The sequence below is a fragment of the Dermacentor andersoni genome, chromosome 5 (assembly GCF_023375885.2).
Source record: "Dermacentor andersoni chromosome 5, qqDerAnde1_hic_scaffold, whole genome shotgun sequence".
In the NCBI taxonomy this organism is placed as follows: Eukaryota; Metazoa; Arthropoda; class Arachnida; order Ixodida; family Ixodidae; genus Dermacentor; species Dermacentor andersoni.
Window position 1 is genome coordinate 122,443,567 of NC_092818.1, and position 72,089 is coordinate 122,515,655.

The 72,089-nt window shown below is 45.1% G+C and overlaps 1 protein-coding gene across 2 annotated transcripts; it reads left to right on the top strand.

The window, feature by feature from the left end:
- Positions 1–325: 325 nt before the first annotated feature.
- On the top strand, positions 326–15,737 carry LOC129385055 (uncharacterized). Of its 2 annotated transcripts, none has more exons than XR_011894788.1 (5): positions 326–405; positions 2,675–2,821; positions 3,786–3,854; positions 10,250–10,330; positions 12,627–15,737. XR_011894788.1 is itself a non-coding variant. In XM_072288272.1 (5 exons), the coding sequence occupies exons 2-5, from the start codon at positions 2,769–2,771 to the stop codon at positions 12,737–12,739; spliced, it is 312 nt and encodes a 103-aa protein (XP_072144373.1). In that variant the 5' UTR covers positions 326–405; positions 2,675–2,768; the 3' UTR covers positions 12,740–14,866. The 2 variants fall into 2 exon arrangements, 1 of the variants encoding a protein (XP_072144373.1); XM_072288272.1 differs by having other exon boundaries at positions 2,675–2,817; positions 12,627–14,866.
- Positions 15,738–72,089: the final 56,352 nt, after the last annotated feature.

A 72,089-nucleotide genomic window follows, 5' to 3' on the forward strand; every position in this document is an offset into this window, starting at 1 on the left:
GAGAGAGAGAGTAAAAAGACTCTTGCGACAATAGAAAAGAGAGACTCTTGCGGCAATAGAAAACAAAACGTAGCGTAATCTTCTGCTTCAACTGTAGGTGGCTGGCCCCGAACATGGCAATGTATCATTCATGCACGCTGAGCAAAGAACACATCGTTTTGCTTCTAAGAGAACAGGCCGCCGCAGTTCAAAGAAACGCGTAGCGAGCGCTCTACTTTTTCACTCGGAGTGGCTCCACCGCGCGCGCGCGCGCTCACGATCGCGGAACAACACAGCACTGGAGAAAGAAGATCCGTCCAGCGAGCAAAGGCCAGCCGAGGGATTTCGTGTGTCAGCCATCTCGCGCCGCCACGAAAACACGACAGTCGTTCGTCATGCCTTGGATATAACAACAAATCCTCCACGGTAAGTGAATTCTAACTTAGGTGCACATTCTCCGTATATGTCATGCTATCGCCAGGAAGTCGTCGCTGCGCTTAGCCGACGCGATTGACAAAGGACTAGGCGCACGCGCTGTCTCTCGATGTCAATCGAAAAAGCCAGTCGTCGCGATAACTGCATGTGATTTTATCACTTTGCCGCTGTCCGTAAGAGCTTTAAAAATCGCAAACGCTGCCAGAACTATGGTATGTTCAATAAGACGCCAGGCGAGAGGACACTTAAAATGGTTAGTTCACCAGCCCGTGATTCCGAGCCTATGCGGAGCGTGATTAGCGTGCGTTTTGTGTGTTTGAATTTATTCAGTTTGGCAGTCTACTGTGTACGGAACGCTGTTGAACTAAGGAATCACATAACAGAAGGCGTCATTTTGCTGGCAGCATGCTTTTTTTTAATAAATAAACCGCGCGCTTGACGGTGTCTCGCGCAGGGGGAATCTGCGACCACTGAAGTTACGTGCAGCACCAGTGCTAGTTAGAAACTTTGCCGCAGGCATTCAGCTGCATGCTGCAAGAGGTCACTTGGGCGCGTTATCTTGAACTTACTGAAAACGCATGAGGAATTCATGTTTTATGCTGAAAAAAGTATAAACCCCATATAAGCGATCTTGCGCGCGGCAGCTACAAGCGACGCGACGGAGATGGCTGTCGCGTTCGCTCGTCGCCTACAAGTCGTACTCCGTGCGAGCGACGATTTTGAGCGACGCCTCCCCGGTGTTGCCGGCATGAGGGCTGCAGTCACGCGTGACGCGTGCTTTAGTAATTTACGTTGATGTATTTTACTATAAAAAGTAGCATAAAATATTTCCGGTGGTCTTGCAGTACGTTCTTATCCTTGCACGTATAAAAATTGAATCATTTGCTCGTTCCGCGCGACAATCGGTAGTATTTGAGCGATGTATGTACATCCAGTTCCGGCTTCGCGCTATTGGCTAGTCGCTCATAGCACTTCTGGGCGACGAGCGACGATTTCTAGATTTCGAGAACCGAGCCATCTGTTCAAGCGACGGCCCGTTTTGTCGCTCGAAGCCGTCGCTCGTCGCCGTCGCGCACTAAATCGCTCTCACAGTGTTTATCCCTAAGACCGAACTGTTTTTGCTCATGTTGAAATGGTGTGATTATAGGTCTGGTTTTGTCTCCTGTTGCGGTTTTCGTGCACGGTGCGAAACTGAAAGGATGCTTATGTCTACGAACTCGGTGAATTGTCGAGCACCTAGTTACGCATCGGCATCGAATATAACGGCTGCTGTGTGGAATTACAATTGCAGGGGCGCTTTGCATACGCTTATTGTTTTGGACATGCCTGTGCATTTGCTAATATGAGTTGGCGTGTCAGAGTTATGTCATATGAACAGCTAAATCAGCCTTCCTCTGGGGGTTACAAGCGTAATGTGTGCATTTTGCTGTAGCATGGCAGATCAAGATGTGTTTATCGCTTGAATATTTTTAGTAGAGAAATAAAATATCAAAATAAAATGTTGCTTTAATTCCGTGTTACCAGTCTGTCGTACACAGAACAATAGGTTGGTGTAATAAACTAATAACTGCGGTTTAACTGCAACTTTTACATGCCTACAAGAATGTAAAATGCTAGATTTCAAACTGCAGCAGTAGTCGGGTCTGTCAGAAATGAACTCCACTGCGCACCTCATGCATGAAAATAAGTTCATGCCTTTTAGTAAGCTTAGATGCAGGCCGCAGTGAACTTGTTAGTATTGAAATGTGGGTAAGCTTGCCATAACAAGCCTTGTTGCCCTTTTTTTATAGGCACATCCATATATCCATTGAGCTGAAGGACAATATTTTCATCCCTACTGAGCATCGTGTTTGCAGCTATAATCCTCAAATTATTGCTTCAGCAGTGGCACAACCAGGAATGGTCCGGGGGGGGGGGGGCACACTGGGCAGGTGCTTAGGATGTGTCACAAGTGGTGTTTGCGATACACCAGACTCATGACAGACCTATGACGTCTGAAAATGACCAATATTCTATTCATTAGCAGGAGTATTCTAACATTCATGAAAAACAAGGATGAACTGTGGTTTATTTGTTTTTTTGCTTAAATCTAAAAATTGAAGTTAGTTTAGCAGTTGACTGTTGCAGTCATTTGGATGTTTTGCATGCATTTCACTAGGAAGACTAAGAGCTAAGACTTTTTTATTGCCATGGCCTTGACTGTCTTGATGTTGTTTTGCACCATGCCCTTGTGTTGACTTTTGCATACGATATTTTTCAGGCACCCGCTTTATATAACGCAAGAAGGCAGCTGCAAGGACACGAGGATGTGAAAGAGCCAGTGCAGCGCGACTTCACGTAGTGCAGAGGAGCCAATGCCAAAAAATCAAACTACATTGGCATGTTATTTGGACAAGAAAACTAGTATGTGGGTATATTGGGTGTACCATTTGACCAAATGTCAACAAAATCAAGATACAGTATGTTACACGAAGATGAAAATTCTCACGTGCTCCAGGCAGTCATCTTAACATGGTATATTTATGTAATGTCTCTGATTGGAAAGTCAAATCAAGTATGCTCTCTGGAGACAAACACATAGCAGCAAGTGTCATTGAAAAGTTAAAAATGTGTTTTAAGAAAGCTGATTAGTTCTGAGAAGTGACTGCTTTTTGTCTTGCCTCTCAACAGATATATCCATGTGATAAAAAAAATAGTGGTACAATGAAATTGCATATTTGCTTAGCGACATGATACATACTTGCAATGAGCACGGTGCCTTTGTTTACTATAAAAAGCAACAGCCCATGCTTGGTTAGGTTAGGCCCACTACAACATGCAGGCATGGGTGATTGGCGCTTTTTTTATTTCTGTGTCGTGAGGTTTATTGACGTGCGTATAGGTGCAGTGGCGCGCAGTATGGCTAGTACAAAAAAAGGGGGGGGGGGGCAGATATATGTAGCTCACTGTACACGACACAGGGCAAAGGAAATCAGTGTTCAGCAACTATGTTAAATGCCATGTACGTAAATTTTACAACGCTACTCGTTCGAAGCGCGCACAGGGGCATATTGAAGAAAAGTTTCCAGGGTAGATAATTTAGTTCGTAATTTACACTAATTTTGCTCTAACCACGAGACATAATAATTTGAATATACTGCACGGAAAAACCTAGAGCGAATTAAATTGTGTGTCAGCTTCGTGTGTATACATATAGTCTTTCCTATGCATTAGGTTTTTTGCGTAATGCATTAACAGTTGACAGCCTATCTTATGATGTGTACTCTGTTTACATTACAGTTGTTTATTAGTTCACTCGTTTGTTTTGCGACTGATGAAATGCCGGCATATATATATTTTCAACGTTTGACATAACCCTGTATGCCTTGCAGGGACAACCCAGCACGTGCATTTCTCAGCACCCAGTCAACTGCCAAAAGTGACTCAAACACAGGCCACCAGTAAGTGGACATCAGTTGCAATTTCACATTATGCAGTTGGCGGCTGCCTTGTACGGAGGCTTTTTTTTTTTACTGAGATGGTGATGTCGTTCTAATGTACATTTTGACCACTGTTACGTTTCGCCTACAACGCGCGGTAATGCCGGCGCGGATGCAACGGACGCCGGGGCTTTGTTCAAAGCGGCGGACATTTTGGCCCATCCGACGCCGCCGCGACGCCTACCCGCCAAGCGTGTCCAGGCGTGTTTCAGTGCCACGTGTCTTCGTGTGTGCGTGTGTGTGTGTGTGCCCTCGCTTGTCAAAGCGCGGCAGCCGGGGAGCGGAGTTCCCCGAAGGAGGGGCCTGGAGGTCTCTCGGCTCAACCGCTCGCGCCGTCGTGGGCCCCTGCTGCGCCGTCCCGTGACCTTCATCCCGTGACCTTCCCTCCTTCCCTTTTGGACCGCGACGCCGAGGGTATAAGAGCAGCTGCCCCCGGACGCCAGAGCAGAGGCTCCGATTTGTACTGTTGAGTTACGTGCTCTCCCGTCTCTCCACTCCGGTCGACCTGACCGGCCGCTCTTTTGCTATGTTAGAATAAACAAGTTGTTCTGTTACCAGTCTTCTCATGCTTTGCCGGGACCTTCGGATGCTTCCAGTGCCCCAGGCCGCCAGGCCAACGCTACCCTTGGGGCTTGCGACCCATTGGCAATAACGGGCGTCAGCACCGAGACCCCAACAACTCGTGCCAGCGGTACGATTACAACATCTGGTTGCCAGCGGTGAGATCGCGACAACGGAGGCCAGCAGCGAAGAGATGCGGTTGACTGTATGCTGAGCAGCTCAACGACCATCCGGGAGCAGTGCAACGAGCCCTGTGTGATGACTGGTTGCCTGCAGCGGAACGACTGCGCTGAAGTCTTGGCTGCAAGGTTTGGTGAGTGCGGGACTTTCTTCTTCTGAGTTTTGCCAGGCTTTTGTTAGTGTTAGAAACAGAGCTGGTAATTGTGGTTGTCGTTGCTACCGGGTTAGTTTGCGGCAAGACAATAGTAGGCAGTAGAGAAAGCAGCATTCAGAGCAGCCATGGATTTGAAGTCGTTGCGCAAACCGAAATTGTTGGAGCTTGCGAGAGAGTTGGGTCTGGATGTCTCAGACAAACTCAGAAAACCAGAACTGCTAAGGGCTATTCTTGAGTTAGAAGCTGAGGATGACGAGCTGTCGGAATGCCTTGAGACCATTGAGGAAAGGGAGACGGCAAAAAGACAGGAGCGCGAACTTAAAGAACAAAAAGAGAAACAGGAGCGTGAACTTAAAGAACAAAAAGAGAAAGAAAAGGAAGAGCGTGACCGTCAACACGCTTTGGAAATGAAGCGTCTCGAGTTAGAGATGGAACGCGCTCGTAATGGAAGTCAGGCACACGGTGCAGGAGAACGAGTATTGTTCAAAATGACTGACCTGATGCGGCCGTTTAAGCTTGGAGAGGACATTGGTTTGTTCCTGGTTAACTTTGAGCGAACGTGCGAGAAGCAGGGGTTCTCTCGGGAAACGTGGCCACAGCGCTTGCTCACTTTGTTACCCGGCGAGGCGGCCGACGTAGTCGCTCGCTTGGAGAGAGAGGAGGCAGAGGATTTCGACAAAGTGAAATCGAGTCTGCTAAAAAAGTACCGGCTGTCAGCGGAGGCGTTCCGTCGGAAGTTTCGGGAAAATGAGAAAGGCAAAAGTGAGTCATATACAGAGTTTGCGTACAGGCTTATGTCAAACATGCAGGAGTGGCTCAAAGAAGAGAAAGCGTTTGGTGACCACGAGAAAGTTCTGCAGTGTTTCGGGCTAGAACAGTTTTATAGTCGGTTACCTGAGAACGTGCGGTACTGGGTCTTGGATAGGCCAGACGTTAGTACGGTGGCTAGAGCCGCTGAGTTAGCCGAGGAGTTTGTGACGCGTCGGGCTCGTGGAGCTAAGGACGGTCAAAAGGGTGAATTTGGCTCCAAGTTTGAGAGGCCAAAGTTCACGCCCATGAGAGCAAAGGGGGACACACGTAGTGCGGATGCGAGTGAAAGCAGTCCGACCGAACGTAAGGAGACGGCGGCAGCCGAAGCCGAACGCAGAAAGCGGTTCGAGATGAGGCAAGCGCGCGTTTGTTATACGTGCCAGAAGCCGGGTCACTTTTCGGCGCAGTGTCCGACCGAACGTAAGGAGACGGCGGCAGCCGAAGCCGAACGCAGAAAGCGGTTCGAGGCGAGGCAAGCGCGCCTGTGTTATACGTGCCAGAAGCCGGGTCACTTTTCGGCGCAGTGCCCAGAAACAAAACCAAAAGTCGTGTTTTTTTCATTAGGCAGCACTGACGAGAACATCAAGCTTCTCGAGCCTTACATGCGAGACCTCCTCGTGAACGGGAAAGAGTGCCGAGTGCTTCGCGATACCGCAGCTACGATGGATGTAGTTCACCCCTCTTACGTAGAACCCGATATGTTCACGGGCGAGTGCACATGGATCAAGCAAGCAGTGGAAGCTCATAGCGTGCGTCTGCCGGTAGCAAAAGTGCTTATTGAAGGACCTTTCGGAGCACTTGAGACGGAGGCCGCAGTGTCATCTATGCTGCCCCCCCAGTACCCGTACCTATTTTCGAACAGGTCCGATCACCTCCTGCGCGAGAAGGGGCTTTTGTTTGGGGAGGCTAGCGTTCAGGCCTTAACCAGATCGAAGGTTCGGGAGCTCGCTGCAAAGGCGGTAGTTGCGGGGCCGACGTTGTTGAACGATGAAAAAGGGTCAGAGGCGCAGCAAGCTAGTATTCAGAGCACGCCCGAACGGGATAAAATTGAGCCTGTAGCGTTAAAGGCACCAGATACTGGAGAGGAAATTCCCGATGCGGGAAAGTTAGAAGAGCTTCCGGTCGAGCTTCCGGGACTAGGCTCAGTGACGAACAGGAAAGACACCGATCAAGTCATTAGTGACTTAATAAGTAAAGCATCGCTGTCGCCTGAGCAGAAAACCGAACTACACCAGCTCTTACAAGAGTTTCAAGGTCTGTTCTCTGAGAGGCCTGGTAGGACTTCTGTCCTTACTCATGACATAGAACTTACCTCCCCAGAGCCAGTACGATCCAAGGCGTACCGGGTGTCACCCCGCCAGAGCGATATTATGGAGGCTGAGGTAAAGAAAATGCTACAGCTCGGTGTTATTGAAGCGGGTGAGAGTGATTATACCTCCCCTTTGATTTTAGTTGAGGTACCGGGCAAGGAACCTCGTCCTTGCGTCGACTACCGCAGGCTTAATTCCATCACTAAGGATCAAATTTATCCGATCCCTAACATCGAGGAGCGCCTTGAGAGAGTGAGTAGCGCTCAGTTTATTTCCACCCTAGATCTTGTCAGGGGCTATTGGCAGGTTCCACTTACAGAAGAGGCTAGTAGGTATGCGGCGTTCATTTCACCCATGGGGACATTCCGTCCTAAAGTTTTGAGTTTTGGTTTGAAGAACGCGCCATACTGCTTTTCAAGCCTCATGGATAAAGTGTTGCGGGGACAGCAAGAATTCGCTTTACCGTATCTAGACGACGTAGCGATATTCTCCGCATCCTGGCCGGAACATATGGCGCACTTGCGGGCAGTGCTAACCCGCCTGCGCGATGCGGGCTTGACAGTCAAGGCTCCCAAGTGCCAGTTAGCACAGGCCGAGGTTGTCTACCTCGGACACGTGATTGGTCGGGGTCGTCGCCGCCCCTCTGAAATAAAGGTGGCCGCTGTGCGAGACTTCCCGCGACCGCGCACGAAGACCGATATTCGGTCGTTCTTAGGTGTCGCCGGCTACTATCAGAGGTACATCCCCAGGTACTCTGATATCGCGGCTCCCTTGACGGATGCTCTAAGAAAGACAGAGCCGCAAACAGTCGTCTGGGAGGAGACGAAGGAAAGAGCTTTTAGCGCCCTAAAGAGCGCCCTAACAAGCCAGCCGGTGCTACGATCGCCCGACTACACAAAAGGGTTCGTTGTTCAGTGTGATGCTAGTGAGCGAGGCATGGGCGTTGTACTGTGCCAACGGGAAAATGGAGAAGTAGAACACCCCGTCCTGTATGCTAGTCGTAAGCTGACGAGTCGTGAGCAGGCGTATAGCGCCACCGAGAAAGAGTGTGCGTGTATCGTGTGGGCCGTTCAGAAATTGTCATGTTACCTAGCTGGCTCGAGGTTTATCATTGAAACGGATCACTGCCCTCTCCAATGGCTGCAGACCATCTCTCCCAAAAATGGCCGCCTCCTGCGCTGGAGCCTCGCTTTGCAACAATATTCCTTTGAGGTGCGTTACAAAAAGGGGAGTCTCAACGGTAACGCCGATGGCTTAAGTCGAAGCCCCTAACGTGGGAATCAGCCTCAAAATTGCTTGTTACTGATGTTTTTCTTCCTGAGGCAGGATTTTTTTTTAACTTATTGCTTTTGTGTAGTGTTTCAAAGTGATGATGTGCTTTTTAGTGCAATTTTTCCGATTTATGGACGCGTTCTGAGTGCTGCTAAACTACTGTAAGGAACTAGGCAGCAGTATAAAAGGGGAAAGAGCCTGGCAGGGCTTAGTGAGGGTTGTGCCGTGCTTGCTGACTGAGCGGTTGACTTTCAGGCGTGGTTCTAACGCTTGCCGGAAACGAGAACAAAAATGTCACCTCTCCCGAAGTCACTTTGCAGTGTCCTGTGTGCACCTGAACGTGAGAACGAGGCCTTCTCTGTGCGCTGCGCTCAAGAAACGCCCAGGGACGCCCAACTTCGGTTATGAGCATCATCGAGCGACATCCCTCCGGACAGCGGATGCAGTCCCCTGACCATCGGGATCTCCTTCCCCCGGCGGGGCGGTCTGTTACGTTTCGCCTACAACGCGCGGTAATGCCGGCGCGGATGCAACGGACGCCGGGGCTTTGTTCAAAGCGGCGGACATTTTGGCCCATCCGACGCCGCCGCGACGCCTACCCGCCAAGCGTGTCCAGGCGTGTTTCAGTGCCACGTGTCTTCGTGTGTGCGTGTGTGTGTGTGTGCCCTCGCTTGTCAAAGCGCGGCAGCCGGGGAGCGGAGTTCCCCGAAGGAGGGGCCTGGAGGTCTCTCGGCTCAACCGCTCGCGCCGTCGTGGGCCCCTGCTGCGCCGTCCCGTGACCTTCATCCCGTGACCTTCCCTCCTTCCCTTTTGGACCGCGACGCCGAGGGTATAAGAGCAGCTGCCCCCGGACGCCAGAGCAGAGGCTCCGATTTGTACTGTTGAGTTACGTGCTCTCCCGTCTCTCCACTCCGGTCGACCTGACCGGCCGCTCTTTTGCTATGTTAGAATAAACAAGTTGTTCTGTTACCAGTCTTCTCATGCTTTGCCGGGACCTTCGGATGCTTCCAGTGCCCCAGGCCGCCAGGCCAACGCTACCCTTGGGGCTTGCGACCCATTGGCAATAACGGGCGTCAGCACCGAGACCCCAACAACTCGTGCCAGCGGTACGATTACAACACCACAAAGGTGCGATCATGTCTCACAGAGGCATATATGGTTGCTATTCTCTGCGAGGGACGTGTTCTCGTGTTCGTGAAGCATTTGTGTTTGGCAGTATTGTCGCCCAATGAGTCGGATATAAACACTAACTCACCACTGCCGGCAAGTAGTTGCGAGAAACGCATTATGACGCTGTAAAGTTATTTCATTAATTCGAAGGAAAGTTTTGCAGCAGGAAAAAAGGTTGCTATTCCAGGTAAACATGTCTTTTTCTCGCAGGTTATTTAGCCAAACTGTGGATGCATGAAATTCGTGACTTATGAATAGATTTTAATTTATTCTTTAGTAATGCTTCTAAAAGAGACTAGAAATAGCATGTGACTACCTCTGCAATCAGCAGACCATACATATACAGTCATAAGTGGCAGTTCCATGCAGTCTCGCACTTTATATAACCTTTCCTTTCAGCAACATTGGAACTGGTGGCTGCGTTTTCAGAAGGAGAAGTGCACTTGACACTGTATATGTATGTGTGAATTCGGTTTTCTTTGTATGTGTCGGCTCACTGACAAACAGTGCAAAAATCTGTTGTACCATGAGCCTGACGACGCCCTCTGCTGCTAGAAATGCGGCACTTCGTATTTTATAGTACTGCATGACATTTAAATCAAAGCTACCACATAAAATGATCAAGAAAACTAACCGCTGTTATAGCTGTTTTCCTCAAAGAACGCTTGTCCTTTATGGGCTGTGTTAATCTGAGCTCTCCACCGATGTTTCAGTAGTATTATCCCTTAGTGAGTGAGAGATTGGGGGCAATTAATCGTGTTAGTGTTTAAGTGGTGTCCTAATTATTTGCATTTGTTCCAACAAAGTTGTCTAGATTACTTTATTGTGTAGTGTAAAGCTTATGAAACCATCAGCAACTACTGAGTTGCTAACATGCATATGGATTTGTCACTATACAGGTGGAGCTCGGCTGTACCGCTGCAGTGCTGCGGAAATTGCCTTCACCAGCGGCTTTGCAACAGCTGTTTCGCAGCGTGTCGGTATGTGTTAATTTATAATTATGTTGGGATGGGCTAGTATTATGGACCACTGCTACTCTGTATTGTGACAGATCCATATGATAAGGGATGTAATGGGCACAGCGAAAACCATTGAATTTTTTACTATGGTACATAAACAGGCTCTCCTTTTCGTCACTGGAGCAGGAGAGAAGGGCATGCAGGCACTCCTGAATGTACATATATTTCAAAACATGAGAGAGACACACACACACACAAACTAAAGGCAGGGACGTTCCATCTTTCATCTTGAATTGAATTGTGCAGCGCAAAAATACAACACAGACCACAGAGAAGCACACATGTTAACAGGTTTGATACACACGTTAGTTCAACAGATTTGATACTTCAAGTGTGCTATTTTACACAAGGGGGAAGGGAAAGGGGAGAAAATCTGAAAAAAAAGTGGAGTGGAAAAAAAGGAATCGTGCCAAAAAGCATGAGAAGCATCGCGCAGCCAGGATCACCAGCAGGACATCTAAAAAGCACTCTGATAAAATTACATCCAGACAACCTTACGTATAGTTTGTTTCAATCAACTCGGATCACATGCAGCCATTACTGCTATCAAGTTGTTTCCTTATGTCATATGAGGGAATGATGTGGGCCCAAAAAACTGTTTAGAGCTGAAGGATTATGTTCCATTCTAGCCTCATTGCCTGCTTTTTTATCATATTGTTATCAGCTGCTTATGTTAGGGACAAAAAGTAAGAGTACGAACTGTTTCCCGATTCGCCATTCCACACAACATGTCTTTGTGACTATATGTACATGCATATGATCCATAGTTGAAAAATATTCAGTACAGTAGAATCTCATTACAAGATGCACTTGGTTGTAAGAGACATCTGAAAATGGTTTGGTTGGTTTTCCGATGTTTGCCACATTAACAATACTGTATACAAGAGACACCTTTGTTACTAAGGATGACTTTTTAAGTATTCACTACTTCGAAGGGACACAACCCAGACACATTCACTTTTTGCACCTTGTGTGCTCCGAAGGGCGTAAAGATCACGTAATCCTTACACAAGTCAATCGCGCATGTCTCTTTTAGCATGAACCAGAAAAGGAGGGCAACGAGGATAGTGCAGGGCAGAAAGTGTCGGCAGTTGAAGCTGACGAGCGCCTAAGAGCACCTCAATGGTACTGCGAGCAACAAGGCTTGCAAAGTGAAGTGTTTAAATTCCAGAAGTTGGGAAGGAAGCTAACACAATCTACAGTCACTAAAAAGCTGTGAATGTCTTCTTTAAAGGGCCCCTAAACCACCGAGGTTGAAATTTAGTTGCGGTGTTGCAGTTCTACACAATAAGGCAATGAACAGGTAGCCACGAGAATTTTTCGAAACGGTGCAGTAATAGTGGAGCGACGTGTGTTTGATTATCGAAAAGTAGTCCCCACTCATTTCACTCTTTCATCTGGTACACGCCATAAGGACAGTATCGTCTTTTCCTTGCCTAGTACACCTCCAAATGTTACGGGACAGGCCAACACCAATGAGCTCTGTTGCTGCCGCGCTGGCCCGTCGTCCTGCGAGGGGTGGCGCTAATACAACGGAACTGTATGGTGACTCGTGTTGAAGAGCCTCATAGGGAGACCCTTCTGTTGGCGTTTGTTCTTTGCCCCCATTGGCTGCCCACAATGGCATCGCGCGCAACGCGACGAGGAAGGAGTGTGTGTATTTGCTTGCAGGCCTTACCGGAAGTCGTACACTTTCGTTCGACCAATCGACAGCACCGGGAACTGGTGACATCATCAGAGACAGCCTGGTGACGTCAGGACAAACTGGGGGGTGCAGGATAGATCCAGAGAGGCGCACGGGGTCATATTCTTCATGTTGTGGTGCTCCGGCAGTGCTACGCACTCTGGCATTTGGCTTCGTCGATCGTGACGGCATTCTGATTTCGATACTCGTGTTTATTTGAAATGTTCAAAAAATGTCGAGAAGTGGTCTAGGGGCCCTTTAAGCCACCCTGAGCATTTATTCCTTCAGATGTATTAAAACATACTTTAGTGATGATGCATAATAAAGTAATCTAGTCTGGCTACTCAGTGTCTCAAAATTTTTGGTTTCGAGAGACATGTTTCCCGTGCCTCTTAAATATCTTCTGATGAGGCTTTACTGTAATATACACAAACAATTGTGTAACTCCTCCTGCAAGTATTATTCATTAAGCCCGGTCACTTATGTGCAAAGCTTGTGGTTAAGTCTTGATGTCCGTACTTTTTAGAGCTATGTTTATTAATTCGTGCTGTTCTTATTGGTTCTTCGATGCAGGAGACAATGCCTACGAAATTATTGGCCCTGATCATGAGAGCCCTCAAGGGGCAAACAACATCTCTGTTGCAGAAGTGAGCCCGATACCACTTGGAAGTTACCATGACAGATGACACGGCAGCAATAGATACAGAGACTGCCATGTCTACTGCAGCTGCAACAGTGTACGAGGCAAGCAGCAGCGCGTCAGCATCAGCAGCAGTGTCAGAAGGAACCCCACCAGGCCTGGTAGAGCAACATGTGTGCTATCACTGACTTTTTTTGTAGTGGATACAACTCATTTGCTCAACATACAAAAGCTTTTCACCACGACTGTGAGCCAGTGTTATTGTGCAGCAAGTGCAAGACTAAGTTAGGTGTTATAACACAGTACAAGCATCACTTTAATATATGCAAATGCAAACATATTACAGTTGTTGTCCTCCCAGCCAGCCCACATAGTGACAACAATGTGGAACACATGGTGGGACACACCTCTCCCCCATTACAAGATAGTAGAGACTGTCAGTGTTGTTGCTAGATTGACTGGTCTTTGTAGGCAACTAGAAGGACAACACAGGTGTCATAAGATTGTTGTTGATGTTGTTGTTGAAGAGGTAAAAAAGAAGTTTGATGCAGGTGAAGTGCCAACTGATATTGAGCAAATCAAAAGCAACCACCTGAGAAAGCAACACTATCGAAATTTGGGTATCTATGTGCTGCCAACTCTGGTAAGAATGGCATAGGACAGAAGTGTGATGAAAATCACACAGACACTGCTGTTGCATCACTGGGCACAGTGAGCAGCGACTTGTAGGGCAAGAGAGTCAACTGAAACTAACATTATGATATAGTGTCATCCTCCCATGTGACCACTTTTCAAGTTATTTTGCAAGGTACAGCTCAACCTCCAGAAACGAGACTGCAACTTGTCTGTAAAAAAGCTTTCACAAAAAATTGTTCATAACACTATTAACATAGCAGTATCTTTTTTTTTGTGTCGGTTCGAGGTTCCCGGCTGTCCATTAATGCAAAAATTGAGGAAAAAAAGAACATGTGTCGTACTTACACCTTTTTAACAAGTACGAGGGGGACAGAACTTTTCTAGTCATGCATCTTCATCATACTATCAAGTTTTTAAATGCCTTTTATAATTATTATTACCAGTTATATCTGAGTGCATTGTATGCATGTAGCAGGTGTAAAATCAGGTCAGTTGGATCAGATGCCTTATCTGCAAGCGAGCCCTATATTCAAGAAATTTGAATTAAAATAGTTACGTTAGAGACGCAGTCTTTCAGCACTTTGTTTCCTGTGGTTTAAGCATTGCTCAATACTTTTGTGGGTGGCAATTTCAACCGGCACAGCACTGCGCTTTGCCACAGTCACATTTGTCTTCAAAGCGGTGTTTACCATTTGTGTTGATCTGTTTGTGTATGCATAGAGCATGTTTTTAATTTATATTTTTCTGTATTCTTGTGCTTGCACTAAGCTTGTGTAAGGCAGTTACAAAATGTGCGTCACTATAACGAACTGTTCTGTTGAGCTTACACTTGCAAATAATCGTGTTCAGATGGCCGCACTTCTATGCGGGTGCACCGCTAGCTTTGTGTATGTTCTCATGTTTGTATAAAGCTTATATAAGCTAGTTAGAAAATGTATGTCACTAAGCATTGTGATATCCTTTAAAGAACTGCTTGGTTGGTTTTACACTTGTGAATTAGTATTGAGGCGGTGGTATTCCCATGTATGCCCACTGCTAGCTTTCTGTGTCCTCACGTGTTTGTATTAAGTTTCTACAAGGGAGTTACAGCATGTACGTCACTAAGCGCTGTGATATTTTTTAAAGAACTGCTTTGTTGGTTTTACACCTGTGAGTAATAGTACTCGGGTGGCACTAGTCATGTGTAGGTACACAGAGACCATTTGTATACATTATGCTCATGTAAAGCAGTTACAAAGTGTATGTCACTAATTACTGTGATATTTGTTGAATTGCTGTGATGGTTTTACACATGTGAATAATAGTGGTCAGGACACAGTACTTGCGGTGTATAGTTGAATTTATACACTGCCAAGACATGGGCTGTATACGTACCAAAAGAAATGTATGTCATTATATTGTTGTGATTATTACTGTTTGGATTTTATTAAACTGTAATAAAATTGTTTCTTGTATCTATTGAGGTATGGCAATTTGTCATGCAACCAAACTGAGGACCTGTACTTGTGTATACAAATAAACAGCTAATTTAAGAGTATACTGCTCATATTCTGCTAAACCAGTTTAACAAATCTTGTACTACAATGCTGGAAAAATGACAGAGCTGACTCGGATGTACAGAAAAAGTTCTGCACTGGCTGAAGGACTGCCCCACACTGGAGTTCGTAATGTTGCGTTTATTGGAGTAGAACAGAAAGTGCACTTCTATTAAAAATGCGACAGTCGGTGCAGAAACATAAGGCAGACGAGCGGATGTGGCACATTTTTTTCAGGGCCCTCCATGCCTACTACTGCATTTCTAGTCTTCCTGTGCTCTGCGTTCCCTGTTCAGCCAAGGTTTTTACTCCATGACAATTGTTCTACTGGGTTCGTAGCAATATTGAAGAAAAAAATTCAATGGTTTTCAAGGACTTTCGAGGCCCCGACACAGTAACTTCAAGGACCTCGTGCAATGTGTGTAGTAGTTTGGACAGGCAATAACTTGTTCAAGAACACCGTTAACTTTAATGCAAACAAAAGAAAACAAAACAAATCGCATTTCAATGATTTCAAACATCTGAAAGACTGCTAATTTGCCTTTCACCGCCCACCACTAAACGCACACAAGGAAGCATTTCAAGAAAGCGCTCAAAGTTTTTCTGCAATAGCACAATTAACTACTTGGACCTGCAACGTTTGCAGTTTTTGAATACTGTTTGGTTTGACAGTGTATGTGATGTCATCTGTTGCCTCAGCTTTTTTCACCATCAAATAAGCAATAGTCATTTCTAATTTCTTTTTATTGTGTCTGTCGCTCTCAATTTTCTCTTCACGGCTTCTCTTCGAATGCCTCAACTGTTGAGCTTCCTGCTTCTGCTCCTCCAAGCACATTTGTCGCCGGTTCCATGTGAATAAAACTGGTATCTGCAGCTCCTTTGTAATTTCAACTTTAAGGATGTCGCTTTCCTTCTATTACCTCCAGAGACAATTTTCTGTGACATGCGAAAGAGTGTCGCAGAAGGGAAAAAAAGCGCTTGGCAATGTCTGCTAAGTCTAGCCAAGTGTAAAAGTTTAAGGACTTTCCAGTACTTCTAAAATTTCAAGGGTTTTCAATGCCTTGAAAATGGCATTTTAGAAATAAAGGATTTTCAAGGATCGCTACAAACCCTGGATTCTAGCACCTAAATAATTTTACAAGCTTATTTTGGCATGGAGTTAGGAAATTCATGCTTTGTAGCTAACGCTGCACTATCTCTGTACAGTGAAGCCACGAGAGCGCAACTATTTTGGAGTAAAGAAAAATACTGAAAGCTTTTAATACCACTCTTCTTTTTTTCTATGGAGCTTCGTATTGCCTAGTTAAGTTTGCGAATGTGCCTGGTTTTGGCGGGCGTTTCTTCGACATTTTCTGGAAGAAGCAGATGTCTAGCCCCGTATTCAGAAATGTATCTTAATACAAAGCTCATGCTTGACTTGATATAAACGACGCCTGGTGCGAACGTCCCCCAAGACGCTCACTGCCTTTCTTTTGGTGCGTTCACGACTTGCGTCGTTTAGATCAAGTCAAGCATGGGCTTCAAGTTATGATGCATTTCTGCATATGGGGGTAAGCGTGCACAATTCCGGGCAACGCACTGTGCCATTGACACTGAGAGAAAACGGGGAAAACAGAGTTAACCACTTATGCTCCTAAACTTTCGCGTACCTGTGGTGTGCGTGTATCGTGGAAGAAGAAACAGCGCAAACACAAGGACGAAAAAAAGAATCAACCACACCAGCGCTTCGTGGTGTGGCATGTTTTTGCGTTGTCCTTGTGTTGCGCTGTTTCTTCTAAAATGCTCAACCAACTAGCCGGCAAGTCCATCCTGTGCATATATAAATTGAACACACGCATGAGTGTAGATGGTCTTCGAAGCTTTTAGTACGAGCACTGCCACAGGATACGAGCAGTGCACGCGTAACAAGTGGACACATTAGTCATTTAAACATGCGTGCCAATGCATTTGACGCGGCTATCGGCATAAGCAGTCTCCAAATGCTGGAATGCATGCGCTTCAAAACGCTAACGATCCGCTGCTATTGCAGGACAACAGCTCACAGCGGACTGAACCAAACGCTAAACTAATGCACTTGAAAAGAACGCCTACACGGCAGCGTGAGGCACGTCGAAATGCCTGGTACTGGCGTCGCAGTTGCTCACCAGTATACGCGCGAATTAAATTCACATACGTGGATGGTTGGCGCAATACTTTGTATCCGCGTATTTTGGAGAACATGGACTGGAGAAGCACTCGATCATGAGCTGAACGGCACATTTGTTATTTTCCTGCGGTGACGACAAGCCGTGAATAGTTCTCACGTTGTCGTCTACGTTGTCTTCCTTCGTTAGTCGTAGCAAGGAATGGAAATGATGCAAACGCACACGCATTCCAGTACACAACAGCACAGCACACTGCAGAGAAACCCCACCCACCACAGCCGATTCATCAAATACGTTCGGTATATATATAACCTCTAAAAGAACACTACTGGGTGTGGCGGCGCTGTGGTGTAATGGTTATGATGTGTGTTTTCAATTGTACAAATGCGAGTGTACGCGGGTTCGAATTCACATGATGTATAGAGCATTGTGATTCTTGATAAGTATGTGATTCCCTTGACAATTGTATTCTAATTAGATTGTGTGACTTCTGATTGTGAAATTTGCGAAGATATTTGCAGATTAAGTGGTAATTCGCTTTTTTTTTCTCCTCAGTGGCGTTCGTGACGCATACACATAGGCCGCTTCAGAACAGTCACGCCTCACGGTAGGCAGCAAATAGCCACGAAAAAATGACTTTAAAATCCTGCGTACCTTTGCTCACGCCTATTCTGAAGGCCGCTTGGAATCGGGCCAGTGTCTCTGAGGAGCCGCCTAGGGAACAGTATATCAGCGGCCCTAATTTGATCAGATTTCCTGCCTGCATGCGTGACCAGGACTTGGCTAAGAGGGTATTGGGAAGAGTACTAGCACTCTGTTCTGAAGGAGTACAAGCACTCTGTTTGGGGGAGTAGAAGTACTCGGTCTGGCGGTGTACTATTAACCCTGCGGGGAGAGTATTAGCACTCTGCGGAAGAGTACTAGCACTCCCTGTGGGAAGAGTATTATCACTCTGCGGAAGAGTACTAGCAATCCCTTGCGGTGGAGTAACAAAACTCTGTCAGGAGGAGTTGACCTACTCTCTCTCAAAGAGGGTCGATCTACTCTCGAAAAGAGAGTGAAATATGGGACAAGCAGCTACTCCCTCAAAGAGAGTGCCCGGCACTCCCTTAGTTTTTAGAGTGTACGATTTGTACTCGGTTGTCCCTATATATACGCCTCAATTGCTCCACGAATGTGTTGTCTATGTCATCATGATTGAATATCCCGTAGCTGTTCTCTGTGTGCGTTGTCATAAGCCCCCTTAATATCTAGAAATGCTATTCATAAATGCCTATTCTGAGCTATTGAAACATCCATGCACTGCGTTAGAAAAAAAAAAAACTATTATCCTCTAATCATTCGCCTGGTCTAAACTCATTATATAGTTCCCCCAGTATTTCGTTTAGATCCCCCTACTTCGACAGCACTAGTTTTATGGCTTGCATTGCTATTCTATATTTCAATGATGTTACTTTACCTGACCTGTACGAGCTCGTTCAATCCTAATCACCTCTGCTTTTGTAGATGAGGTTCGTCGTGCTTTCTTCGGAATCTTCTTCGTTTTAATCACTTCCTCAAAGCATTAGTCAGCAGTGGCTTGCTCTTTGCACCCATCTGTTTGATTATCTGTATTGATATTTTGTCGGGTCCTGTGGGCCAAGGGTATTAGAGACATTTTCTATTGCTTTTTTCCAGTAATGTTTTCTACGCTACAATTTCATCTCTCAGGCTCTGGTGTTTCTGGTTGAGTCTGGACTACGCTTTTTTGCCGAATTTCTTGACAATTTCTACAGTCTGTGCTTCGCTACAAAGGGCAAATAAGGTACCGTCTGGTCCAGATATTGCCTGGCATTCTAAGAAGCTATTTGTGGCTTGCAGCTTTTGCTTATTACTGAACACGGTGCCATGATAGCACCACCTGATGAGAATTCTCATACATCCCGCTCTACATGTATATATACTCAGAAATGTATAAAGTGTTAATTCATACTGCCTTTCTTTGGAGTAGTTCGGTTATACTTTCTGAAGAGCATTTATACTTGTATGTTGACTTGCTTTGAAGTTAAGTTTGATGTTGCCAAATAAATGTAAAATATTTCTGGATGGCATGATAGCAACCTGTGTGGCACTCCTTATAAATTTTCGCAGACCCTTTCGCTTTTCTAATGGATAAGCTTTCTTACCTGAAATTATATGATAATAATTACGTAAGTCGGATGCATGCAGGCTAATTTCGTGAGTATTATCAGTTCTGCGTGCAAGATTTTGCTTTTTTCCCCTTTCATTAAAATAGATATTCCTAAAAGCAAGAAAAAAATGAAAATACACCACAGAATGTACTTAAGGTGGTTAGTTGAACTAGAATAGGCATACAAAAGAAACAGCGCGGTATTTATCACCTTTAAGGGTCAGTAACCGGTACGCTACGGTGCTGACTTTTGTTCGTGAATAGCGCCATTTTTTGTGCTCTGCGTAGAAGAGAGAAGCCGTGGGAGACTTCACGTTATGGAGATAATTATAGAGTGTTGTATCGCTCAGAGGCTCTCATAGCGAACGTGGTGTATCCTTATATAGCAGATATCTGTTCTCTGTAGGCACTACTAATCCCGATCGGTATTATAGCAGAAACTCACATACAAAATGAAGAATGAAAGCGATATAAAGACATAGTTGACAGAGTATTCAAAAACGCACTTTATATGTACTAAGAGTGTGTCTTTTAGCTTTTGTCTACGTGTCAACTAAACTTGACAGAAGTAAATGCACAAATAAAACAAGCAGGCACAATCAAAGTCCAGCCATTAACAGATAAGTACCGCATTTAAGTGTTAGAGAACCACCTGATAAACTTCACTCTGCCGGAAATGTATCAAATTTTGACGGCAGTACAAAACATGGCAAGTGAAAGGCTGTTAAGTCAAAATAAAAATATTTGTTCCAACATTACAAGGCAAGTGCAATGTTAAGGATGGCAGGTAAAAAGCCTTCTGGAGGCTTTACCGGTCCTGCGTCCTACACAATTGGCAGAGCAGTGGTGACAAGACATAAAAATGGATAAAGGAAGCCCGTAAACAAAGCAATGTAAGGTTTCCAAATCAGTTTTCAGAGATAAGTGATATCGAAAAAAAAGTATTGAAGGAAAAATGTGTTACAACTTTCATATAGTAACAACATAAGAGCGTAGAAAAGCCTTAACTTCTGGAGGGTTCCTGTTTCGAATATCAATGTCAATTTATTCTATAGAATTTTATAACCTCGGTAAATTATCTTTAAGCACCCGTTTGCTACAGTTTGTGCTATGTCTCACAACATTCCACATCTCTGTGCGGCGGTTGGTGTAGGCAGGTACATTGGGATTCAGGCTGGCGATTTCCACTAAGGTAATTTTTCTTTATACTGAAGTAATACTCCCGTAAGAGTCTATATGTGTACAAGTCGTGAATTTTTCTTATGAGGTACCTATCGAAGAGAGGTGCGGTATGTTCAGTGTAAGCTACATTGGCAATAATACGTAGCGCCCTTTTCTCCATGACCAGTATATTGTTAAGATTCCATTGCGTTGTTGTACCCCATACTAAATGACCGTAATTGATGTGCGAGGCAAAAAAAAAAAAACCATTATAAAGCAGTATTTTAAGAGAAGTGAGGAAAGTGTGTATATTGCGAATTAGCATACCAACTGTACTGCGGAGCTTCTTGAGGACTGAAACTGTTTGGTCGTCCCATTGTAAGTTGGTGGAGAAGGTTACACCAAGAATTTTAATTCTGTTCGCAGCCTCAATATTCATAGACTCGAACATTATGTTGTGATACTGTGAGTTTTCTTTACCTTGACTTCAGAAAACTACTGCTTTGGTTTTATTGCAGTTAACCTGTAGACAATTTTTGTTTGACCAAATAGAAAGCCTATAAAGAAGGTTATTTGCAATTCTCAGTATTTCTGTGTAGTTGTGGGTCGATAAAAAAATACTTGTGACATCGGCATACATTAAAAATTTTGCTTGTTGATAAATAGATAATAGATAATTAGCATAAATGTTGAAAAGTAGTGGCCTGAGAGTGCTTCATTCTGACATTATTTGTTTTGGTGGCGATTTGTATTCATTTATTGAGACAAATTGGTTCCTCTTAGTGAGATAGGACGATAATAATGCGAGTGGTGTGCCTCTTATCCCGTACCATTCAAGGTTATTCAGGTGAATATTTTTATTGATGTGGACAAGAGCCGGCGTGTAATCAACAAATATACCAATTGTTAATAACCCGTTTCCAAATTTTCTTAAAATGTATTCTTTATGATCTAAGGGAGCCAGTTCAGTGGACTTGTGCTTCTGAAATCCATACTGTGCTTCAGTTATATGGTGGTATACCTGCTACAAAACGATGAAAGCCGATTTTGGATAATTTTCTGCAGGCCCTTTCAGAAAATTTGGAGAATCGATATTGCGGGATAGTTTTTTACATTCTGCTTGTCACCGTTTAAAAAAATATGGGGGCTACTTTAGCAGTTTTTATTCTATCAGGAAGAGCACCACAAGAAATATACAAGTTGTAAACATACACCAAAATAGGGGCGATTTCATATATGACATAGTTATTAGGCCGTATTTGTAGGTCGTGTATGTCAAAGCTACGTGAATTTTTAAGAATCAAGTAAACGGAACACACGCCAGCAGAATCAGTTGACGCGAAAAAAAATTAAATTTTTGTTTCTAGGTGCTGTGATATCATTAGCGGACGAGAATTAGGGTCAAAACACTTGGCTACAAAGTATTGCTTTAAAGTAACAGCATGTTCCTGTTCTTTCATTAGGCGTCCGTCTAATGAAATTTCTTGAGGTGATTCTTCCTTCTGTTTCCGTCCCGTAAGAGCGTTTATTTGGTTTTACTATTTATCAGCTTGCCCGGTACAAGATTTAAACTCCCGAATATAATACGCGCCTCTTGCCGTTCTCAATTGTTTTGTTAACTTATTTCTAAAGGTGTTAAACAGTTTAAGATGTAAAGGTTCCCGAGTTTCTAAAAATTTCGCAAACAACCTATCTCGTTTTCTAATTTTCCTTAAAAGCTCTTTGGTTGCTCAAGGCTTTCCAATCATTGAACTTATTTATCGCTCTTTTTCCCCTTTATTCTGCCGCAAAGTTACTAATGAAAATATCATAAGCTTTCTCTGCCGTATTTTCCAGAGGAACTTTACCCAGCTGGTCTCTTGTATGTCGATCTGAAATGCTTCTAGAGAGTTTTCAGTGATGCTTTGCAAGGTTACACAAGTTTTACTCATTTTCTTTGTTTTCTGGTACTTTAACAGACATACTTATTGGCATATGATCACTTTTGCAGGAGCTGAGAACAGCACTCACGACACATGTCAGTTAATAGTTCGTGATGGAAAAGTCGAGCAGTGTCGCTGACATGGAGGTTAATCTTGTTTCTGACTTTACAAGGTTCGCGTGCCCATGAAATGTAAGTGGTCTTTCAAAGTCTATTGCTTTGACAGTAGCATCTCTCGTGACAATGTTAAAATTGCCGACAATTATAACTCACTGCTTATTTTCACTTGCAAAAATAAAACATTCCCAAGGAAAAGTGAAAAACGCTTAGTAGTCTTCATCAGGGGGCCGATAACATCTAGCAAGAAACAAAGACTTGCTTTCAACACAAAGCGTTTCGTATTCATTGGTAATGCAACAGAAATCGGTTAACAGATCAGTTTTCATAGAGTCATCTATCAGTAACGAGACACCTCCTCCACGTCTTGATGTGCTGTTAAATTATATTGTGTATTTGCTTGGCAATTTAAACACATAAGAATCTTCATTATACCACGTCTCACTAAATATAACAACATCACAGTATCTGTTTATGTCAGCAAAGTATGCTTCTAATTCCGGAATTTTTTTTTTATTCACCGACTGAGCATTCATATGGACGCAGCTCAGTCATTTTTCACCGAGGCCTCGAGGAGTGAATCATTTTTGTTTGGTATATGTTACAAACTGTCCATGAAGAAAATCAGTTTGAAAAAGCTGCCATACGAACAGCAGGTCTGCAGATGTAGAACGTCCAAGTTACTTTCCCATTTAATCACTGTGCCGCTTTCACCTGCAGCCCTACGCACGAGAATCTTGCCGCCTGTGTGCCGTACGAAATCGTAACGTGATCCCGTCGCCCATTCTTTCGCGAGTATAAGCAGTTTCTTAGACCGAGAAATCATATTTTCACAGATGTACCGCTTGTGGTTGGAGTCGTTTAGAGCCTTTCTTTTAGCAATTAAAGCATTCCTAAGTTCTTGGTGAGCACAGAGCATGATAATCCCTGGTGTCTTTCCAGAATTTGATGGCAGCCTGTGGAGTGCTACCACTTCCTCTCTAGTTAACACTTTTCTCGCCAAGTCATTCACTTTCTCAAGCAGATCTTCCCTGTTCGGTGTTGAGGCTTCTACTACGCCACTCAAGCGCCTCGATATAAGCCTGAAGCGGTGCTAGCTCTATAGTAGCACCCGTTTTCTCAATATTCTCCAATTTGCGCCTAATATCTATGAGTTCTTTTTCCTTGGCAGTCCTGGCGGTGGTGTATGGCATCAAAGCGATCTGAGAGTAGCTGGATGGACTCTTCTCTGCCGTTTACCTTAGTCGGCAATTCTAGCAGCATGTTTCTCTTGTGGTCCCTATTCACAATCCTAGTGACCACTTCACTATTGGATGTTCTTGTAACTGTGCTCCTGCCGTTTTCTGCCTGGAATGCATGGCTAAACCTTGCTCTAATATTTTAAGGTGATCGAACAGCCTTTCAGACAGCAATATAGATGACAGACACAGCGCTGTGTTGGCCGTCTTCACTTCGTCCTGTGTCAAGAGCTGTTCGATTCCCTTGTAGGAATGCACCAACCAGCCAAGTTCAGCACACTACTGTCGCTCTATTATTGTCAATATAAAAAAGAGAGCATCTTTTGCAATCACTATGGAAATGGAGTTCGATTACCGCGCAGAGAGCTTGCGCCTCGTTAGACGTATCTATGACTGGAAATATGCTTGGAAGGTTGAATTTTCAGCAGGCTAACAATTAGTTTAAACTTCAACTTCAAGGGAGATCAATATGAAAAATAAATTGAGCTCTATTTGTGAATTACTCATTCAGTGTATATATAACCTTTGTTTATGCGCACGCAAGTATGTCTACCGAGATACGGGCTGACACAGAAGTAGACAGTAGCCATGCCAAGCCCGGGAGTGTAGACAATGAAGTCATCGTACTAGAAAAAGAGTAGAAATTAAACCTGCGACCCCAAAGAGAGGTTCATGGGTGCCTATTTTCGTACAGCTTACCACTGTGCTCCTACAGCCTAAATGCATTCCAAGCCCAGAATAATAATAATAATAAAACGTTGACGGCACGTCTCAAGGAGCGTGCTAGTCAACAGTTACCTCCATGACGTCACCTTCGGGTAATGCCGGGGCCAGAGATTTTGCAGGCATTTGGTTATGGATGCCCCCAGCCACCAGTCCGACGTCAGAGTTTGGTGTTTTTTGTTTCACCGTAACGCTTTTGTAGTTACGAAGGAAAATTGAATAAGCGATCAGGCTCGCGTAATCCTTCTAGCAGTATGGTCGAGTCTGTAAAAGAATATACAAGGAAGGAACGGAAATGAAACTCCAAGAAAAATAAAATGATTCGGAAATCACTGAAATAATAAAAGATTTACATAAGTCAGATTCCTGTTTCAATGAATTTAGCCCAAATATAACAAGACTAAACTATTCTGCCAAATTACCGATGATTACAGATTACAGATTTTGCCAAACAAAAAGATGAAGCAAAGTATTATACTCGGTAGATGCTAAATGAGCAGTAACTTGAATAAGGGAGCTAGTTGGTGGAATCTTTGCAAACAAAAAACTTTCCCAGATTTTTCCATAGCTTCTTGTCGTGTTTTAAGCACTGTTCGTTTACAAAATAACGAAAGGGCATCGCATATATTGTTTAAACTTAACAAAGTATTCCAATAATGTTAATTCTTGTAACACAAACTCCAAAGGTTACATTGCACTTGTAATCGCGAATAATTCATCTAGTAAGACGCCATCGGTTTAAACATTTGGGCTTGTTGTTGTAACATTCTGCACTTTTTTTCCTGTAGCGCAAAAAGCACAAGGACGTAGAAGAGAAAACAGGCACACACATGCGCTAACTTCCAAGAACGTGTTGGAAGTTAGCGCTTGTTCTCAATTTCTAACACAAGGAAGGGGTTTCGAAATGGTCCTATGAGTTCTCCAGGTATTTTTGACAACAAATGAAAATCGAAAGCCTACGCGTGTCCCGAAATTCGTTCATTTTATTAATGTTTATACAGTGCCTTACCACCATGTGAAAAAGTCAGCATCATAATATTGTTACATTGAACTTTAGATTCCAGCATAGTTCACTGGATATGCACGAAGAGAATGCGTCTTACTTTTTTCCGTTTTTTTCCTGTAGCGCAAAGAGCACAAGGACGTAGAAGAGAAGACAGACATGCACAGGCGCTAACTTCCAACAAATTTCTTTTCCTGCTTAACCAGTGAATTATGCTGGAATCTAGAGTTCACTGTAACGATATTATGATACTGTCTTTTTGATGTGGTCGCTAGGTTACTGTCTAGATGGTAATAAAGTGAACGAATTTCGCGACACACGTAGGCTTTCGGCTTTAATTTGTCGTCAAAAATACCTGGAGAAGTCGTAGGACCGTTTCGACACCTTTTCCTAGTGTTAGAAATTGAGTATGTAGTTATGATCAGTTGTTGAATAAGCAATGTCCTTATAGCCAACGTTTCGACAAGGTGACCCGTCTTCGGCACCCAGCTACATCGGTGATTTCGCAAGAAGAGGTGACTGGCATTATATTGCGGTGGTGGTCAGGAGCCAGCCGACAAGACAAACAAAATTTCGGTCTTGTTCTAGCACTTCTTATATTTATAACAACTTTCTTTTATGGCTAAGTAAAGGGCGCCCACCAGTAGGTGATGCATTGATTTTCATTGAATTGGTTCAGCGAGGGCGATGTCCTCGGTATAACGAGTGCAAAAAATAAATAAATAAAAAGAAATGAAAATAGAACTTGCCCTTCCTGTTGCAATGTCACTCACTCCTTTCTGCTATATTGTTTTCTGGAGCTTCACATAATGGTCTAGAATCAGTAGGCGCCGGTAAAAGAATGCGAGCTAGCAAATGTATACGTGAGAAAGATTCCCACCAAGTTGAGATACGAAAATGTGGGCAACGATACTTTTTCTCCAAATGGTATTCCTGTACTCAAAGCAATAGACCTATTGGGTGGTGCAAAATAAAATAAAAATAAAGCGGAAGTTGCAAACCCATTGCGAACAAGTTCATGAATATTCACTACCCCCACTCTAGGTAAATAAATATTGCAGTAACCACTATACGAAGCACTTCCTTATTCACATAAGGAACAATACAAAAATCCTGGATTTTCAAAACAACCTCTGAGATGCCATTATAGGAACAATGTGGTCGTCGTGCGGCGTAACGAACCCCACCGTCGGTGACGTAAGTTTCACCAATGTCGCTTCAAGCAGATGACACTTCGGAGGGGAAGAGCTAGACACATGATAAAATCATCGGCTTGATGTTTAAAAAGCCTACCATTTCAAGTAGCTTTCTGAGTTTCAAGGACTTGTAAGGCTTATGAATGCACTACTGATTGCCTGTTCAGCAGAGTGAGTCGTGCGATGAGTACTCGCACTGCAGTGTCAACGAAAACAAACTAATTGGCGTAACCAATAGCAACCCACCTCCCGCTATTGAGCTCGAGGTTGCTGCTTCCATGTCGGCCACAGCGACCGCAAATCAATCGGGGCAAAAGAAAGAAAACGCTCGCAGATTTAGATTTAGGTGCACGTTAAAGGACTCCGCTTGGTGAAGATTATTGCACAGTCCCCCCCTACGGCGGGCCTCGTAATAAGATCGCGTTTTTTTTCCATAGCGGAGGACATCTGACATTCCGTAGGCGTACGTTTCTTTGTACATCTGTGTGCCCTTTCTTTCTTAGATCTCTTCACTAACAAGTTGGACTTGCATTTCAATATGTCATGAAGATGAAATATAAAGAAAAGGAACTCGCGTGCCAGAAATGTCGATCCCATGGATCATGCCAGAAGTGCTGAACGAGCGTGAAGCTCCACCGTCTTCTCGTGAAACGTGATGTGAAACAACATTATTTCCGTGTTTTAATGCCAACTAAAAAAAAAGATACGCTCCATCTATTTATGCACCCGCTTAGTGAATGGAAGAACACGGCTATTGGTGGCTGCATGCAGATAATTTTCGCCATCGTATGCAGATTACACCGCGAAGTCATCCGATTATCTGCGTCTTTTCAGTGGAGCAGACTTTACTACCTATACCGGATCATGTTACGCGATGTGCAATATCTGTGCAACTACCATATTCTCTGTTGAAAAAATGTTTCCGCACATGCACCAGTAGTTGCTTGACTGAAATTTTACCAATATAACATGTTGAGCACGTTATCCAGCGTGCTGTGTCTCGATTCGATTGGCCCCCCTTCGTCCGTGTATGCTCTAAAGTTGGAATAACGTGACCGGACATATCGCTGATTCAGCGTGCGAGATTACATGAGGTCGCTAAGCTCCAATAACCGTGCACGCCGGATACGAGAACACCGCATACGAGCAGCTTGATTTCTTGCAGCTCAGACATGCCATGCTTGTCTGCAAGCTGAATCAGCAACCCATGCCGTCGCGTCAGTGCAGCTTAAAAGCGCGACGACGGCTTAGACCAGCCTAGAGTTACCTGATGTTTTCGAGTCGGCCGGTTTGTTTGCCATGCCCTGGTAAAAATGCCGAATTTATATGATCAAAAGAAGCCCGGAAAAATAACAGCTTTTACAGCGGTACGTATTTGCGCAGTCAGCGTGCTGCACATACGCTTAGCTTTTAGGATATTTTTACGGCATAGAAGGCCAGAAAAAGTTTCAACAAGGTTGCGGGGGGCAACACAATACGAAATGAAAACGCATTTACTTTTTGGGTATAAGGGACTCGGATGAGTAAATTAGCATAAATAAGAATGTCCAAAAGCTTACCATGCACTTTTACCTCTGAAGTTTTGTAAGTGCAAAAGGTTGCCTGCCAAAGCATGGCGCTCGTCCGACAAATTCTCGAGGGACGCGCAATCGAAGTGCTTCCAGGAACTTTCTGCAGGACGCTTCGCAAGCGCATTCCCTCTCTCTTTCTCCCCCTCTTTTTTTTGTTTGCTTCCTAATTGCAAGCCCTGAAGAATCATCCAACTTTCTATTTTGTTATCGTTTCATATTTCTTTCCTCTTCAGAGCAGTGGAAGCCAGAAATATCTGGCTTGAACTTCGGTAATGATGTAACGAAGTTCTGGTAACGATGTAAAACCGAGAAGTAACGGTGAGGCGTTTGCTTATTATGCATAATGAGATCCATTAGACGCCATTGCGTGTTACGATCGAGAATTACGAGTGGCGGCCCTGTGCTTATAATATTATTGTGAGTCGACGCTTTTGCCACTCAGACTTACTAGCTTCATGAATGTTGTTTGGGCAGAGATGATTCCTGTCTACTCCTCGGTTACTTATTGGGGTTCTCACCTCGAAAGGTAGCCCTGTAGATAATGAAACGATTGCTGCAGGTTCCACTCCGGCAATTTTGTATCAGGTGGGTGCCCTGAGAGTACGCGCACACAATACGATAAAATGATAATGGAAAACTATTTTGCACCGTTGCTTGCACGAGCAAGCAAAAGCGAGGCCGTCCATGTGGCCCCGCCGTTCAGTCTTCTCTTGGGACTTGGCTGGCCTCTCTTGTAGGCGTTCGGAAATAAATCCCCTATCACCAGCCTACTTACGTTTACTGCCGGACGAAACCTCCCTCAGCAATCTCTCAGTTACCTTTTGTGTTGTATCAGCCTGCTCCATTAGCTGGTGTATATCTATTATTCAAAAACAGAAAAGTAAGTAGTTTTGTGGGAGCCATACAAATTGTTGAGGCGTTGCTTTCTATATAAGCGAATTTCCAGATTATGCGTTTCGAGAGAAGCGCCATGACTGAACAAACCACATTGGCTTTCTGACGCAAACCCTGTATCGGCCTCATAAGGGAGGAGATGTACACTTTCTTAGTGTTCATGCGTTTCAATTGTTCCAAAGTTCAATTATTAAATTACAGAGTTTTACTTGCCAAAACAACGATATCATCATTAGGCACGCCGTAGGGAAGGAATCCAGGTTAATTTCGACCGCCTGTGGTTCTTCAACGTGCATTTGGCCACCATCGAAATGCGGCCGCCGTGGCCGGGATTTGATCCTGCGACCTCGTGCTTAGCTGCGCCATACGAGAGCCACTAAGCAACCAAAGCGCGTCGTTGTTCCGAAGTTACTCCATCCCTCTGAAAGCGCATAAGAGACATGAAAAAAAAAAAGAATGAGACATAATAATTGGCCCTGAAAAATTAAACAGACAACGCCGCTATTCAATTATCAGTTTGTGGCACCCTTGGCAACTGCTGGCTAAGGCGGTTTGTGGAAAAATACGAAGTTCTTCCGGATGAGACACGAATAAAAAAACTCAGACGAACCATCGCTGAGTTTTATCTACGTCATGCGTCATGCGAAACATTTCTGAAAGGTACAGATGACGCAGATGTGCGGGCAACCTTTTATTTCTTAAGTTCTATACTTAAAGGGAATGGAAATTGGCCAGAATGTGTTGTCAGACGTTGATGGAAATGAAGGGAACATGATTTATAATTATAGAATGCAGCACGCTGCTCGCAATTTAAGTAGGAATCGTAATTAGAAATCGGCAAAAAAGTTTTAAAAACAAGTAAGTGGCACGGCCTGGCAGTGAAATATTGGCATTCCGAATGTAGCATGTGAGATTATGTACGTAAGTCGGCTGTTCTTAAGTGCATCATGCTTATGGCGGAAAATTGTAGGTCGTATATTATGTAGACGCTTGCGCTTCATTCTATGCGCATTACAAAGTAAGGAAAGTACACGCCAAAGAGTGGCAAACGCGCCCCTCAATGCACGGAGGCGCACATGCTATTGCATATACGGGGTGTCCTACGTAACTTGAGCCAAGACTGACATGAAACATGAAACATGGAACATGAAACATGAAACATGAAAGGTGCGCGTCGGAAGTCAATTGAACCGAACACATACTATTCGCACTGGTCTATAGTAACTGAGGCAATAATTGTTTTCCCATAACTTCGAAAATATTTAAGTTTAATTACCCAACTTTCTTAATTTACGCAGATTTTTAGAACACCTTTAGAAACAACCAATCGAGTTCTTTCCTCTACGATACGTCTCACACAGTCCTTTTTTCCGTATTGCAAAGAACGCCCGCGACATTTGGAAAGAGCCATGTGACAGAGCGTTTGTCGTGCTGCTCTCAAGCGTGCGTTCGGTGGTTGTGGTGGTACAAACTTTATTTAGTGAAGGCCAAAAATGAAAAGAAAAAATTATGAAGCCGCCGTTCCGTGGGTGGCTTTCAGGCTGGCGGTCGTGGCCTCCAGATCATGCCTGGCGGTGACTTTCGCAGCCCAGATCGTCAGCCGTAGCGGAACATCCGGCTCAGAGCTGGCCAAAGCAGCCTCCCACAGCTGCGGACTAGATACATGCCAAGCGGCAGGAAGAGAATGTTTCGGGCATGAATGGAGAATATGAGCATAGTCTGCTCGTGGGTGTCTGCATAGCGTGCATTCGGGTGAGAAGGCGCCGGGGTGAACAAGAGCAAGTCGGGCAGGAGAGAGGAAAGTGTGGGCCTGTAAATGGCGCCACGTACTCCGTTGGAGCTTAGACAGGGATTTCTGAGGGGGAGGTAGAGATAGGCGAGAGTTGCGGTAATGAAGGGTGATCGCATGGAAGGTGAGCAGGGAGTCACGCGTGTTCATCGCGGAGTGGATGCGTTCGGCGAACATGGCCAGCTGCATCGTGACTGGCGACGGAGAAGCGGCAGCGCGTTATGATGGTTGTAGGTAGCTGGAGCGACGGCTCCCGTCGGATGACGGCACCAATGCATGCTGCTGGCCGAGAGCTGCAGAGGAGATAAAGGACACCCAGCCGCTCCCCCATCGCCAGTCACGATGCAGCCGACCTTGTTAACCGAACGCATGTTTGAGAGCAGCACGATACCACTGCGCAACTGCTCCATCCCATGACTTATTTTTCGCTGGCTTTCTTTGTGACCCGGAAAAAACAACTGTGTGAGACGTATCGTACAGGAAAGAACTCGATTGGTGGTTTCTGAATGTGCTCTAGAAATCTGCCAATCTCTCTTGGTTCTTCAGCGAATAATAACGAAGTTGGGTAAATAAACTCAATTAATTAGTGAGCTATAGAGAAAACAAAAGTTGTCTGACTTACTAAATGTCAGTGCGAATACTATGCGTTCGGCTCAATTTGATTCTGACGCGCCTTTCATTTTTAAAATCTTGGCTCAAGTTATGTGGGACACCATGTACACGGGCGCGTGTTTGCGACTAAGTACCCAGAGTTGTGTGGTCTCCCTGTGAGATATAAATGGTCACATCTAATTATACCTTGAACGGGTTCTAGCACTACAATATCAGCGCACACGTGGCTGTCGCATCACGATCAAATGCGTATTACGTGTAAAGTAAGCGTCGTTAACTGAACTTGGCGTTGATAAAAAGCACTCTTGACTGGTTAATGACCAGAGCAGTTGGACAGAAAATCACGAAAACACGTAGATATTGCTGCAGAAGTAGTTTAACACTTCGGAAACCATGAATTGCAGGAAAATTATCTTGATAAACAAAGTAATATTTTCTCACAGCTACGGCCGAACTTGTCGTTCACCTCTCACCAATGCCGGCGTATAATCGCCATCTCGCTCACCTATCACTGTTTCTAGCATACTTCCAATAAATGACTACATCCTCACTGCAGATAAAAACATTCTGGTAGAAAAAGTTCCACGGCATTTCCCGCGTTACCAGTTCATGATTATAGACACTGTATCCGGTAAACTTTCCATTTCAATAAACAGAGGTACCATGAAAATCGGTTGTCAGCGCCTCTAAAAGGGCCCTGACAAGCTCTAAAGGGGCCCTGAAAAACCTCAGGGCCCCTTTAAAGATAGCGTAGTCCACGGGTAGCATACCCTGCTGGGAACATCTAAGCCAAATTTTGCTGTTGTACGGGGTGCGTAGATCTAACAAGCGGATCGCGGAGTCACCTTTCTCTCAAACGTTGTCTTTTCAACAGAAGCCTTCCTCCTTACTCTCTTAAGGAGGCAAGGCTTGCACTTTATTTCATGATAAACCGGACTATCGTACGTCACGGCCTTTGGTAGCTGCAGTCGCCTACACATCACAGATACCGCCGCCGCCACCGCCGCCGCGGGGGGCGCCCACGAGTCCCCTGGAGCTTTCCACTTTCTCTCCACTTTCCAAAGTCCACTCCAATGTCCACTTAATCCTCGAGGAGCGAGGAGAAAGTTCATACCAACAAGGGACTGAGGCAGGGGTGCCCTTTATCCCCGCGGCTGTTTATGATGCACATGGTGAGGATGCAGAGGGCGCTAGAAGGAAGTAATATCGGTTTTAATCTCTCATACAAACAGGCGGGTACAGTAGTAGAGCAGCAACTCCCAAGTTTATTTTATGCGGACGACATTGTGTTGCTAGCTAACAAGCAAAGTGATTTGCAACGTCTGGCTAATATCTGTGGACAAGAAGGCAAGAATTTAGGTTTGAAATTTTGTTCGAAAATCAGGTGTTATGGTATTCAATGAAAACAGGGAACAGACAGTGGAGATACAGGGCCAGGAAATAGCTCGGGTAACAGAATACCTTGGTATATGGATAAACGAAGGCAATAGATATATGGAAACACAGGAAAAAACCATAACAGTAATGGGGAAGAGAAATTCAGCCATAATGAAGCACAGAGCGCTATGGGTATACAATAGATACGAGGTCCTCCGAGGTATATGTGGAAAGGTGTAATGGTTCCAGGACTTACTTTTGGAAATGCGGTTGTTTGCTTTAAATCAGGGATACAATCAGAACTCGACAGGAGCCCAAGGTCAGTGGGTCGCCTCGCATTGGGCGCTTACGGGAAGACTACAAATGAAGCTGTTCAGGGTGATATGGGCTGGACTAGTTTTGAAGTGAGGGAAGCTCGCAGTAAAAATGAGTATGAAGAACGACTGAGGAATATGGAAAAAAGTAATTGGGCTGGGAGAGTTTTGAGGTATCTGTACAGGAAAAACATTGATTCACAGTGGAGGAAAAGAACTAGGAAGCTTACCAGCAAGTATGCGGCCTGTAGGGTGGGCAACACAGCAACAAAGAACGTCAAGCGGATAGTAAGAGAGGCCGAAATAATGTCATCGGTGGCGGCAATGGAAAATAAACCTGCTATGAGTAACTACTTAAGAGGAAAAAACGAAATCAGGAAATAAACAATTTATGACACCTCAGAGGGAAGCTCATTACTCTTGGAAGCGAGATAGGGAGGCCTTAGAACACGCACCTATAAAGCGAGATATAAGAAGGAAGAAGAAGCGTGTGCTTGTTGCGGTAAAGCTAGGGAAACTTTGGAACATGTTTTTTTTTAGAATGGGAAGATGTCTACCTGGCGGTCGATTTAAGCACCACTGGCCTCCTTGAAGCCCTTGGGTTCAGCGGGAGCAGTGGTAAAGCAAACATGTCCGCAATAGGCATTAGTAAGGGGCGATTGGAGGATTGGTGGAAGAAAAGTAGGGAAACGACAAAAGACGGAGACGTACAAAAGCACAGTTCGCAATAGGGGACCAGAAAATTTGGGCGTGGTAGTTCATAGTGTCCTTTTTTCTTTTTTCATTGTTTAACCTAGGTATGACATTAGGCAGTATAATAGCAAGAGCTTGGTGGCGCAACCCACCGCCCCGTTCCAAAGGGGACACTTATAATATCCATTCATCCATCCATCCATGGATAAGCACACTGCGGCTCGCTGAGCACAACCACCTTTCGCTTATGTTTAGCGCGTCGCAGGCGACAAAATTGGAAGTCGTGGCATCTATGCTGACAACAAATGAAATTTACACATCGCGCCACTGTGACAATAAGAAGGCGGAGGGTTGTGTGCACGCCCCAGTGGACCGTAGCCTTCGCAGTGCAAGACATTGAAGGAGGAACGGGAGCACAGCGGATGCCGTGTTGGATTGCCAATAACTCCGCTTCTGCTGAACGCATTGAAGTACTTTTTGCGGCAAAGTATTTCTCGAATCGCCTGTTTTCACTTCAAATGCTTTTCTCCACTTCGATAAAAAGTGGTTCAAGACCGCTTTAAGTGCTATTTTTGATGCTTCCTTAGCCACATGGATGCTATATGTTATATGTAGTAGTGGCGTATGCGTACTGAAGTACGAGACGTATTAGCAAGTGGGAAAGTCACATCTCTGGGGGCCATGTGGTCGATGACACTACCACGTTGTGTAATGGGCACTTATTTCGTGGTGTTTAGTGTGACGCGGAACACTTCCTCCATGTAATGGCGGAACAGCTGGTTGACCAGGTTCGAAACGTGCACGCTGAAATCACCCGTGAAGACCCCGACGAGTTTTTCTCTCTCTCGAGGAGCGCGACTCAGTCGGGTTTGATTGCCTAGAGTGCCCAAAGGCGAGAGAGTGTCTTTTTCCGCCTAACAAGCCTCGGAGCTGTCCGAACCCCGAGCTGCGACGTGTATTTCTCGCGTGCGCACCCCCTAGCGGCGAGCGGAACAAGGAGAGTGACCACATGGGTACGCGGAGCGGTTGCCATTTGAGGAGGAATACGCGATTTTTTCTCTTCAGACTGCACTACCTTGGTATGGTATGGTATGAAGAACTTTATTTAGGTCCTGAGGAACCAGTAAGGGACTGATGCGGGCCGATCCCACGTCGGTATAGACAGGCCGAGCCCCTCTGCCGTCACACGGGCCCTCTCGACAGCCCTGAGTTGGTCCGCCAGCACTTCACTGTGCAGCATTCGCTGCCACCAGTGTTCACCTCGGGAACCATCACTGGCCAACGCCATGCAGCGCCAAAGCATGTGTTCTAAATCGAGCAAACCCCCACACTAACTAGAATAGACTGAAACCCCGCAGTCCGGATTAATTTTATTCATGATGACCGGGTTAGGGTACGTTTGTGTCTGCAGAAGCCTTAACGTAACCGCCTGTGGCCTATTTAATTTAGAATGTGGCAGGGCGAATGCCCTGCCACATTCTAAATGCCCGTCCTAAGTAATAGTGCATGGTGATTTCGTTGTAGGTTAACAGTTGGTCCCTGTACTCAGGAGCGGGAGATCCAGCCCCTTCAGGGAGTACACGGCACACTAATCCTCGTGCCTCCCTGTGCACCACCTCGTTGAGGTTACGCGGGACTCCCTCTACTGTCCCCATGTGCGCCGGGAAGCAAGTAACTGTATGTGAAGTGATATCCCTACCCTGCAGCAGTATGTCAGCCGGTTCCGCAACAAGTCCTCTTGAGAAGGCTTTAATCGCAGATCGCGAGTCACTAAACACCAAAAATCTTCTTGAATAAATTGGTGCTAGAGCAATAGCCACCTGTTCGGCGACCCCCAGATCTTTGGTATAAATGGAAGCGGCATTTCTAACGCTCCCTTTGCCATCTACCACCACCACCGAATAAGCATTTTTGCCATTAATGCACACGGCGTCAACAAACAAAGGCTCCTCGTCCTGATCATTTGCCTCTCGCAACAAAGCCCTAGCTCTCGCGACGCGCCTCCCTACATTGTGTACGGGGTGCACATTCCACAGAAACGGAGGAACCATGACATTTGCCCTAAGGTTCACGTTCAACTCGGGTAGGGGCGCCCTATCGTGCGACACAGCCACTGATTCTTCAATTGACTCTAAACTATACCTACCCGCTGGTGTACCTAGCAACCGCTCCCTCTGTGCAGTACACTTAGCCTCGGCAATTTCATCTAAAGTATTATGCAAACACAGTCATAACAACATATCGTTTGACGTAGTCATAGGCAGTTCAAGCGCAGCCTTAACGGCTTTTCTGGTTAATGCTTCCAATTTATTTTTCTCCTCCTACTCCAATTTAGCATAGCTGCCACATACGAGAAATGACACATAATAAATACGTGAACTAAGCACATCGCACCTTCTTCTCCTAAACCCCTATGCCTATTAGAGATCCTTCTTATAAGTCTTATGGCCTCCTCCGTCTTTTTGGTAATACGCTGAATGGTTCTAATGTTCGATCCGTTCGCTTCAAGTACAAAACCCAGGACCCTGATTGCTTCAACTTTGGGTATCACCGACCCTTCCCTAGTATGAATTTTAATGCAAGGCTCAACTTCCGGTACCCAACCCTTCGGCCTACGACCTAGCTTCTTAGATTTGAAGATCAACAACTCCGACTTTTTAGTGGAGCACTTGAGCCCATAAGATCCAGATACTCCTGCGTAAGCGTTACCACCTTCTGCAGCCTAGCCTCAAGCCCTCCATCACTACCACCGACACTCCATGTAGTAATGTCATCCACGTAGATAGAATAGCCAATATCCTGGACAGTCTCCAGTGTATTAGCCAACTTCGACATCGCCAGATTGAATAACATAGGCGAGAGTACGGATCTGTGTGGAGTACCACAGCAACCCAATTTAAAGACTCCCGACTTTATCTCCCCAAACCTGAGACACGCCCTTCTATCCATAAGGAAAGCCTTGACAAAATGGAAAAGCCGTTGCCCCATATTCAAGTCCGATAGCACCCTTAGAATGAAAGAATGTCGGATTTTATCGAAAAGCTTTTTCCACATCAAGTCCAATTAGGGCCTTAGTATCCCTTGTCCGCCGGTCAAGGAGCTGATGCTTCATCCTGATCATAGCATCCTGAGTCGAGAGGCCGGGCCGAAATCCTATCATCGAGTGCGGAAAGACCCCATTGCCCTCAACATAACGCGTTAGCCTATTGAAAATGACATGCTCCGTGACTTTGCCCAAACACGATGTCAGTGAAACGGGTCGGGGATTTTCAAGCCCTATGGCCTTCCCCGGTTTGGGTATCAGAACAGTAGTTGCAAGTTTCCACTCTTCCGGGAAAGAGCCTTCCTTCCATCGGCAATTGATCTGCCACGTAAGGAACTCAATGACCCGTCGTCTAAATTCCGTAACATTTTATTCGTAATGCCATCCGGCCCTGATGCCGATCGACCATTAACATTCTGCAGCGCCATCCTTATATCACTTTCAGTAAATTCCTCATCCATAGCTGCATTTTCGTCCCCACTATATTCCAACATCACGTCAGGTGTATCGTGTCAGGTCTCCAACAGAAGGTATCTCAGCCAAATCCTTCAGCAACTCCTGCTCCGTGGAGTCCCGACGCGCCTGATAGACCAGCTTGCCTATCACAGGCCTCTGATTAGATTTGATGCTTGTCTCATCTAGTAAATGTCTGAGCAAACTCCAGGCGCCTCCCCTTTTAATGCGACCATCAATAGAATTGCATACTTCTTCCCATTGCTGCTTGCACAATACCCGACAATGGCCTTCAATTTCCTGATTAACCACTGCTATATGCTTTCTAAGCCTTCTGTTCCATCTCTGACTCTTCCATCTCGCTAACATCGACTGCTTCACTTCCAACAAATGCGCCTGGTGACTATCCATGTGTACCGTGTAAATATCCGTCTGAACCTCTTTAGCGGACGCCTCAACGTCACTTTTAAGCTGACTAGTCCACTGTTCCAAGGTCAACTCATTTCCCTCATCTTCGATGCTCTGCGCTTTTCGTTTCCTAATTCCGTTTCCGTTTCCTTTTCGTTTCCGTCAACCATCCTGAATGTGCGTTCCTTTTTATTATCCACTACCAAAGTAATCATAAGTATCTCATGATCGCTACCAAAATCTATATTAGAATTGGACCAGGATGAATCCACCACCCCCCGAACAAAAGTGAGATCAGGTGTCGAATCTCTACATGTCGACGTGACACATCTGGTGGGATACGAAGGGTCTGTAATCAGAGTTAAATTCAAGTCTAGTGCCTGCTGCCATAGTCTCTCCCCCTTAATAGAGCTCTAAACATACTTCCACACATGATATGGTGCATTGAAGTCCCCTCCAATAAGCAACGGTGTATCCTTTGCCTGATTGGCTGCCTTGGTCAAGAGAGATTTGAAACTCTGCTTCGTGTCCCGGGGGCTACTGTACAAGTTAAGCAGGTAAACGCTACTCTGACATGACCTTTGCCGACCTAAAATTACCTCCACCATAATATATTCACTCTTGCAATCCGCCATGTGAAGATCATGTCTAATATACCCCAACCTCTTTTGATCTGATTTACACTTTCTTTCAAAGTCGCCATCATTGCTTTAAGCTCGGAACCGAATTTGCCCTGAATCAGCACCGTCGAGGACAGGGCCCTCTTTTTCGGAGCAGGCGTCTCCTCGTCCGCCATGTCCTCTTTAGCGACCTCCACACACCTTGGTACCTCAACCGAGTCATCATGTTTCCTAGCCTGTTCTAAGCTATCGCTGTTACCGGAAGGTTAGCCGTTCCTAAGTTCAGCTATCTCATTGATAAGCCCGTCTATGGCTGTTTTTAAGCTATGATTCTCTCTCTCCAACTGCGCAATCCTATCCCTATCCCTATTACCATCCACATGCTCCTGGCGCTGCTCGCGCGCTCGGCCGGCGCTGATGCCGCCCTTGACCTTGCCAGCCCAGGTGGTCTGGCTTCCAGCTGCGCCGCCGCCTCCACCAGCTGCAGGAAAGCGCACCCGCGCCTCCCTAGAAACGGAGCGGCTCCTGGTCGTTCGAGTCCCACACGATGGCCGCTGCCTCGACCTAGAGCGGCTCCTAGAGCGCGAACGTCCCTTAGAGCGTGGGTGGGCGCTCACCAGCTGCACCATCTCGGCTGCCTCCTGTTCCGCCGTTAGCTCCGCCCTGGCTCTCTCCTGTCGTCGAACACCCACGACGTAGGAAAGCTGGTATCGTTGTCTGCATTGTTTATCCGGGGTCAGGTGTCGTCCGCCAGAAAGCTTGCAACAAGGCGCACAGTTGTGATCCTCTTCAGGGTTCCGAGCCCCGCATCCTCGGCATTCAAAACAATCGGGCGCCGGACAGACATCCGCCCGATGTCCAAGCTTGCCAAACACATAACATACATCCAACTACTTTCGATACAGGAAGCACCGGACCAGAGTTGACCCATATCTGACTAAATTGGGCACTTTTAACCTGCTGAAAACAATGATAACTGATCCTGTGTTCTTGATTCGTTTGACCGGCATAGCCGGCGGATTGCGATCGTTAACCATGTTTCGCTCAAGTGTCGCTGGGCCATCCATAATGTCTACATTGCGAATGACACCCTTACACGTAGCGTGTGGGGCCGTCTCGTACGCACTGACGTCAAAATCCTTGTCTGCCACTCTGATTGATCTGAGTCTCACATATCGTTCAGCGTTGCACCTTTCTGGCGTACTAGCCACCAAGATATTTTGCATAAAGTTAGGGCAAATAACACCTTCCTTAATCTGCTCATTACTGAGGCCTGCCGCCTCTACGATTGCCTTGCCCACCGCTGTGGATCTTTCTCCAAATTCAGTCCACCCCGTGGGCGAATGACTATTTTGATGTCTTCTTGTGGCATCGGTGGCATGCGCGACGCCTTCACCTGCGCCCCGTCGTCCAGGCATCTCGCTTGGCGAACCGCCATGATCCAATTCAGGCCTCGTCGTAGCTCTAGATTTTCGGCTGGACACTGTCCGCCATCCCAGGTGTTCAGTAATGTCCTCCGCCAAGAGCACTTCCCCTTCAACGTGCGTTGATGCCATGCCGCGTTAGGTCTACCAGACGCTAGCTCTCGGCCAGCGTGGCGTGAGCACAAAAGTTCCAATAAAGTCCAAAAAAGGGGTGGCCCACCTAAAAATCAGGTATCCGCTGAATCTTCTCGTCTTCACGGATCCGATGATATCAAGTTTGCACTACTGGATGACCAAAAAAGGCCCGGAAGCTTCGAAAAAGACGAACCCATAAAAGCCCACAAGCCTCCTTCGAACTTCGTCGTCGTCGTCTTGGTGATCCACCCACATTTTAGGCTTCATTGCCTCGGGAACTGGCCCTCATTTTGCGTAGACGAAGTCGTCGCGTCCTTGAGTCTGACCTTGTCTGACATTGGCTCTGACTAGGCAAAGGAATGCTTCGCATTTAAAAAAATGTATGTATTTTCTTTTTTCTGCACTGGCCCCACCGCGGCAGTACGAGCAGAGCCGATTAGCTAATGACAAAGCTATGGCGTTAGTGGCCGCAGAAGAGACACGAATGCGAAATCTTCTGAAGCGCAAAAAAAAAAAAAAAAAACATAGGGACACGGCGAAGAGAATCAGCCAAGAATGTACTACATGCTGGCTGTAAGTAAAATCGAAATCACAAGAAGCAGAACGGAGGCTCTCGGTCTGAAGGGCTAAACGGAGAGTAACAAGGCGCTGCAGCAGTCGCTAAGGCAGACAAAGGGTGCTGCCAGAGCACGTTCCTTCTGTCTTCCGCGCGTTGACCTATATGTAGTGGGCTTCCGAAAGTTGTCGCTATCGTCGGGTTCCTGAGCGCCTAAACCCTGAGGCTGGCTCCGAGTCCCCCCAGTCACGTCAAAGCGGTGCCTTGCCAACGGACACGCCGCACAGGCCACCATTCCATTCCCCCGCGTATAGTCTATGCGCGCCGTGGCGTCCTATGCAACGGTCCTAAAATGATAAAAGAATAAGAAAAAAGTCGACCCCGCAGCGCAGCCACTGTTTACAGTCTACGGAGTATCCAGCGCATTTCTGTTTTACGAGGAAGCCGGGATTGGATGTGGGAGAACATTCTGGAGCAAAAGAGCGAGGCTGTTGCGGATACAGGCTCGAATAGCCACTAGTTGTTGGCTCACAGTATACCCGGTCCCTGGAGGCCATATTGCACCGTGCTTGTGATGCCACCTGACGCTATTATACTGACGCCGCTCTTGCAGAGAGGTTGTGCGCACCATGTACGTGTGCGTAGTAAGTGCTTCGATCAAAACTTGAATTCCCCGTCTGTCGCCGCATGCGTGCTAGGCCGTGGTGATAGATAGGGGAAATTGAGTTGCCTCGTGTACACAGAGTGAACATGGAGATGGTGCAAGAGTTGGCGGATTTTTTTCCCTATAACATTTCTTTCCTCTATTCCGTGTATTTCTGTCTTGAAGCCGAGTGCACTGTTACCAACTATGCACTTCTTCACGATGCGTTGCTCTTTGATCCGAGCCTTTCCTTCTTTATTTGCACATCTTTTCGGTACACAAACACGCATTCCTCGCTCCTTCTTTATTTTCCTTTTTCCCTAATTCCGCACACACTTTGCCGTGCATGCACTCATTTTGCATCCATTGGGCAATACGCAGTGTCTATGTACGGACTTCATTAAAGTCTCACTCATTTGGCAGCGTCTCTTTTTTTTCCCCGCGCTACACATAAGCGTCAGAAATACCAGGACTCCTGCGAATGAACTAGGTCGAACACGACGAGGGCAAAGCGCAAGTAAAACATGCAGACAAATACGACGAGATGAGAGCTTGCGAACACGGAGTTGTGTGTTTACCGATAACTCGATTGCCATCTAGGAGAACATTAATTCTATTTGTCCTTGCCGATTGTCTTTCTCTTCTCTATGCGTGAGACCTCAGCAGATGGCTGAAAATTTATATGTGTAGGAAACTACTGCTCCCAGGAAATGAGCGCAAGCAGCGTATTGAGAGGCTCTTCCACATCTATATCAAGCACTGCCAAAAGTGGTATCTCAGACAGATATCTAAATCGGGTGTTTATTTCACCGCACTGAGTTTGCTGTGGACACACCGATAACGTGCTTCAAATTGCCAGTGTGCTTACCAGAGCGTTAATTATTCTCTAGCACGTGCTCTGTGGAAAAGTTTGTGACCTGATAAGGGGTTTCGTACCCTTGTTCATAGAAAGGTTTCAACTCTGGTTATCTCTGGGAAAACTTTTCAAGGCAAGTTAAATTGAATTTTGCATTAGGTGACAAATGCAACCAAGTGGTTTTACTATAATATAAAACATTCGTACGCTACTGCGCTTTCCTCCTTTTAATAGCCTTATTTCCATTCACGACAGGAGCATGTAGCGTTCGAGCAGGTCTGTCAAAAGAAGGCTTATTGCACATCAGTTCCTCGAAAAGCCCATAGAAGGCTGTAAATTTCATGCAAGTTATTACGGAAGTAAGTATTTATTTCTTGCTAAACACTCTTAGGCAAAGTTATACCCTTTGGGGTGTATCTCTGCCACCCAACAATAATCGTCATCTGCCTTGCTCGCGTTTCCTTTCTTGAAAACGCCGCGCCCGCTACTTTCCTGTCGGGAATACTACATCATCCTGATAACGCGCATGCCGTTCGTTACTGGAAAGTACCAGGTTCGCCGCGCAAGAGAAAGGAAATGCGGACAAGACAGATGACGATTATTGTTGTGTGGCAAAAGGTTGTAATTTCGCTTAAGAGTGAAAAGGAAGCCATGTGACACATAATAGTATCTTACTGCGGCGGATACTGCGCCGCTATTTAGACGTTAACTTCACTGTAAACGAGGATACCAGACTTTTATCAAGTATTTCTATCGCTGCCTGCCCCGTATTTTTATATTCTTAGCATTACCATCTTCGCTTTGATGCGAACGCATCGAATGGCGCATTGAGTGAGATAGCTGGCGTCTGTAGCAGCGAAATGGCCTCTAAATTCCCGTTGGCTGCGACGCCCCGTCTCGTACGCGCTTCAACAGAGAAAAGCGGGTGAACGGGAACACCTGCTGCCGCGCCGGCGCGCCACTTGTTAGATGAGGGCATCGCCGTGACGCCACGTTACCGTCGCTCTCGCTCACGGACGCATGTGTTATCCCGCCTGCCTTGGCAACGCAAGCTCTCGCCTGCGTTCTAACTTAGCCTTGGGAATCGCTATAAAGAAATTAATGCATATATTTAAGAGAAACCGACTACTACAAGTCGAATATCTTACCCACTGGGCTAAACCAGCGCCTACTATAGATAGCAGGCTTGTGCACTCTGCTTTATGAGATCAGGCTACTTGGACCGAAATTTTCATTGCAAAGCCAGGTGTGACGAAAGCATTGACGCCACAGTCGCCGCCGCCTACTCAGAAGCGTCCCCATCAGATTCTAAGGCAGTTGGGCAAGGTAGCGTGACGTCAAGGATTGAAGTGCACCGGCGTTTTGCTATCTAGGAGACGTTGGTCAAACGTCTTAATGCGCCACCATGCCCTCGAGGAGTTCATTGCTCGAAGTACCGCTCAGCAGCGTTGAATTGGACATTAGTGCTTTCACATTCACAACTCATAATAAGTGCTTAGGTGTCTTCGGATTTTCTTTTTTTTTCGCTTACAATGCCTGTCTTGACATACAGCGTACTTGAACCTGACCGGTGGTTGCAAACAATATTGTTCACTGTGTCCTAAAATTCGTTTACAAGAACTCGACCGGAGCAGGTCAAGTCACAAGTTGTGCTGAGCCGGACCGACTGGACCGCGCTTACATGTATATAGCCAAGCCCACCTAGCGAGTCAATGCTTCCCTCGCTATCCGGCTGATACAACCCGCCCCGACGGCCCTTAGGCCCATCCGCTAGCTACATAAATTCGATGACCGCATACCTCGGCTCTCTTGGAATCATATATCATAGCGATTCTTTTTAAACAATTATGAACGCCGATGACCAAACAGCCTTTTCACGTTGCCTGCGGCCACTTACCGCCACCTTTGATGCAACAGCTGTGTTCGCTCTATTAATCATAAGGAACCACAGGCACCATTTCAGAATGAACTAGAATGCAACGCCTGGTTAGGGGTGGCAAGACTGTTAACCAGTGAATAACCACTTTGGTGGTTTGTGCAAGACGACAGTGTCAGAAGACCGCAAAGCAGCAACTAAGGAAGAAGTAACCTGGCGCTGTCTGAATGACGCTCAGAGTGGAATCTTTCGAAAGGGTTGGGTCGTTGCGTAAAATATTTTGGACGCTACCGAAATTCAGTCATCTCTGCTGTGGTATCGATGCCGAGTTCTCCATCTTTTTTCATTATTTGACGTTGCAGTCCTTTACATTCTTCACTTCTGCAGCAGCGTTGCTGTTCGGTCGTGCTAGAGATTTCTGCAGGCCAATCTCGTGCGATAACGGGTAGCGATCGAGTGTTTCTGAAGCCAAGGTGAAAACAGAAACATATGAAGAAGACAAAGCTGAGTGCGTTGCACACACAATTCTCGGCCAATTCCCCAGTACAGGCATGAGCCATAATACATCATCATCATCATCGTCGTCAATATCATGATCGATGACGCTGCAATGGGGGAGCAGCGTTGACCAGGAGACGCTGCGGCAGCTTGTGTGTGTAAGTCAAATATGCTTACACCGTCCGGTAGGGGGGCCACGAAGATTCCAGGGCATATTTAACGGTAACAGGTGCACGCCTGTACTAACGTTTGCTTAGGCCGATCGATGCCCCCACGCAAGTTCTGTCCATGACCATACGGGCTACGAGGAGCGCATGCGCTACTACATCCTAGCACGTCGGTGCGTAGACAGGTCAAAAGCTGGACACGTGTGCCTCAAAATGAGCGGTGAATTTGCCGCCCAGGCAATTTATTCCAGCTCACAGGTAGGCGACATTTCTCATACTTGGCCACAATTCACCGCCGTCCGCTGCAGGTTCTTGAACGGTTCAACACTACGCAATATACAACTCAGAGATGAGGTTCCAGGCAAGGTGTACTACTACTCGCACGAATTCGCTTGACGGTAACTTGGGAAAAAAGTTGTCGCAGTTCCGCCCGTAAGGTGAAGCACCTATTGTGATAGCAAATTAGTGGATAGCTGTACGAAGTAAGGAAAGTAGTTTTATCGGCCGTATAAACTTGTAAACATTCGCTTACGAACTAAATTAACAATGATAGAGTGTGTAAGGCTGACTCAACGAGGACGTAGAAAGAAACAGACGGAGACAGCGATGTTTTTGTGGGTCTGCTTCTTTGCGCGTCCTTGTTCAGTCGCGCTTACACATTCTATCATGGATTCAAACCAACTAGCCCGTCAACGTGTTGTAGCTAAATGAACTAGCATAGTGTCACGCGCCCGCAGGTAAACATAAACACAGATCGCTCGATGACAGCCGAAACTCTCTGTCAAAATGCTGGAGTAAAGAAGGGCGGTAGCAGCCAAGAGCCAATTGACCTCCGTGCATATGCTGCTTCAACGCGTACGAAACGTCGAAAGAATCAGAATCAGAATCAGAATCAGTTTTATTTTCCTCAAGGAAAAATGGACCCCAGACAGAAAGCTGCTCATTGAGCAGCTTGACGAGGCCTGGGGACCTACAGGCAGCGGCAACAGCGGCAAAACAGCAGTGTATATCGTACACCCGTACGAGAAAAAAATAAGCAACACGAGAGAGAGATAAAACTTTAGTGTGTCCTTGATGGGGTTAAGGGGTGGCGGGGGTCGGGAGACTAACCCCCAATCCCCCCTTTCCTCAGACGGCGGCCAGTCCTTGCTTTCTGGCGGCGTCTTCGGGAAACAAAGAAACAAAAGAAAGAAACTTCGCACCAACCTGTGAAGAATGAGAAAAAGAAATATTTACATGTACATACACCAATACAAAACTATATTGTACACTGACACGTTATATTTACACGTACAAGCGCAAACACTCGCAGAATTGGCGCGCGTACGCCCCTATATATGCATAAACATATATGTGAACCTACATATACATTCACATATACACACGCACAGGGCATATATAGACACACCACTCATGTGCACACATGTATACCTTTAAGTTGAATATTTATGAAGAATGAACTGCTACAAAAACGGAGAGCGAGAGAGAGAGAAAAGAAAAAAAAAGTGAAATTAGACAATGCCTGCAAGATCATTCCAAACTAATCCACACAAAAGAACGCACAACGCCGATTGTAAACTACATGATATAAATCTGCTGCCGATTGAGCAATTCTGTTTAAGAAGTATTCCATTCAAGCACGTTTATTTATGGCGGGGCCATCTATTAAGGTTGTATTAGCGTTCAGGGTGTACGGTATTGTATACTTTAACATTTGTTGACCGTAATTCGTTCGAGTTTTCGGAAGACACCATTCTTCTAATTGTCGAGTGTTGGCTGCCGGCACGCCTTCCTTGAGTGCTGATATTCTGATAAGGAAGTTAGTACGAAACGTGGTTTTAGTGGTGAATAAAGAAACAATAATGCGCGGCAGCATCACATTGAGGGGCAGAATTTTTAACCTAATAAAAAGCGGTTTGGAGTGTGCGCAGTACTCTTCGTCTGCAACAATACGAATCGCTTTCTTTTGCAGGCTCACAATTATATTCATGTTAGTCGGTGATGCCGTGCCCCAAACAAGATGACAATATGCAATGTGTGATTGAACTAATGAAACATATATCGGTTTTTTAATGTGCACTGGAAGAATTCCACGACACCGGGAAAGTGCTCCAACAGCTTTTGATAAACTTAGGGCTACGTAATTAGTGTGCTCAGTTCATCGAAGGTGCTCATCAACTATAACACCCAGTGTTTTATGGTGGCTGACGATTTCAATAATATTATTGCCTAAGTTAATGGTTAAGTTAGTTCCTATGTGAGGATTTATGGCGCGGAAAATAACAGCTTTTGCCTTAGTTGTATTTACTTTAAGATTGTTTAATTTAGACCCATTTAAAAGGCTGTTTAGGGTATTGTTTGCTTTTGAAATCATTTCTGTAGCCGAAAGACTAGAGATAAATTGGGAGGCGTCGTCGGCATAAATTACAAAATCAGCTTCTGTCGAACTTGTTACCACATCGTTTATGTAGACATTGAAAAGAAAAGGTCCTAATATGCTGCCCTGAGGGACGCCGCATTTCAAATCACGTTTGGATGAACAAAAACCATCTATGTTCGCTATTTGTTCACGGTCTTTAATATATGAAATGAAAATTTGAAGTGTCCTTCCACTAACACCGTACTTATTTAACTTATCTAAGAGAATATTGTGGTCTAGACAATCGAAGGCCTTACTGAAATCACAGAGATTCCTAGCGTTAAGAGTTTGTTTTCAATATTCTGTAACATAATTTCTTTTTTGACTAATAAAGCTGATTCTATAGAAAAACTTTTACGGAAGCCGTATTGAGATTGTGATATTAACTGATTAGCATCAAAGAAGTTCTGCAAACGTTTGAGCAGAATTATTTCTAGCACTTTCGAAAAAAGAGGTAGAATAGAGATGGGGCGATAATTACTCATAACGTTTTTCGAGCCTGACTTGAAAATGACTGTAACCTTGGCCAGTTTCATTCTTGCAGGCAAAACACACTATTCCAGTGAAAGGTTAATGCCATGACACAGAGGAAGTGCAAGAAACTCAGCAACAAACATTACTGGTTTAATTGTGAGGCCTTCTACATCAGAGCTGGAATTATTTCTTAAGGACATGAGAACGGGAAAAAACTTCTGATGGGTCTCTTGGGCTAAGAAACACTGAGCTGGTTGTTTTACTTGAAATAACAGAACACGCCCCTTCGATATATTTTGTTGTTGCTTGCTCGGTGGAGAAATTGTTAAAGCAATCGGCTAATAGTGCGCCTGATTTTGGTGACCCGTCAATAATCAATTCGCCAGTGTCATTCGATACATTTCAATTGTTAATTACCTCATCTATTGCACGCCAAATTAGCTTTGGATTATGCTTGCTTCCAGCGAAAATTGGCGAATAATAGTCACGCTTGGCTTAGCGAAACTCATTATTTAATTTCTTCCTAAACTGCTTAAACACAACGTATTCACTAGGATTTCTGGTTACGAGAAAACTGTGGTACAGATGGTCTTTTTTAAATTATTCTTACAAGGCTAGGTGAAACCCATGGTTTCTTAATATTTTTGGATGGTTGTCTCGCAGCGCATACGAAGCTACCGGTACTACGCGCACTCTGCAAACATCGCAGATCGCCTTCAAGATGAGGCCCGCGCGGGCGCACTCTTTACCAACGTCGCAGACTGCTTTCAAGACACACGAGCGCTGGAAACGCGCCCCTATGACTTCCGCCAGAGGCGTCTACTACGGCGTGCGTGATTAAGGTGGTCAACGCCGTAGTACACGCCGCGGTTGTCTCCATTCTGTACGGAGCGGCGCGTGAGGAGGACATCGAGACACCGTTGCAGCCGCCGGAGAAAAACGCCCCTTTCTCCCTCGCCTCACCTCCTTGCCTCACGCGCCACAGGAAAGAGCACGCATGCGGGGTCGCCTTCCTCGCTCGCACACGGGAGATTGAACCGCGTTCGTCGACTACGACGGCGGCGGCGGCAATGACAGAAATGCGCCTGCAGTGTTCATATGACTGCTATCGCAATAAAAAAGATACCCAAATTAAAAGTGGGCACGGTACCATTCACTAAAGATTACACACACATAGAGCCTCGAGAAACCATGAATGGTATAGCTGTCAGCAATACGGGCTGCCCACTATTTCACAAGCAGTTCCGTGTGAATGGCTTGATGGCGACTTTTATGCGCAGCAATCTTGACGAGTTCAACCCACTTTTCTGTAACTTGCATCCGGCCGTTCTCGTGGACCAGTCCCGAAGATACCACATCTAAATGCGCGGTACGATCTCCAAGGCAGTGCAATTTAAATATGTAAACCTGTCAGCCAGCATGCACCACTGGGTATTTGCCACTTTGGATCTCTTTGACGCCAACTTCTGTCTGTGCCACTTAGATGTGCCACCAGCTCCACTGGGTATGGGTCCATGGTGTAGCTTAGCATGCGCCACTGGGTGTTTTATCGTTTTGTGAAAGGAATGAGTCCTAACTCACGCATGGGCGCGTGACCCCGACAATTCATTCCAGCTCATTGGTAGGCGACATTTATCATACTTGGTCACAGTTCGTGCAAGAGATTCAATGAACATCTTCTGCACCAACTTCGGTCAGCGCGTATGACAACAATAATAGCTACGTAATGTAACGCGAACGATTACGTTGGCACATACGTTAGTCTTAGATGTCATTTCGTAGGTGGCAATGTAGATATCAAATTTACGTAATACGAAGCATTACGCAAATTTTTACGTCTACGTACGGTTGATAGTGCTGCCGGATATCTTTACACAATAGCAATCATATGCACACTCTAGGTGAATTTCCGCCTTTGCGTTGGCGTCACCGTTATGATCCGTACAAATTCCAAGTGCGATATCATCGCGACCGCGCGCCGTAGGCTGTAGGTCATAGCGAAAGCTTGCAAGAGTGAGCCGAAAAGGACAGTGGCTTGATGCGGCCCTTTCGTCTCGCACTTGCAGAGAAAGAAGGTGGGAAGGGTTCGCGCCGCCCTCTCACACGCTCGAGAAGGGGGGAGGGGGCAGGTTAGCGCGAATCTCCTCTTCTATATATGTGCATCGACGACGAAAAGAAAAAAGGAAGTTGTTAGTCAGCGCCAGTGTGTGTCGTCTCTTTCTTTTTGTGTCTCGTCTTAGGTGTTTGCGGCGTTACGTTTAGTTCAGAATTATGTACCAACTAGGCCCAAATAAAGTGTTACTGAAACTCCTCTTCTATTCCAGCTGCGGCGGCTAAGCGTGGTCGCACGTACCCACTATAGAGTATGTGCCAACAATAAGGTAGTTTGTGGAAACGAAAGGTGAACGCATCGACAAGGTCAACGTCAAGAGTGTTTCCCAGCGAAAACACCATGTAGTTTACACAGTAAATCATAGGATTCACATCCACTCGTGCCCTATGCATGTATAGCAGCACTGCAAATTTGCAGCGATAATCAAATAATTCAGATGTCGTAGATGAAACCGTGCCATTTCTCTCGTAACATCAGTTGCAGCATTTGTTTTGGCCTCAAGGTTGATTAATCTCCAGAAGGACGTTCAGAACGATTTGTCGAGAGTGAAAAGGCAAGGTACCTTGAACACAGCAACCGTCTCCTCATCTGGGGCCTAGATATTGATTCACGCAAAAGCTGAATTTAAAAATGGTGTAAGAAAACTTCGAATTAGAAGTTGATCTCAAGTGATGCGCTACAGTCACGTTGGGCAAATAGGCACTTGGAAGTTGTCTTACTGAACTATGGGAACAAAAAAAAAATTACTTTTACACAACTTGTGGAAGCTTCTTACGCTGGCGGCAACACCATCTCAATTTTATAACATACAAAAGAGACGAAAATAAACCTGATCCACCAACTTTGCCTGAATCAAATGTACTCAAATGGTAAAATGTTGAACCACCTAGAACAAAAAATGAAGTATACAAGATAAAGAAACAGGATTGGCATAAGCCTTTAAACAAACAGCTGCGAATAAAAGCTTTCATAAAGCACTACACTTTTAATAAATATCTCTAGGCTACTACGATAGGGTGGGTCTGACAGTGCTAATTTCTACCGATGTACCTATTTCGCATTAGACCACGTGCATTACTGCGTCATACAGAAAGGAAGTTGCGCACATCAGAAAGAACATAAAAGGGCAAGAACTCCTTTATTTAATCCACACTATTATTTATGTGTTATCACACAATTATGCATTTTAGGCCTTTTAATTCAACTTTTAAATATCATGTTCAAATACTGTTTTTTTTTTCATATTACTTTAGCTTAATAGATTTGGATACAACTGCACCCCTCCTACTTAACCAATCGGCCTTGTCCAGTTCCCTGTAGTGGTTGAATGCAAATACTAGAGGAAAAAGCAAGCAAGCAAAAGTAAGCAAAAGCAATCAGTGCAGCCCATGCTGCATGAGGAGAGCGGAGGAAGCAAGGTAGCTTAGAGGCCGACAAAAAAAAGGGGGAACCACAGGACAAACGATATTACCGTTTGCCATGCATTATGCATGTACTGTGGACATACAAGGTCGGAAATGAAAGTTTGCGGAAGAAAATGTACAAAGAAATGGGTTCAATACTACACACGCAAAAAAAAAAAAGAAGGAAGTGCCGAAAAGGATAGTGGTACAATCATTTTCAGTTTCCTCCTTATGAGCAGAGTTGTAACTCTGCTCATCTAACACACCTTCTTCGCACCTTTAAAGCTGACCAGAAATCACGAAAGAGTCAGACGTCCAGGTAAATAATAAAGAGGACTGTTATACATAGCTACAAAGCTTGTACCCTTGCTGATGGAATGTATGGTTGGGATCGAACTGGTGACGGCTCTTCAAATGCTGGGAATGTAGAAGCTGCAGATTTCAGGAACACAACACAGGTAGCTGAGGCCAATAAAACAAACTACTAACGTGGTAGCTTTTTCAATCACCTAATATCCGCCATGTCGCGGACTATTATCGCAGCTCAAAGAGCTTTAGACTAAACAGCACGCGTTGCCGCGGAATTTATACGAACGCAGCCAATGGAGCAAGTCGATGATGTAGCAGGGAGTTGTCTCATTACAGTCACATTTTTAGCATCCTGTTAATAATAGCGTTTATCACTGGAGCGGGCACTAGCATCTTGGATACGGAAAATATAGGTTTCTTACTATGTCTGAATTTGTCGAACAACTTTTAACGGCAAATACTTAATTGCATATCTGGCGTCAAGAACGTTCAGTTACAGGGTTTCTCACCCCAAACGACGTATTGCGCAGGAACAGCCGAAAAAGAAGTGCCTTTAGAGCTTCTTCATCGCAATCATTCTACTCGGCATCCTACCTTTGAAAATTTCCTTTTCTCATCACACCACCAAATGTTCTCAACTACGTTTCTCTCCTCTTGGCACAATTGTGTTATTTCACTAAATAAGCTAGTCGATATTTACTGTACGTCGAAAATTTATAGCAGTAAAACTCCTTATTCGTTTACCACCTCTCCAACTCTCTCATCGCGTGCAATTAAGACACCGAAGGTCGCATGGATACTTCCGAATTAAGGCTAAGGGAATTCGCTTATGGAAAAAGCATTTGTTAAGTCACTGTTGTAGTATATGCAGGAAACGGGCCTTCATGTTTACATGAAATTTTATTTCCACATATGCAGCGTAGAAATCTGGGCGAAAAAAAGCGAAAAAAAAAAACAATAGAAGTATTCGCCACTACCTATAGAAGGGCGGGGACTAGCTGCTCGCCCGCAGATCGGTGCACTGTCTCATCAAATACCGTTCTGTCACTGGCGTCTTCGACTAGCTGACAAGTCGAAGCCCTTTTCATTCGACCAGATCCTTAGAAGTCATTGACTTTCTCAAGTAATTCAGCGCCAGCATGCGCTTTCTATGTGTTGTGAAGGCAAAACCTGATGAAACTGTCAGAGGAGTTTTCCTATCACATAACCGGCCAAATAACGAGAAGTAAGTATGAAATCCGCGACCTCGCAAGACATCATTACAGCTGTGGCTTGAGAGCCAAGTTCGAAGCCGGAAGCTTTTAAATAATGCACTACGTGCTTCTCCAACATTGTTTAGCGTTTGCCTTGCACGCTGTCTAACACGTGACACCAGGCTCAGCTCTATGGTTACGTACACTCAGGATACACGTCTGAAGAACACGAACGTGTTGATGCCAGCCATATGAATTGCATTAAAAGTAGCAGTGAAACTTTACCAGCGCCACGTTCCTTATCGCTTGTGCTTCCACCTTTCTGTCATTGAACCTCTGCACGAGCCTTATACCTCTAGAAAGTATGCGATAGCTAACGTTTCACGGCGACAGTGGCCATATTTATTGCCCTCCCTAGTCGACAATGCCAACAATCGTAAATGACAGCAGCACGCCCCCATCTCTTGTTCACAGTCACCATGGGAAAAGCGGTGCTTCTGCAGGCCCGTCTGTTTGCTCTTCTGGCTGTTTGAAGGGGAGAGGAAAGGAGGAGGACAATGTCCGCAGAGATTAATCGACCTCCCTGGCGTAGTTTCGCGTCGCGTGTCGCTTCCGCCAGCGTCGTTCGTTTATCGCTATGCAAGCAGCGCTGGCCCGTGCCACACCCCCCCCCCCCCTCCCGCTCCCCCTAACACCCCACCCCTAAGCCCGGTGACTTGACACTACTAGCGAGTGTATCTCTGAACGAAGGTCCGCATACGTCAGGCGTCTGATGCTGTTATAGAGGCTAGCCCTGATTGAAACCATTAAGGTTACGCAAGGTGTATCGTAACTGAAAAAGTACACAGTAACACCAATGAACTGTAGCGCTGTCATTCTACGTTTTCGGTTGTATAAATGCATTGATATAGTTTCAGTTTCCCTACGTCATGGTATCCGCTGCAATCTGAATGCTTTTCCTGCGACGCCTCACTGTTGCCGTTAGGTACATGTTCTACGTGCTCTTGTTCATCTCCATTGCATTGCATTCTGTATGTTCACTAGTTCTTTTCTGTCACTTTGTCTCTCTCTCTTTTATGGTGCAAATATTGTTGTGTATAAACAGCGTGAAATCAGTTCTTGAATCTGGCCTGACCTAGTCGGCCCCTTTCCATGCACTTCTCTCATTCTTTTGCTTGTTCTGCAATCTGCCCCTGCGAACAATAATCGAAACTAATTTTTGGTAATGCATGTTGCATTGCTTCCCATTTCCTGTGCAACGAAGACGTATACTTCTTGTTCCATCGCATTGCGCATTCTTTCAGGATATCCTTTTTTCATAACATGTAGTATCGCCATTTATAGGATGTCATGAGAGGCTCTCCGAGAAGTATTAGTCCTTCAATTACAGTTTTGGATTACTCCGTTCAGTACCAACAATTCTCGATTATAGCGCCGCGAAATCCACAAATTAGGATTGTCCCGCGAAAACGACGGGTTTGTCCTGACATCAGCTTCTCGACGCACATGTGTTGCAGAAAAATAGCAACCGCCAAGTCAGCTCCGCAGGCCGACATTCGTAGCAGCAGGGATCGGCATGCCGCCCACTTTTTTTCTAGGCTATGTGGGCGCAAAATTTATAAAAATGATAAGAATTACTAATGAGCCTTTTCATAGCCACTTGATAGATGGGCTCATCTAGAAAACTGGGCGAGTGTGAGGAGGAGGGGGATTATCACGAACACATTTGGGTGCTGGGAAAAAAAGAAAGCAGATATTGTGGAAAAGCACCAGAAATATTCCGATATATACATGAGTGTAAGTAGGGAAAGAGTGCTCGACTGAACGGATTGAACGACTGATCATAGGGGATTAACGGACTTGCCTTCATTTCGAGCTCTTGTGTTGGTGTTTATTGGTGTCTGAAGGCCCGAAGAAAGCAAGGCAATGCCCATAGTCAAGAGATTCAACTTGCTTGTAATGCTAAATCTGAACTCCTGCAGATGATTGAAGAAAAAAGGGAATGAAGGAAAGATATGGAGATCAATTATATTGGCGCGCGGTTGGTTAGCCTACATGCCAGGAAGGAGAAAAGGTTACAGAAGGATAAGAAAGAAGTGCGACATTCCGTGCACGCAAAGCCGGGTGCGCTAACATATCATCGTGCTGTAGTGTAGCTTATTTGCCTTCAAAAAGGGCAGTAGCGTCTTAGTGACATTGTGGAGGAGTGACTTCCCCGCCAAATGTGCCATGAACTTTTATTCCGACACAATTGGTCGCTTAATCGGTTGAGATTAATTTACGGAGAACATGGAAGTGGTGTGTGTAATGCACTTCGTGTTTCACCATTGTGCCGTCAAAGCTAGTGCGACAGTGTTCGTGATTCCTGAGCAAACGTTAAGCCAAAGTGCAAAAAAATGATAAAGAAATAAATAAAGTTTTAAATACAGTGGGTTTGAAGGACGCCTGTAGAAAGTGATAGTGAATAATGACAGAAAGGCTCATGCGCCTCCCACAACAAAAAATAAATAAAAATAAAAATAAAACAAGCTGTGATGCTCCTGGGCTTTGTCGCTAGGACCATCAAAAACAGTTACGTTACAACTACACCTCAAAGAGGGGAAAGTGCCCCTGCCGTTCATCAACGATGAGCATGTCGTATTTATTCACCACATGCACAAGCATCCAATTCTCGAATCGTGAAAACAAAGCATAACACATCACAACCAGGTCGTTTGAAAGGGGATCAGTAAAGGTATTTCACTTACCTTACGTAGGAAATACCTGTTCACCAGCGCACCCTCCCCACACTCGTGTGGTTGAATGCTGCAGTACGAGGCATTGTCTTTTCCAGGATAATATAGGCAGGCACCTGAGGTGTCTTAATTTAAACTTATGGTGTTTTACGTGCCGACACCACGATCTGATTATAAGGCATGCCGTAGTGGGGGACTGCGAAAATTTGGACCACCTAGGGTTCCTCATTGTGCACCTAAATCTAAGTACACGTGTGTTTTCGCATTTCGCCCCCATCAAAACGCGGCCGCCGTTGCCTGGATCCTGAGGTCTCTTCTAATAATAAACTAATTATATTACAAGACATTCGCGGTGCTGTTAACTTCGCTCAGTGATGCTACAAGAGAAGTACGACCAGGAAATTTCTGGATGGGAAGAATTTTTTTTTCGTTTTCAAGTGAATTTATTAAACTAGTATGCGACGAAAGACAAAAATACAAGAAAAAGAACTGTTTACTCAGCTGGCGAATTAATTAAAAAAGTACTGCAATTGTCAGTATTAAACAGCTTCGTTTTAATTTACATTCGCATTTTATTCATATCACATTGAGCCTCGAAGACTGTTACATACCAAATGATGGCATGTTCGTTTGCACTATTTGGTTTGTCGCCACTCTGATTGCGTATAACGTTATCATACGCGCACACTTTGGTGTAATTGGCAACCGCTACTTTAAACTACGTTCAATGTCGATCGTTAAATCCGGCAACCTAGGTTAAATCACCTCACCCGCTGTATAACGAACCTGTGTTATTACAGCCCAGGCTGCAGCAACGCCGGGGCGTCAATTTCACAATGATGCTCGCGTTTCCCGTCACACCGTATTGAAGGAAAAAAAAAAGAAACAAAATCGGGCATGACTGACGGCCGAGCCGTTAGTTCAGCCGTGCCGTTCATCCATGCTGAGTAATGTAAGACCGCTTTACCGGGGACGGCTCGCTGGAAGCTTGCCCCCCGGCTTCGAAATTCCTATGTAATGTCTAGAGCGGAGCATTAGAGTTCGCCGTGAGTTATTTCGCTGTAACGACTGTGCCGCTTCGCGTTCAGTGACATTCGTCGTACTTAGTTAGATGGAAACAAGTTCATATATAGGAGCGTCTATACGTATGTTCAAACCTGGTTGTACCTTCGCTCCTATCAGTCTAAACGGAATAAATGACGGCTAAAGTTGAAATATCGGCTACATTTAGGTCTTGCATTTTCTTTGGCCTGGATGCAGTGCGATTATCGTGCAGAAGCACGCAAGCATAACAGATATAGAATAAGTTCGTACCGGTTAGCATCGGTGTATGTAGTGACAAATATACAGTGTCTACGTGCATTCGTTGGCACAGGTGATGAACAGTAACAAAGCCATGTTTTAGCGTTAAATAATTATGAAATATCCGGCGGCTGCTTCCCGTAACTTCCGTTCATTTGTTATCGCTTGTACTGTATTGATGAATTGCTGAATATTCACGTGCATTTACGAAGCACAGTAGGGCAGCCCATTTGTTCGAGAGTAGCTGTTCGTCTTGTGTTTAACTCTTCTTTTCTTTTTCGACAGACGTCTTATACGGTACAAAGAAGTGGCATTTGCTCTGCTTGTGGCTATCATCGTAGTAACCGCATTCCGCGGGGGTTATGACAAATTTTCTATAGAAAGTTTAACGCGCGGCGAACATCTACTTAGCCGAAAGGCGTCACAAATACTTTCATTTGTTCTCAGAGTGCTCGTTTTTTCACAGCTGTCGCAAGGTTCACATTAGCCATGCCATTATACCTTGTTAGAACTGTTCAGCGCCGCAACACACAATAGTAGTACCCCGCGCGCATATATATCCGAGTCAAAAATAAATGCCGCAATAATCAGCGGCGATCCTTGGCCTCGTGCTGATAGAAATTAGCGTGTGCAAATATTGGTTGTTTGGAAAGCTCAGATGTTCGGGCTCCGGTCTCAGAGCAGTAAATCGGGCTAGTTCGTTCGTGGTGATTTTCAGAACGCACTGACATACAAGCACGCGCGAAAAAACAAAACACATAGAACTAGGCGCTTTGTCCTGTAAAATTATGTCCCAACCTTGTTGTTACATGTGCTTTAAGTCAGTGCGCTCTCAATATCAAAACCGGCATCAGAATAGTCGGAAACAGGTTCTGCCCTATTATAGTGTTGTTGTTTATTTTTACCACATGCGCGTAATAACTTTAATCTGCGCTCACTCTCCCCATGCTATTGAGACAACGACGAAAGGCGACTCCTACGCTTCGATCACACATCCTACAGCAGGTAATTTCTAGTGGAACCTAATTTTTATTGCTTTAAGAGAGACGTTTTGTTTTACAGCATCTCTACCGTGCCTCCGCCTACATTGCAGATTTTAGCTGAAGACCACACACATGAATAAGCAAGGCAGCTAGATTTACCGCACTTAAATGCTTCACTTCACCGCAATGACCCAAATTTGTGAATAATGTTCTTTCCGCTCAGAAAAGAGCACGGGGGGTGGTTCTATATAATGTGGTGACAACATACGACTTTAACTTCCTCTCCCTGAAGGGAACACCCGTAGTACATTTATCCATGATTATTCGTACTTTTGGCTAACCGGAAACTCAATTCTACCTTATAGTGGCGGCAGAGATTGTGAAAGGAAGCAAAATCTCTGAGAGATCCTAGCACAGAGCATACGTCTTCAGGCCGACGCAGGTATGTCACTCTCAGCAGTCGTCGGAGTTACTGTCAACTGAAAACGAGGTTTTCCAGATAGTGAAATGATGAGAAGAGTGAGTCAGTATAAAATTAAAGAAAAAAAATCACTTCTCCCAAGGACTGTTTCACAACCGTCTTGAACGAAAAAAATGATGGAAGATGCTGACGACTACCCATGCCGTCAAAATATTACCATCCCATGTCGCCGGCGACATGTTCAAAGATGACAACGCGAGTTTTTCGAAGGCCGTAGTCCCCGCAGGGAAGGCTTGCTTTCCTTTCAAATTTATTTCCCTTACTTCTTTGAAGCTCAAGAATTTCTGACAACTTTCGTTCGCCTGCAGGGACCTACGTTTCTCGCACTTTCCTCCATCTTCTCGCCACCATATTCGCTTGTACTACAACATTTAAGCAGGCGCAGGCGATCTTTGAGCGAAAAAAGAAATAAAAGAAGAATAGAGACGGGGATATCTTACCTTGCGGTGGCGTGGGCTTTTCCTAGAACTGGTTTACCCACTCTTTCCTGGATGCGTCTATAGTTGCGCTGTCCAAGTCGAAGATGCGCTCCGGTTTATTCATAATGGGGGTTTTATTGTCAGAGAGAATTGAAAACAGTGAGAAAGGACCAGCCTGTTTGGACCTGTAGACAAGTTCGTGAAATGTCACCGTTTCTGAAAGCGAAAGACGAGGACGCCTTCACTTAGTAGAAGAGTTCTAAATGGTTCCGAGAATTATTTACGTGGTGACTACCCAGATATGAGAAGGACTAGGCGCGTAGTTATGGCACTTAGGAAAATAAACCAAGAATTTAATGTGAAATGTGTTCTGGTGATAAGCGCAGGAAAGAAAGGGAGAGGAAAGAGAAGTGAAGAAAGAAAGACAGAATGGTTAGCCAGGACTTACTCAAGTGTCTCAGTTCCCTTGTTGTTAGATGTCAGCCACGACAAAGTTCTCGGTCAAAATACATAATTAACGAATTAGGTTTTTTTGATAGTTCGCGCTCAGGTGGCGCATGCTACTTTTCTCGCTTATGTCTTGTTCCTTCGCCGCTTTGCGCTACATTGTTAAATATGTCGAGCCAAATAGCCCACTGCGGAATTTTCCTTACTTACTTCTTTGTGAAACGTACAATTCTGGACACTCTGCAATTTTCCTATAGTGACATTTTCGAAAGTAACCTAAACGTTATCGCACAAGAATAGAATGATTAGGACGTGCAAATGTAGCAATGTGCGCGACGCAAATTGATATTTGTATGAAAATTCAATACACAGGTTCATGAAGAAATTAGTGGGTCGACGGACGTTGTGAGGGCACACAAGACTAATCTTGCGTATGTACCAGCGTTCCTAAATATGAGTGGGCTGGTTAAAGCTGAGCAGGTCAACGTACTGAAAGAAGCGAGCTGGATGATGAATCACGTCTCGCAGCACGCACTTAGGTGTTTGGTTGTTTCATTGTTTGATCAGAGACGTCATCTGATAAGGCTCCAAGATACCATGCGTGGCGCGTGTTATTATTATTCATTTGGAAGGGCGTAACAACATCTGTCTGTGCTTCAGAAGGAGGTGATTCAAAGATCGACAAAGGAAAAAGGAAAATATAATAAAGGAAAATGGAGCTATCCGCCAGGAGTTAATAGTAAATGCATTTTGATTCTGCCTTCACGGTACTGATGTGCGAGTTTTGCTACACGCCGGACGTCCCATGAATGCGTATTCTCATGAGGAACTGGAACGTTTTTAAGATCTCTCGCCTACATTGGTTGTGCCCTGGCCGAACAACTACATCTGCAGCTTGCGTTTCCACGACGCGAGCAGACCATGGTGTACCATTTGTAGCTCGATGTCCCGTTTACAAACTCCTGCCCGTACCTCAATGGAATCACCAACATCCCTATATGACACACATACTGCCGTGACGACACTGACACACCTTCTTTGTGTGTGTCCGCGCTATAGTGCCGAGAGACAAGCGATGTCACAGACTGGACAATAGTCCACTGTCAAGAAAGAAAGTCCTAGGCCTGTGCTCGAAAAGTAACTGAATGCAAAAGGCAATATATGCGATGCTCAAGTTTCTGATGTCCGTGGGCGTACACAACAAATTTTGAACAACGAAACTTGCTACAGCTGGATTGCATACGTGGTTTAGTTAGTTTTTTTATCTTCTCAGTTTCTTTCTGTCGCTTCCTATCACCCCTTACTCCTTTCCCATGTGCAGGGTATAGCTAACGAGAGCATACCTCTCTTACTGTAACCAGTCATTTTTCTCTAACGGGATACAACACAACACTGTAAATTAACAAACAAACAGAGGGTGAATTTGTTGCTGCACTAAATAAACACAATAGGAAAAAAAATCAGCAGACCCCACGCTTACGTGGGAATCAATATTAAGCGAAGCCTCCATTGATTCTTGTGCGAATATTAGTGGAAATGTTATGCAGGCATAACGCTAATGACTGAAATGCTTGCAGAAGATGACGGAAATGAAGTTGTATGAAAATGCAGTGGTAATGTCTAAATGTCAATTTGATGTTCAAACAAATGGGTTCTAATTTAGGTCTTTGTCATGTTCCACAATGGAAACGGTTGTCGCCTATCGTTGCTCCGCTTCTCTACCTAGCCAGCACACTTTCGCACTCTGCGCCACGCTTCGCATAGTAACGAAGACGTTCTTGCTCCGCTCGACACTTTTTTCGGGCCACTATCTGTTCAACACTCACTATACGCTTTGGTCACATTCTTTGCGCTTTGCTTGCTTACTCCTTATACTATGGCGCTTGCCCACTTCTGTGATGGCTTATATTGCCAACCTCTTGTGTACCATCCTGCTATAAACTTATTTACTTTTTGCCTCTCGTAATCGGTTTGGGTATTGACGGCGAAGCAATGACAACAATGTAGTAATGACGGAATGATCACGATAAAACCACGAAGGCTTGACTGCTGCGGCTTGACAACAACGTAGTGACCACAGCTGCATGACGAGGACGGCATGCCAACGCCAGTATCATTAAGAAGACTTTACGATTGCATGGGAACAAGGAATGACATCGAAGAACTGACAACAGTGGAACTACAAAAAATCAATGGTGATGACTAAGTGACCAGGACAGAGTTAGGGACGACGAAAAATTGAAGACGGTGGAAGAATGACGATAGAATAACGACTACAACTGATGATGGCCGCACGACAACGGTGGTGTGCCGATGACTTCACGATAAGAACGCGTCACGAGGGCATGTGAAGAAGGAATGACGACGAAGGAGTAATGACCATCGAATGAGAACAATAGAATTATGACTTTGGAATGACAACTGAGGGCAGACATTAGTGAATGATGACGGCAAATTAATGGCAGAACGTTGCCGATTGAATCACGATTGGAGTGACGACGACAGCGTCACGGTGGCGCAACGATAATGACATAATCACGAAGGCATGAGGAATAAGGCACGACCACGACAAAATGACAACGGGTAAATGATGCCGACTGAGGGAAAAGAAAGAGCAGGTAACCACGACGGGAGCCACTACGACAGTGAGAAGACGACAAAGTGACAATGAAAACGACGACGACGGAGCGATGACGACGTAGCCACGGAGGCTTGAGCACTACGGCATGACCACGACGAAATGGCAACAGCATCATGACGTTGATGGCGCGCCGACCAATGCATGGTACGACGTGGTGACGACAGGTTGTAAGTGAACGACGACGGCGAGGGGACGAAAACGGCATATGCGAACGGATGACGACAAAGAAGTGACGACGATGCGACGATGGTGACGTAGTATGGTGTCCGGTACTGGTATCCGGTACTGGTCTACACTATAACCTCACCATTGGAGGAATGGCGGATGACGTGAGGACGAAAGTCTAGTGGCCACAGGGGCACATACTACGTGGAACTTACCCACTATTACGTTGTTGTATAATCGGCCTGACACCAGCAACCACAGCCTGAAAAGTGAAGAAAAGAGCCAAATAAAGCTTCCCTTCGCCACTGACTGCACAAATAGCGTGAGTGCGAGGAAAGGATCACTTAAGAAATAAAGTGCAATGGGGTCGGCACATAATAAATGATAGAATGGCAGCGAATCGCACTAATGTAAACTGAAGTAAAGCCAAGCAAAAAGAAAGAGAGGAAGAAAGAAAGAAAGAAAGAAATAAGCTAGAAAGAAAAGTGCCACTTACTGAAAAACAGCAGTAACGCCTGCCTGCTGGATTGCTTTCAAGGAAGGCATAGTCGCGTGGGGCACGCGCCGTAAAAATACCTCAACGTTCTATTGTGAGACTGCGGTTGGCGATTGCAGGCCTATGTCCTGGCGAGGGTGGTTGCGCGTGTCGACGTGCGCCCGTACACAGCAGGAAGACTTGCGATTGTTATTTTCTTATATGTACGTACTGGTTGCAAAAAAAAGCGTGTTCAATTCTTCCAGTAATGAAACCGTTCCCACAAGCAGATGAGTTGCGCAAGTTCTTTTCGATAAAGTGATCTTCCCTACAATTTCGTAGAAACAAGGATCGCCGAGCAAAAACTCCGCGCCAAGGGCAGTAAGCGTACAATTGCAAAATACGGCTAATGTTCCACACGTGCATTCAGATAAGCCAGAATCAGTGGCAATTTGCATTGAAAGTTGAGACAATGGTCACATTATGCGGACTGGTATTTTCATATCGATTTGTGCAATGATCCATGAGACTATAGATTGTTGCTTAGTCGATAACAAACTGAATATCATTCGTGCAATATAAGCTGTGCGCTTCGTTGTCGCTGGTCGAAGAATAATGCACGCGTCCGTTACTGAGTGAGTCTGCTGACGTGACGCACATAAAGAGAGCCCGAAAATACATCAGTAGCAGTTCTAGGGCCGCGAAAAGAGAAATATATATGCACGTATAACGCGAAAAAGCCACACTTGAGACGGGGTTGAAGAACGCGTTACGTGAATCGCGTCGGCTTCTCCTTCCTCTCTCGTTTACCCCTTTTATCGCCTTCTTTTCTTTTCCTTTCTATTTCCTGTAATCTGCAAGCCATTGTGCGCGGTGTACCTGTTAGGAGACAATGATGCTGAAGACGACGACAGCAACGATGATGATGATGATGATGATGATGATGATGATGATGATGATTTATTGTATAGTGGCACAAATACACTTTGTGGGATAAGCCAGAAACCGTTTAGTAATGTGATAAACTTAAAATAAATGTAATCGAAGATGTGAAAGAAACTTATAATAAATCTAATGAAATAGTGCGCAATAGGGCAGTAAAGCTTGAATAAACAGGTAAAAGCAAAATTAACTTAGAATTGATAATAAAAATACCTAAATTAATGTAAATGAGCGAGGTAAATTTAGATATTGCTATTATTAATGTTATTATTGCTAGCCCTCATTTCTCTCTCTTCGTGGTGTTTCAATGCGTGTAATTGTTAATCATATTAACTGTCAAGAAAAAGAAAATAGAAGAAAATGTAGGTTGGAGGAATCATAAGTAGCAGAACTCACTGTACCTGATGCGAAACTACGGACGATGTATAATGAGTTTCATGACACCATTAAACATTAATTAGTTTCCTTGAAAGTACGCTGTCTCAGCGCTTACGCCATTATATCATGTTACAAGAGGAGCTCAGAACGAGAAGAAGCTACGCAAGTTGGCGGCGAATCACGAAATAGCGGGCGTAAAGAACAAAACTAGAAGTAGTTTTGTTGGCCTTTCTTCTTTTTGCGTCCATGTATTGTACGCCGGCTTTCTGATGCAATTCTACAAGAAGAGCTTGATTTTTTTTAAAGTTGCCTTTATTAACGCGGGAGCCACTGGGCTCCTCACAGTCATTTCAGCGCATACAGAGCCCGCCTCATATATCTATTCGCCTAACGATACGCACAATGTTTCTTCGTTTTTTTCTTTGATTTTGTCCTTGCCTTTATTCAGCGTGGCTCCCCCCCCCCCCCTCCCCCCCTAAGCGCGGAACACGAATCTCCGGTGAGCGAAAAGATTGGCGAACGGAGATGGCTGGTGGCTGCATGTGTACTGTCTTCCCACGCGCCTAGGGTCGGAGGTTGCGTAATATCAAGTTTCGTACATGTGTTGAAGCGAGAGGCAGCAGAATCGTTCACTCCGGTGAAGGCTTTTGCTTTTTGTTCTGCTTTTTGTGTATAACTTTTTGTTATCGCCTTTCGGGCGGGAGTGCGACTTCTTTTTATTCCATTGCCGTCTTACATTTTTGTTGTGACAATGGTCATTTACGATGATTTAGTGTGGGAGAGGAACGTTTAACTTCATAATATAGGCTAGCAAAAGCCACTCTTGGTTTCTACCATCAGTGATGACGCGCATTCGGGTGTAGAAACAGCCGTACGAAATACTCTGATTAGGGCGTCGGTTTCTGAAACCATGAAAGTGAGGAAAATTAGTCGCTAGCTGAAAGTAATTGCAACATTCGACTCTAAAGCGTCAGTCACCCCTTCCTCGTTTTAGTGAAGGGCGAGCCTTACTCAAATGACGATCAGTCAAACGGGTATTGCAAAATTTAGACAAATGCGTTTTAGCGGAGTGGTGAAACCGATGCGTTGTCTCAAATACAAATTGCGTCTATGAGAAACATCACGCTGTGAGATGTACACTGCGCTGGCGAAAGGCTGGAAAAGTTCAAGGAAATATTCGATGTTATTGCCTTATGCATGGCCGTTCACAATTACAGAGCGCTTCGCGCAGTTCTAATAAATTCATGCATTCGTGCTTCATCTAGAAACCCTCGTCGCCTGCCTTGTAGCGGCGCGACTATCGCCTGCAAAGCAGGTGACGAAGAAGATGGGCTCAAGTGCAGGTAGCGCGAGAATAGAATACGCTAGCACGCTAGCTTGTGCTATCCTCGCGCTACCTGCATGCACGTGAGCCCATGTTCTTCACCTGTTTTTGAGGCGACAGTCGCGCCGCTACAATATAACTGGCACGCCTAGCACTATCGGTTACCTCATTTTTCATCTTACACGCTTCGGCGAAAAATGCTAGACTCTGGCGTTTCCTGAGAAAAATGAACCATCGCGATAGGATGGCTATATAGGCTAGTCGCTATTGCATTACGGTCTCTTGCAGTGCTCTAAGTTTCAATATTGAACCATCGTCATTATACCGAAGTTAATGTCCTGAAAGCCTCACCTTTTCCACTCACCAGGCGACAAAAGCACACGAGAGCTTCTTCAATTACTGAAGGCCACGGTTGAAGCGACCCACTGTAAACCATTGTACCTCGTGCATGTGCATAATTTGAACTCTTGCTTTCTCTCTCTTTCTCTTTGACTCTCCTCCTCTTTACCACGTGTAGGGTTGCAAACTAGAAAAAGCATGGAGAAAACGTTCCTGCCTTTCCTTCCACATTTACCACTCTGTCTCACTTGCAGCACCAAATATTATCACAGTCAAGTAAAGCTGCGCGAAACTTCAGAAATAGGCGACGGAGGTGGCTGCACAATACGCTGCCGTGCATGCAGGCCTACGCAATATTTTACCCCAGAAAATACTCGCTAGCATACTCGCTCGCCAATCACGTGGGTAAGGGTGGTGGGCTGAGGTCTTCCTTTATCGCCGACGTTATCGAATCGACCGCAAGCCGCTGACTTTAATGCCGGAGCAGCTCCTCGCCATCCCGGCGCCGCATCGTGGGCGCAGTGAGTGACTGCGGCAGCCGCTTGCTGCTCGGGGCTCCCTTCGCAAGAAACAGTCGCCTTGTGGTAGCGATGCGGAGATCGCCTACTTCAAGCGAGCTCGGAGATTTTGTGTTTCTAACTTTTAGAAAGGCCACATTGTTGTGCATTGCGGAAAATGAAGTGTTTTATTTTTACAGCGCTCGCTGTTGGCATGTCTTACTTTCATCAATCAAGGGATCTGCTCAGAGAGTGCGCAAAATCACAGAGTGCACCACTGTCACACGTCGCGCGGCCAACGGGTTCCGCGCCACCTCCAATGGCGCCAGTTTGCGCTGCCCTTGTGGTGATGACGCAGAGGGATCAGCGTTGATCAATAGTACCTTCAACCAGCAGCACCATACGACAATTGCAGCTCTCCACCTTCTCAGATATTACTCATAAAAGAGTCAACGCAATGTCTCCATGGCGTCTTTTGTTTGATTTATATGGCGTGTAAAGAGAAAGGGGGGGGGGAAGAGAAAAAACTTGTGCAGATCGCGCGCACTGTGGGAATCGATGTAACTGAAGCTTTATGTGCTGTTTACGTTCAGTTACAATATTTAGCAGGGATGTTGACTGCCTTCGACAATCGTGATGCGCTGTGGAATGTTACCTTGCGTGCATTACTTGTGTTTTTCTACGTAGTACACAGAACACACAAAGATACCTGTTTGCTCGAGGCATTGTTGTGCGCCATTGTTCGTTACCTGAGATCATAACCTAACATGCCGGACCAAGTGGAGAAAGTTTTGAGGTTGGGACTTAAGTTCTACGTTCCGTCTAATGTCGACAAAGTCGAGGCGTGGTCCCTTGTTAGAATCGCTGTGAGTAGAGCTGCTTCCCTCGACTGTGAACAGGTACTTCTGGAATGTGTTGAAGCGCTTCCAGTGGAAAACTCCGCTCTTTGTCGACTTAAGGTATCAATCATCGTCGAGTCCCTGCGGAGTAGCGATTTGAAGTTGCTTCTGTGAGACAAAGAGGGCGGCTTTGTTGTAGGCCACTCCCGAGAATTTCACCTTTCTGCGAATTGCGCACTCCAGGAAAACTTCAAAGTTGCCAATCGGGTCAACCCTTCCAACCCTTCCTTGCGTTATGCAATGCGGGTGCCTGAAAAATATTGTGGGCAGAAGTCAACACGAAAACATGGTGTAAAACCATCAAGACACTCAAGAAATAAGGTCACTGCACTAAAAGAAAGTCTTTGCTCTTCGTCTTCCTACTGAACTTCATGCGAACCATCTAAATGACTGCAATAGTCAACTGCTAACCTAACTTCAATTTTTAGATTTAAAGAAAGAAGAAATACCCGACAGCTCATCCTCGTTCAGCACCAATCTTGCAATACCTCTACTAATAAATGGGATATTGGTCATTGCCAGATGTCAAAAGTCTTTCATTAGTTTGGTGTATCACAAACACCACTTAAACGAGAAGACAAGAGGTTAACCAGGGGGGCCCGATTTTTATTAGTCATATCATAAGTAGCAAACCAGCACTGACACCAAGGACAACATAGGGAATATTACTTGTGCTTAATAAATGAAATCAAGAAAAGATAAATTAATGAAAATGAAAGTGTATGAAAAAACAACTTGCCGCGGGTGGGGAACAATCCCACAATCGTAATACGAAGGTTGTTGGATCGTTCCCCACTTGCGGCAAGTTGTTTTTTCATCTACTTTCATTTCTATTAATTTATCGTTTTATTTAATTTATTAGGCACAAATAATTTTCCCTATGTTGTACTTGGCGTCAGTGTTTGTTGTCTTCTTATGATATGAGAAACACAACTTGTGACACATCCTAAGCACGGGTCCAGTGTCCCCGCATCATCTCTGGTTGTGCCACTGCCCGAGCCATAATTTGAGGATCATATCTGCAAAAATGATGCTGTTTAGATGAAAATATGGTCTTCGAGTTCAATTGATATTACTGGATGTGCCTATAAGAATGGCAAACAAGACTTCCTATGGCAAGCTTACGCGCATTGGAAGACTAACAACAAACAGTTTACTGCGGCTGCATCTAGGCTTACTAAAAGAGTGAAGTTTTCATTTACGAGGTCGAGGTGCGCAATGAAGTTCATGTTTGACAGGCTCAACGATTGCTGCAGTTTCAAATCTAGAATTTTACATTGTTGAAGGCGTGTAAGAGTTGCAACTTGACCGAAATTATTAGTTTATTAGACCAACTCTTTGTTTTGTGTATAGCAGACGACTGGTAACACAGAATCAAGGCAACGTTTTATTTTGATGCTTTATTTCGCCACTAAAAATATTAAAGCGATAAACACATTTTGATCTGCCATGCAGTAGTAAAATGCATAGATTACGCTTGTAAGCCTCAGAGGAAGGGTGATTTAACTGTTCATATGTCATAAGTGTGAAGCGCCAACTCCAACGCACATGCCTGTCCAAAACAGTAAGCCTATGCGAAACGCCCCTGCAACTGTAATTCCACAGAGTAGCCGTTATATTCAATTACGATGCATCACTCGCCGGTTGACAATTCACCGAGTTCGTACACATAAACACAGTTACACATTCGCGGCGTGCTCGAAAACCGCAACGCAAGACATAAAATTAGACATACAATCACACTATTTCAATGAATGAAAAAGAAACAGCTTAGTCTTATTCAGCCTAAAATATGAATTCCTTATGTGTTTTCAGCAAGTTCAAGATTACGCACCCAACTGACCTCACGTAGCATGCAGCTGAATGCCTGCGCCTAGGTTTCTAACTAGCACTGGCGCTGCTCGTAACTTTACTGGTCGCACATTACCCATGGGCGAAGGACAACGTCAAGCCCGCGGCTTATTTTACCGAAATCATGCCGCCAGCAAAATGACACCTCATGCTATGGGATTCCTTAATTCAACAGCGTCCCGTACACAGTAGACTGCCAAATTTAATATACTCAAGCACACAAAACGCGCGCTAAGCACGCTCCGCATAGGCTCAGAATCATGATGCAAAAAAGGGTAAGGAGTGCAGACACTAACACAAGAGAAGTGGACAACACCAACGCCGACTATCAACTAAAGGAAGCACTGAGGCGAAAAAATAAAGAAGACACAAAACTCATCTCCGCATGCTTAGGAATGGTAGCACCACGTGTTAATTGAGTACACGTGCCGGTCTATATGAGTTTTGTGTCTTCTTTCTTTTTTCGCGTCAGTGCTTCCTTCAGTTGATAGTCAGCGTTCGTGTTGTCCACTTCTCTTGTGTCCGTGTCTGCACGCCTTACCGTTTTTTTTTTCATTATGAATCCTTACCAACTAGCTCAGCTTTCTGTCGGAATCATGGGCTGGTAAACGAACCTTTTTATGCGTCCCCTCGCCTCAGGTCTTATTAATCATACCACGGCAGCGTTTGCAATTTTCGAAGCTCTTACGGATAGCGGCAAGTGATAAAATCGCATGCAGTTACCGCTACGACTGGCTTTTTCGATCGACATCGAGAGACACTGTGCGCTTGCCTAGTCCGTTGTCAATCGAGTCGGCTAAACTTCGCGATGACTTCTTGGCTATAGCATGTCATATACTCAGAATGTGCACGTAAGATAGGATTCCCTTACCGTGGAGGATTTGTTATATGCAATCAATGACGAATGACTGTCCTGTTCTCACGGCGACGCGAGATTGCTTACAAACGGTCTCCCTTGGATGGCCTTCGTTCCTGCTCGCTGGACGGATCACCAGAGCTGTCATATGGTTCCAACAAATAATAGCCAAGTGGTCTCAAAATTTAACCTAAAAATAGCCAGGCCCAAATTTTTCATGAGGGAGAAATAGCCAAAAACACACCCACAACACTTCATGATGTTCTGCAGGTGGCTTATATATGGTGTACATGGTGTCCAAATTTTAGCACGTATTTTTCCAGCTCTAAAATTACTTCCACCGCATGCAACTAGCACAAGACTGGCCTCTAGATCTGCGTAAAGCGTTCTAGTGAGAGCTGCCACTCAGACCTGGATTTGAACACCACTTATTGTTACAATGAACCGAAGAATTTATTTTCCGATTTACTAAGGACGTTATTGATATTTACTGAGCCACCCACTGAGATAACTTTAGTTCAGATCTCGCTTTACCCAAGGCATTTTCTATAAGACTTGGGCAATATGATGCCAGCTGCAACCTCGAGGACCAGATTTGGCTGGTCACGATCGAATGTCCAAGAGGCAGCCCAAACTCAAGGCATTAAAATAGGGATGCCTTTCCTGTAGGCTTGATTTATAAAATAAACATGTTGATTCTCTCCCTGTCTCCCCCCTTCCATCTCAACTTACTCGAAAGCACCTCGACGCTTAGTGAAAAAGGCTGCTGCTTGGAGGCACACTGGACTCTGGAGCAAACTTGAAACCTTTACGCATTTTGCTCGTGCGAAGAAGTTGCAGTTGTGACTGCAATTTGCCTTGAGTGGGAACAAACAGAACGACCTGTTGTCCCATAACAGAAGAGGTAAATTAAAGTTTAAGGTTTTAATTGTCACCTGGATTACGGCGCTGGCAATAATCCAGGTGGCATGAGTATCCATAAGATGAAAAGGTAGACGAAACCCGGGCACTACGCCGACCAAAGTAAAATTTAAAAGGAAAGAAAACTTTTTGGCTCCCGCACGGGAGCCTTGTTCACAGGTAAAATAAACAAATGCGTTGGAGCAGCTCGTTTAAATAGACTTGAACACGTGACACAGGCAGCGCGCATACACTGACGGCAGATTGCCATCGCTCCTGATCAGAGTTCCCGGCGCAGTCCGAGTCATGAGCGACTCAAGATAAAGGCGTGAAGATAGCCCTTTTTCCCTGGCAAGTACACGTGCCTTCCCCTAATCCATTGCCCGGCCGTTTGAAGCGGCATGCTCAGTCAAAGCACTGGATTTTACATTTTCTTTCCTCACGTCATAATTGCGTTGTTTAAGACGTCTCTCAGAGTCACCAGATTCACCAACATACACGTACTCACAATGCGCGCATGGGACAACGTACGCAACACCTGGGAATTTCTCTTTTGGTAATTTGTCCTTAACATTGACGAGCGATTGTCGTAGTTTCTGGTTGGGAATGTGTGCCACTTGAACATTGTAAGAACGCAGAACACGGCTTAGAGCTTCACTTGTGGACGGGATATATGGTATTCCGGTGCGCTTTTCACCAGAAGCAGAATAGGGTAACTAGACTTGCCATTTGTCTTTCAACAGCATTCAAGAAAGAAAATCGGTAACCACAGACTGATAGTTCCCACCGTACCACGCTTACCTCGGCTGCGTTGTCTTCCTGTCTTTTGTAGATTTTCTCCGCGCGTCGTAGAAGCGTGAACACCACAGCCCCTTTTATGAGAAGCAGGTTGCATAGAGCCGAAATGCAAGTAGCGTCCTGTGTGAGCTGGCTATCTGAAAACGCCGAACGAGAAAATAGTAACTATCAGCCAGTGGTTACCCAAGTGCTTGAATGCTGTATGTGACTTGCATGAAATATTTGACAGCAGCGCGCAGGGCAGCAAGCTCTGCCGCCGTTCATGTTGTCATGTTCATAATTCGTTCATGATTTCTGCAAACAGGGGTTCTGACATTGTGAATATAATTTCTCTGTGACATAGAGTGTTATTAAATATCGCTTCTTATTGTGTGATAACTTTTAATAGTTTTTTTTTAGTCTAACTGCACTCATGGGGATCTTTCACTTTTTTTGCGAGCATATATTTCAGTTTAGGATCTGAAGTTGCGTCTTGCGCTAGTCTCGTATTTCAATATATCTTGTTCATTGCACCTGCATCATATTGGTGTTGACCGTTGCTTCATCGTTGTGTACATAATAAAGAATGTTTCGTGGAGCTGCTCGGTTCATTACGTTGCACAGAGCTAGTTTATTTTGCTTCGACAGGTCATCAGAGCGCAATATTTCAGACGTATCCATATCGTATCCCCTTGATGGTTAAAAAAACTTAGGGCTATATAAAGAACCCAGCTAATATATGCATTAGGAGTACGGTCTTCACCATAGCCTGCTGCGAGGAAAGCATCGACACAGGATTTTCTGGATGAAACTTTGAACCAAACGACTTCATGAAAAAAAAAGAGCTCCGAATAGGTTCCTAGAACTACAATTTCTATAACACACTATGTTTTTTCTATAAGAAGTAATTGACGACGTCAGCGTTAACACAAAACTAGCGTTTAAAACCCATGACCTCGTTTGACACACGTACACAAATTTAACATACACATATGCCCGGTCGCCTGTCTTGCCGCCTGACCATCTGTTGTCATATACACTAGCTTACTCAAGTGCTGCACGCCCGTATATTCTAACACAGGGACGTATGCCCCACGCACGCATGTGCAAACACCACAGCCCAATTTCTAAAGCGGAAAACGTGATGCGAGAGAGAACAATCCAACCACAGGCACAGGCTACGCTTTGCTGTATGACCGCATTTCCAAATGTATAAACGACGGTAAAAGGACAACACTGGCTGTCACCAGGCACGACACTCCCCTCTCATATACCCAGCAAAAGCTCACACAGGAAGTTTT

Excerpts from the sequence above, each read along its gene's own strand:
- LOC129385055 (XM_072288272.1), top strand. The coding sequence starts at position 2,769 with ATGCCAAAAAATCAAACTACATTGGCATGTTATTTGGACAAGAAAACT. Across the intron at positions 3,855-10,249 it reads GACTCAAACACAGGCCACCA|GTGGAGCTCGGCTGTACCGC; the intron begins GTAAGTGGACAT and ends GTCACTATACAG. Across the intron at positions 10,331-12,626 it reads AGCTGTTTCGCAGCGTGTCG|GAGACAATGCCTACGAAATT; the intron begins GTATGTGTTAAT and ends TCTTCGATGCAG.